Consider the following 72089-nt stretch of genomic DNA (forward strand, 5'->3'; position numbering starts at 1 on the left):
TTATTACTTGGACGACCCAATGCACTTGCTGGTTAGTTGTGCGAAGTTGTGATAAAGAGTTGAGACTGCAATTGAGCGTACCATGTTAATGGCGCCATTGATGATCACAATTTCATGCACCAGTCAGCATTTTCAACTTTTATGGGTAGAAATGATAGTTTACTCTAGAAAAAAAATTGGTTGGTTTATCACAAATAATTTAGCGACTAACATTTTTTTTTTTGCAAATCCGTCATTAATACTTCAACTGGATAAAAGTAAATCAGTGAAAAATTCTATTATCAAAGGTAAATTAAGTATATTTTTAAACACAATTACTCTCTTTCTTCGAAAGTATGCACCAATAATAAGTACACACATTTGGTCTTAATCAGGAAACCGTAGCATGAAGGTTATTGAAGGAGAAATTGCGTAGTATTTAAAAGGTGGAAAATTCAACTGACTAGTAAAAGGATTGAATATATACTCTTTAATTTGTAAGATTTTTCACATGGTTTGATATAATAATGTTTGATTAAATGATTGATTCGTTTCTTCCAAGTGCAAATACCATCTTCTAAATTAATGATAGAAGCTCACAAATGATCAGGTAAAAGTATATAAATTATTAAAATAGTATTTAAAAAGCTTATATTACTGATAAAAATTATTTTAAAATTAAAGATACTAATAATAAATAACGTTTGAAAGATTTTAAAATATAACAAAAAAATTAGATATTAAATATATATTTTAAAAAAAACTTTAAATATTATATTTTGATGTAATTTTTTGTAAATATTATTAAAAAATAAATTTTTTTATTTTAATAAATTTATGTCAAGTAGTTTTGTTTTTAAATTCTTTTTATTATGAATAATTATATTTTTAAATATTTTTACAAAAACTTAAGTTGATAAGAACGAGTACTTAAATGATTATATCTCTAAGACTCTAATAACATCAATATAATAAATTAACAAAATTAAAAGAGAAAAAAATGGAGAAGAATGTAGAAAGGAATCCGTTTATATTGTTCTATATTTTATTGATGCCCGTCAAACAACTAAGTCAATGGAATTGTTTTTAGATCGCCGGTTGCAGTAAGTAAAATATAATCAATAATGACACACTTACTTTATAATAAGCATAAATTAAATTTAAAATATTGTGAATGCCCTATGCACTATTCATTTTTTGATAATTTATTTGAATAGGTCTTATATATTGTATTTCTTTACACTCAATTGTAACTACTAAGTAAGAATCAATTAGTGATAATTCTTAAGGAGTTTAAATAATAAGGTTTGATCGTGTCCTTTTTTTGAATGGGTGAATATCACATGGCTTATAAATTAAATAAAAAGATGAAATGATATAGAATGGAAATAAGGATAAGAGAATATATAATTCTATATTGATGTTTTTTTTTTGTATACAATATATATGGTGAAACTTATTTACTTTATAGGCAAAAAATAAATATAAATGCTACGACAAAATTTATCTAATTAATATCAATCAAAATTTATATAATGGAGACATAAAAAATAATAAAATTGGGTGAATATGAGATCCAAAATAATAATCGTATAAAAATCTCTTTGAGTTTGTATGAAATTTTTTGCATAGAATTTTTTTTGAATCAATAATGATCAAATTTTAGATTTTAGATCATAGAAACTCTCATACTATATCATGGAATTATTTTTAGTTGAGAGGAGAAGGCAAATAATAATAATAATAATAATAATAATAATAATAATAATAATAATAATAATAATAATAATAATAATAATAATAGTGTAATACTTTTTAGTACAATAATAGTAGCTTAGTAGACTCACACTAAGATTTAGATATAATTATTTGTTTAGAGAAAATAATACAGAATACATTATATATGGTATTAAACCGGAAACAAAAAGATAATAATAGATCAATTCTATATTTCTAAGAGATATCTTTTGAGTAAAATGAGATGAACCATAGCTAAAAATAAAAAATATTTAAACAAAATAAAATCAATCTAACAATACCAGTCTAAATCCATTCAAATCAATACATCCATATATACACACTAGAATACATTAATAATACCAACCTATACACATGCATGCATTTAATTAGAGACACAACAATTGCTAGGAAACAGCATTAACATATATATTTCTTTAAACTTTATTAATTGATCACGAAACTAGGTTTGAAATAGTCATTTCTATATATCTTTTTACATAAACTAAGTTATTATTATAACACCTGAAAGAATTATAATAATGAAGACTCTTTCTTTCTATCAAAAACATATAAGTGAGCATGAAATGTAGCTGTCACACGCACTATTATTATTATTATTATTATTATTATTATTATTATTAGTTCAACATACAATATTATAATTAATTATGTGATATGCATTGAATAATTCAGAGTTTAATTGCCGTCTAATTATTAATTTTTCTTCAATAAATAATTTAATTGGCAGATTATATGTATCTGGTTAATTATTTATTCTTAGAAGAGAAATCCTTCTAATATGGAACATAGCTTCCAAAGGTAGGTGAGATTTTAACAGAAGAAAAATAAAGTGATGTCATTTTTGTGGAATCTCAATCAAAGTTTAGTTGACTGAAACAATTCACTAAAATAGTGGAAGAAAAATGCTTCTATTGTCTTGACTTTTCTTCTTTTTTTTTTTTAAAGCCAACAATTGAACATTTCACCATTCATCCATTTAATTATTATTTCATACCCACAACGAGATCCTGTTATTACTATATCTAATATTTTCGCTTAATGATGGTAGTTTTCCTTAATAAGTATATAATTAAATATAATTTTAATTTGTGGTTGTAGTATACAAGAGAGGTTTTGCATGCCTCCTTTCATGCTTGCTTGGTCAATTGTTTCAACATATAATATAGTAATAATATTTTTAAATAATATTTTTATTCCTAACCTAAAAGGTAAATATTATATTATTATATATATATGTCAATAGAATAAAATTTAGCATCTAAATTTACTACTATACCCTTCAAAAGTTTTAACTACCAGAAATATGTATCATAAACAAACGTGTTTATAATTATTTATGAAATGATGCTAAAAATTTCTAATGCTAAAAAAATATATTTTTTAATTTCCAATATTCTAATATAATATTTTAATTAATATAATAATTCTAGGAATATTATTCTTAGTAATATATTTTTTAATCTTGAATCCTAATATATATATAAGCTATAAGATAATTGAGAATAGCACTTTTTATTTAAATAAAATATTCATTATATACACATTTACATCAGGATACATAAAATTTATCAGTTTGTGCATTTTTCGATTCATTAAAATCGAAAATACTGTTACATGTTCGGATATGTAGCCTACAAAAATTATTATAAGAAATGCGTTTAATATCGTCGGATTTTGTGTCGGACGATATTAATAAATTTAGCGGTGAATTTTTTGACGCTTATGAGTGAAAATTAATAATTAATAATACTCTTTTGTTTTGTCGTTCTCTCCTTCAATACTTTCTCTCTAATCCTCTCATCTTGCCTCTCTATTATCTCCGACAACCCTCTCCGACAACACTATCTTACTATTTTACTGTCGTTGTTGCTGCTACTTCTGTTTTTCTTCTTCTCGACACCGGCGTAAGGTTAGAAGCTCCTGCTATTCTTACTTGTTATTAGTTATTATAAATTAAGGTTTGTGTTGATTATTCCTTCGAGTTGCTTAATGAAATTTCTATTATATTTTTTTATTATTGTTAATTTGTTCTTATTTTTTTACTTAGAAATTATTTTTGGTGCTTTAATTTTCTTTTTAAGTTGCTTGCTATTTCAATTAGATGATAATTTAGAATTAATTAGAGAAATCATAAAAATTGGTTTGACGATGAAAAAATTAAAATAAATTATATGATTTAGGGTTTATTTGTTTTACAAATTTAGAATGCTTTGAAAGTTTAACAAATATATGCATTTCAGTTGCTTAGTAGCAATGCTTAAAGTCTCTTAGTGGGTGTATTAGGATTTAAATCCTTGTATGTTGCCTTAATAATGATTGAAAAAATTAAAACAGAACAGAATTTAAAGTTGCACAACTTTCTCATATGATGTTATATGATGAGTCTAAAACTTGTTTTAAATTCATCCGTTTAGCAATCCACTGTCTCGGCGACGCCACTTCCATTGACGGATGCTGAGGTGTCGAAATCCTCTCATGGAAGCCAGCCAGTTGATGCCCTCCACCACCTTCTATCGTACAGTTGACAATTTGGTCTGATGGCGGAATAACGTAAGTACTATTTTAAGTCTTTTATATGCTGAAAGTGTTTGATAACTCGCGATTAGTGATTCTTGATTATTGATTCTAATTTTAGTGAATTTAGGATTGTATGTTCGAACTGCTGAAGTGTTTGATATACAACGATTAGTGATTCTTGATAGGAGATTATAGTTTTAGTGGAATTAGGGTTGTAAGTTTAAATTGTTGAAAGTGTTTGATATATCCTGTTTATTGATTATTGATTATAGTTTAGTGGATTATTGAATTTTGCTTCGTGATTATTGACTACCGTTCATTGATTGTTGATAATTGGTGCTGTTTAAGTTAATTGTTGATGGATAGAGTTTGTCGCGCATTCCAGTTATAGATGAAACTCTGCCAAAATTTCTAAAATTTTTTTTATATATTATAGTTATTTGCTTCTAAAATTTTAATTTATATTACCATATTGGTTTATTGTGAATTGTTGATAGGTTTGCGCCAAACAATAACGTATGTACTCAGGAGATGACCAACGTCATCAAGATGATGTATGACTATCCATGGCCAAGCTACAAGAAGATCCTCTTTGAGACCAGAGAGCGATGGTTTCAGAAGTGGGTAGTAAGAACTTAATCTAGTCAAACCTTCTTAGCTAGTTTATATCTTCTATTTTGTTTAATACAATATATTTTGATTAACAAATTTTAAAGTTTCTTTGTGCAGCTGAATTTTATATAGGACAAGGAGTACAATCTTATCATCAGGAAGATATACGACCATCGTATGGGTTGGCGATTGCAACAGATGCTGGAGGAGGTATATGAGAGGCGTGACCACCTCACTTCCTAGCTCCGCCTAAAAATCAAGAAGGCTTTGTACATTCATTGGGAGATCGATGAGAAATTCAGGCATCAGCGTCTCACAAACAGAGCTAACAGGGCATCGGCCAGGTCGTCCAAGTATACCTAGGGATGGCAACAGGTCTCCATGGGGGTAGGGACATTCCCCCCACCCCCGCCCCCCCCCCCGCCTCATCCCCGTTACGGGTAATAGGGACTCCGTATCCATCGGATACCGGGGTCTCCGCAGATTTTCGTAAAAAAAATAAAAATCGAGAAAAAAATAAAAAATAGAAAAAAGATTAAAAAATTAAGATAATCCTCAATTATCATTACAAACATAATTTTCATAGTCTTCAATGACTTAAATAGGAATAACCAATAAATATTTAATACCAAATTACATTAAAAAACAACCAAACATAATAGCATAACCATAAACAACCAAACATATCCATAATCCATAAACAATAAAATATAATTCATCACATTGTAAATACATAATTCTCAAGCCTTCTTTCATTCTGTAATGATAATGATGTTAGATTCCGATTTACTTGAATCTTACATACATAAATTACAAAAATCACAAACATATATTATGCAAATCATAATCAGTATAAAAAATATAAATCATAATTAACCTAACTCAAAAAATTATAACACAAACACATAAATTATTTAAATCAGAATCAAAATCAGAAATCGTAACATAAACACATAAAATTACATAAATCACAGAATTCACAAAGCATCACATAAATCATAAAAATCAGAATTAGAATAAAAAACATAAATTATAGTAAACCTAACTCAAATCAAAGTAAAAAAAAAAAGAGTAAAATTTATGATGCTTTAAACCATAAACTAAAAATCAAAATCAGAATTACAAACTAAAAATTCCTAATGCTTCAAATCAAAATCAGAATCACAAATGCTTCAAATCAAAGTAAAAAAAAAAATTAGAATTCACAGAAGCTACTTACCGGAAGGAAGAATAGAGGCTTAGAGATCGGACGCTTCAATGGCAAAGACAACGAAGACTGAGAAGCGCGCAGAGGCTCGAATGCTTCGACCGCAAAGATGGCGATAACTCACTGTTGTTATGACGTTGAGACTGAGAGAAGAGGATCTTAGCGTTGTCGGTGAGGGACTTAGGGAGTAGCAGGTGGCGGTCGGCGGTCGGCAGTGATGAATTTGTGAGAGGAGACGGTTTGAAAGTGATAGAGTCGAAGAGAGGAGAGGACATAAGAGAGGAGTGTGACAAAGTGTGAGTGACGGCTAGCTAGGGTTTGTTCTCAACTCTTATATCTTATATATATATATATATATATATATATATATATATATATATATCTAATAGGAGCATTTTATTATTTTCACATAAACGGGAATTAAACGGATCCCCACGGGGGTGGGTACCACTATCCCTGCCCCGCCCCATATAATAAATGAGTCCCTGTCCTCGCAGGTACAGAAAGCCCTCTATATCTGCACCTCGGTGAGTAAATTCTCACGGATACCCACCACGCTGGGGATTTTTGCCATCCCTAAGTATAATGGCGGCTCAGCGACCTTCATAAAGACTAAGGCCAGGCTAGTATATAGCTTCTCTAATTTTGTTATTAACTTAGTTATATTCTTTGACATATCATTGGTAGGCATCCTAACATATTATTTCAATGCAACATGTGTAGTTGAAATCGTTGGATCACGATGCGATATTGGTAGAGACCTTCAAGTACACCACACTTTGAAAGAGAACAAAGAAAGATTTGCTGATCGTTGGTCTGCAGATCATTATGTGATTAAACATCTGATCTCGTGATATAAAATTATCAATTAATTGTACAGTTGTTGTCCTAATCATAATGACATGTGTTACACAAGAGTCCTACACGTAGAGACTGAAGACTGCAACTCAGCAATCTCAGCAAAGTGGGGAGGATGCCAGTGTCTCTGCTGCTTCAGTCGTCGATCCTGATGCAGTTTGGCATGAGAACACCTCAGCGCCATACAAGAACCATGTATATGGGTTGGGGTCGTTCTTTGCCAGCAACTTCTGCACCTCTACATCTGCCTCTGCCACCAGTCGAGTCATTGATCCTGAGAAAGGCATTGATTTGAGGCTGCATGAGCAGGAGCTTACTCGGAGCCTTCACGAATAGGCTTTGGAGCCGAATGACACTCGGGAGAGGTATCAGGAGATTCTCACATGCATGATGGACATAGATGCTCAGGTTGGAGTGGAGGGAGCAGCTAGAGCAGGTTCAACGGATGGAGCAGCAGATGACGGTGTACCAAGGTTAGATGCGCTGGTAGTGGCGCTGCTGGTGACAACGGCACTATTGGTGACAGTAGTGCTGTTGGTCGGATACAGACATCACCGCCTTCTTCGCCACCTTAATAGAATCACGAGAATGACGACGACGATTACTACGTCGATCTTTAGGGTTTAATGCTTTATTTTACTGTTTCATTGTATTTGATTTATTTGACTTTTAATTTATTTAAATATTTGATATTTAATAATATTTTATAATTAGTTTATATTATTTATAATTTGACCACTAATTATGTGAAAAATAAATTTAAATAAAAATTAAAATAAAAAAGTTTTTATTTTTAAATTGCGTCACAATATTTTTTTTAAAAAAATCGACATTACTGTTGGATTTACTGAGGGCATAGTCCAACAGTAATAGTGCGAAAAATAGTATATTATGGCACCAACGTTACCGTCGAAAAAATCTGTCGATAACTAAAAATTTTTTCGAACAGGTAATTTGCCGCAGAATCTTACGGTAATTACTATCGGACGAAAAAATCCAACGATAACTAGTTACCGACAAAATTTATACCGTTGGATTACTTTCTACAGTAAATTCGCCGGTAATTAATTTATTGTTGAATTTTATTCATTTTCCTAACAATCATTTCGACGGTATTTATCGTTTTTTTTTTCTTGTGCAATTAAAATGAATAAAAATAAGACTAAAATAAGACTAAATACATAAAAAATTACAATTTTTTTTAGTTACTAACTGTAAAAATAAGACTAAATACATAAATTAATAAATTTTTATATTTAATTTAAATGTGTAAATAATGATTTTTTATTTAAATAAAAAAAAATCTTGAGAATAGTCTATATATTTTTACAACAATAAAATTAGGTAATAAATGAAACTAAACTCTTTTTCAATCAATAATCATTAAAACCCATTTAGATGAATGGAAAAAAAAAAAGAACACATCATCGTAATTTTTTCTCCAATTTAAAGTCTTTCCAACGTAAGTTCTAAGTATTCTCTATTACCATGATTAATTTTTAATAGAAAAAGTTCGTTTTCCAACAAATTAAAATAAAGTGATGTCTTCCACGGAAGTGATTTTGCATAGATTAAAAATGCCACATCATATCGTCATTAGTATGACTTCAAGCTTCCAAATAGAAACAGATTTGATGCAATGCAATGACACATTCTGTTCTTTGAAAATCAAAATAGGTGGCTCTATTTTGTACATTAAATAAATTATTATTATATGGTTACATGTTTGACTTAATAGTACCATCAATGCTTCATCAAATCAAAATGCATATTTTCTTCTCACTATGCTATGACCAAGACTACAGTTAGTCATCAAAAATATATATTTGCTTTTTTTTTTCTTTCCTCCTAAGGATCTTACGTATTTATTAACTTCCGGGGTCAAAATTAAGTATCTTTTTTTTTTTCTTTTCATCTTAATTTTATACATGGACCAATAAAATAATTTAGATATATTATATAAAATTAGATGAATATTTACATACAGTTATTTTAATATAAAATTAATAGTAAAAATTATATATTAGATAATTTAATAGATTTAATTAAATTATAATTTAATAATTTTTAGTTATTAACTTTAGATGAATTAAAAATAACTACACATAAATTTTTATCATAAAATTAACAATTTTTTTTTCTAAAAAAAAAATTAATAACGATCGTCATTCTGTAGTCTAACACTTATCTCGTTGGGTATATATTATATAAATTTATAAATAAATAATTATTTATGAAATACCACAATTTTCAACTAAGATCATTGCTATTTCAGACAGAGATACCAGGTATATATAATATCTTTAGTAAGATTTTTTTTTCCGTTATATTTATATTTTTATCGGTACTAACAGCTAATTAATAAGGAAAAAGAAAAAAAAAATTAAAAGGGTGCTAATTGAATCTGGTACTTGTGTTTGCATAAATTATTATAATAGACTTTGCAAGTCAAGATATTGAATAGAAGTAATCAATATAAATAAAATATCGTGGCACACACAAATACACAATGGCTTTAATACCACTCTAATCACACATTACTTAAGTGCTTTGTGATTATAATATTGAAAAGCACGTATCATGGTTTGCAATATTTCACATGAGATTAGGGATTGAATTTAGAAAAAAAGAAAAAACTGAATAATTTTTTTTTTTAAAATAGAGAAAAATATCAAATTCATTGATACAAACGGACAATTTGACAAAAAATTCTACATTCGACCCAAATTATTGGAGAGCATTCGATTTCATCACGGTGAAAAATGAATTTGTGGCAAACCTTTAAGCAATTTGACTATAAAGATGCAAGTCATTGCAATTTATTCACTACAAGGGACATGCCAAATAGCGTCAGTTTTTTTGGAGAATTGTAGCGATTTTGTGAAGTAAATGTTAAGAGTGGGGCATCATGAATATGGAGGAATCTTATTTATGGCAGAAATTTCTTGAGAAGAAATAAGAGATTGAGTATTGAAAAGGGTTAAAAAATAAAGGTATGGAAGAATAATTAGGTTATGAGTATGGATAAAATTCTTATGAACAGAAATCTCTCAGTGGACAGAGTTAAGGAGCTGATCATCGAAGGAGAAAGGTGGAAACAAAAAAAAAAATAAGAGCCTTATTTCCAAGGAACATAAGTGACAAAATTTTACAAACGTCCATCATCAATTTACTGAGGAGTGAAGATAGATTAATATGGCCATTTAGATAGGATGGGGGGCTACACTGCTAAGACGGGATATCATGTGGCAAAGAAGAAAAAATAGGGCAGAGAAAAAGCAGGACCTTCAACAAGCACAGATATAGCTTATCTTTGAAAGGAGATCTGGGGAATACACGTTCCATCGAAGATAAGCATGTTTTTGTGGAAAGCCGCACAAAATATAATACCAATCTATAATAACTTATTGAAAAAGAAAATAACTAATAGTCCTATCTGTCGAATTTGCAGGGAAGAGATAGAGACTACAAAACATGCTATTCTTTTATACCCGTTGACCAGAGTAACATGGTTTGGTGCACAGTCAGTGCTTACCAATACTATCGATAGTCAAGTCATTTGCAAAATAGTTGCTTGAAGTGTATAGAAAAATCAAAAGAGAAGGGAGGGAAGAGGCAGATGATCTAATTGAAAGAATTAGAGTGCTAAGTTGGGAGATTTGAAAAATAAGAAAAACTATATTATATTTTAAAACACCAAACTCAATCCTAATGCTACCATCATCAGAGCTAAAATTCTAGAACCAGAAATCAAGGAAGCAATGCAAAAAAGGAACAATTCAAACAAAACTAGAATAGGAGTATAAGCAGGAGGAGTATTACCTAGAGACCTCCATCGAAGAACTGGTTGAAGGCCAACGTAAATATTGCATACAGAAGATCTACGGTAGAGGGAGCAACTACAGTAGTAATTCAGGATAACTCAGGTCGAATACTAACAAGAGAATCAATGAGAATCAGAGCTTATTCCAACCTAGCTGCAGAAGCAAAAGCAATGAGAAGAGCACTAATTTTAGCTAAAATCTTAATTTGGAGCAAATCCTAATAGAGTCGGATAATTTATCTCTCGTACAAGCAGTGAAATCAAAGATTTATATAGTAGAGATGGAACCAATTCTTTGAGATATCCTTGTTCTGGTAGAGGGTCTTCCTAGTTGTGGCTTCACATGGGTTCTTAGAGAGGAAACTAAGCTTGCAGATAGAGTGGTGAAGTTTTTTCTGATAGGCCAATTGGAAGAAAACTGGAGATGGAAGCCCCCACGAGAGATAGCAGAACAACTGTAGAGGGAGGCTACAAATCAGTACAGATGCTCTAGTTGAAGCTATTTAGTGGGCGAGACTCACAACATAGTGCATTCCAGAAATCAGAGGCAAAGGAATCTGAACTTCGCAGAATCACTGTAGGAGGAACCTGATGCGAATTTCGGGACTTGACCATCCTCTTTCAGTCATCAACAGTGCTGATATGACATAACTGAAGAGGAGAAGCGCCACCGAGAATAACATTAACACGCCCAGACACGGTAGCCAAGCAGAGAAGGAGAGATTGGACGCAGTCAGAGATCCAACGGGAGCTTTGTTGGCGATGCAGAAGGGCGGCGGAGATGCATTCGATGGCGGCTTCACCAGCGGACATTGGAAGCAGACATCGGCAGCAGATGTGAGTTATAATAGCAACGGATATTAGGATATAGAAGCAACAGATACTTTGAGACAGAGGGGCAGGGTGAAGCAGCGTCAATACAATCTCCGGCGTCGATGACGGACTGACGGTGGCAACTGTTACAAGCTAACGGAAATTATGAGAGAGTTGCAGAGAGGATTTTGAATCTTCCTGGGCATGATTGTGGATCTGGTTTGTCGACCCAAATTTGCTGGGTTATTTGGCCTTGGACCAAGACACCCAAAAAGAAAAAACAATGTAACTATTTTTTTTTAAATTATTTGTCTCAAATGTATAATTTAACTAAAAAATACATAAATAATTATATTTTTAATATACTTTGCATCAAAATTTTGTTTTAGACTTTAAAAATGACTATAAAGTAATTATGCCTATTTTCTTTCAGGTTGCTTTAAGTTGAGTTTTTCTTTTCTATTTTAAAAATAACAATAATCGAATTCTAATATTTTAATTTTTTATCATAAAAGCTTTGGTACTATAACATAAAATTACTCATCCTAAAATTTTAAATACCCTCATGACATAGTATCAACGAGATTACAATTAAAAATTTAGTAGAATTTAATTTTTTTTTTCTAAAATTAGAAGTGATACTCAAATCCGAGATCTTTAAATAAAAATAAAAAAACTATATACCATTTAAATTATAATTCGTTGGCTTAACAAAATTCAATCCTTATTATTATCTTAGTAGGATTTAATCTTTATTATTATTTTAAAAAATATATATATAAGTCAAAAACTAAAAAAAACTTAATATATATACAAAATCATCCTTCAAATTTAGAAAAAACTTTTGTATAAAAATATATATATATTAAAAATATAATTATTGATATATCTCTTTTCTATCGATTTAATATTTTGGATAAGAAGTTTTATCAAAATATATAGTGTAACTTCGACACACAATATTTTACTATATCTTGAGTAATTTAATTAGTATTATTTAAACTTCTTATTCATACTGACTAAGCAAGGCAGTCATAGTACTCTCTATTTTAATATTTTTTCTTCCGACTAGTATTACGTACGCAATATTAATTTCGATCACTTTCACACTTATCCAGTAATCAAGATTGATTGGCTTCATAATTTTCAAGTGTATGTTATATATGAAAATGAAGGTACATAATATTTCCTTAGTGTTTCTTACAAGTATAAACTAGTACTACTTTACATTTATTTGATAAATAATTAAAAATTCTATATATATATAAATATTGTCCTTTTGGCTTTTAAAAATTAAAAGTATTTATATATAATTTTTAACAGTTTTTTTCATTTTTCAAATTAAAAAATATAATTATATATATTAAGATAAATATTCAAATTTAAAAAATATTTGAAAAACCAAGAGAATAACTATTTTTAAAAATCTAATAAAAACCTATTTAATTTTATGCATGTGCATGTTTTTGTCAAACCAACGTATTTATGATAACATTAATATTATGCACATGTTGATATCACGTGCTACTATTATATTATTCACCGCTAATCAAACTCGTGACTTTTGAATATGTTATGTGCTCACATAGTTGACAAAAAATATATATATTTTTTCTTTATGTATGATGAAAATTTTCGTGACAAAAATGCAATACATTTCACCTGTCATATTGTGCTATTAATTATGGAATCATTATTTCATATAAAAGATAAGAGAACAATCAAATCAATCAAATCTAAAAATAATCATTCATGTTATCTAGTCTTTAATTTTAATTAATTTGTCCGACACATGGAATTTCTAAATTCTAACTTATTTTAGCAAATTCCAAAAGTTAAGGCAATTACCAATTAACCTTACACATGGCTTTGTTTGGACAAATATATATCTCATAAAACTTCTAAATTCAAACTTAGATTCCACATAAGGCATTAAGCAATTAATTTTCCAAATGGCTTCATTTGGAAAATACATATACACACACTTCACTCCACAAAACTAATATAATTAAGGATAAAGATAACTTACACTAACTAGTTAATAATAATTACAGAAACCATGTTTTTATTTGACTAGTAAATGTTATGAAATTTTATTTTATTTTATTTTCTTCCTTTTGTCTAAATACATATGTTTAAATAAATATAATTATATATTTTGTATTTAATTTTATGTATAATGATCTCATTATTAGTTTATATAATAAAAAATCAAGATTATTTATTAGTTTGAATCTTAATAAAAATAAAACTAAATATACTATTTTATTTTACCTAGATTCTTAAGGTTTAATAAGAATCCATAACCAAGCATAAACAAAATGTCAAGATTTTGGTCCCAATAATATATATTAAAGTTACTTAATTAAATTTATCTATTAGAAAATTGTTATTAATTTATTATTAGAGTTGCTATAATTATTTATTTTGTTTTTTTCTATTAACTTAAATTTTTGGAATAAGTAATATCATAATATAGTATGAGAGTTTTATATGTATGAAAGATTTAAAATTTGATTTTTGGTAAATTCTAAAAATTAAAAAAAATAACATAAAGTAAATAAAAGTAAAAAAAAAAACTTATTCAAAAAATAAAACAAATTTAAAGAAATTCTTACTTGATAGAATATTAGAAAAATATAATAATTTATGTTATTTTTTCTACCAGTTTAAATTTTTATAATAAGTGTTATTATACAATCTAATAAAAATATATTTAATGAATTTTGATTGAGAAATATCAAAAAATTATCCATTAACATCATGAATAACAAATTAAGATAATGATGAAGAACTATATCAAGATCAAGAATTAAAGTTTTTCAAATATGCTTATGGATTCAAATATTCTTCCGTTCTTAGATATTTTTTTTTAATAATGTAAAATGTATGGTACTAGAGTTGATGAATCTAAGAATTTTCATAGTATATAGTCATCTTTTTTTATTGGATCATTGAATTGAAATGACGTTAAAAATACATTGTAATAAAAGGTCATTTTTAATTTTGCAATTTCTCGAAGACGTGTACAGATAGAAGAATAATCACAGTTTTTTTTTATAATATAAAGGGTATTTTATTCATTTCGATTGAATACAGCAAACAACAATAAAAAGTATATTAATACACACATGACCAACGCATATATTAGTTTATATTAATACAATAATTTAAGTATATTGTTTAAAAATACAGTTGGAAAAATAATACAGAGATGTTTGTAGTTTTTAACCAAATTCTTAAGTTCTTCTTCTTTTTCGGATGCAGCCGAGCACTTCTTCTTTCTCTTCCTCCTTTTTTATTATTGTCGTTGTCGTCATCTTCTTCTTTTTTTATGCACTTCTTTTTTTTAACATCGTTGTTGTCGTTACTGTCGTCACTATTGTCGTCTTGTTTAATTTCATCTTTTCTTTTTTTCCTTCGCATTTTTTTTTATTATCATCGCGTCATTGTCGTCCTCATCTCATCTTCATCTTCTCATTTTTCTACAAATATTCAAAAAATTAGAGTAGTACATAAAATTTTGATACACAATACATAAATTTTAGTGCATAACACAAATTTTAATATACAACTATATGTTTAAAATATTGACTCACCCAATTAATAAAATATATGACAGCAAAATTTGTGTTTTATATATAAAAATTTGTATATTATATCGACAAATTTGTGTTACGTGTAAAATTTTTTGTGTTATATTTCAAAAATTTATGTGTTATATCAACAAATTTCTGTATTTTTTAATAAAAATTTATATACTCTAAAAAGCAAAAAAAAAAGAAAAAGAAAAATGGTGATGTATATGCGTTTTTTTTTGGGTTAAATTTAACATCAATTTAATTAGATTTGGATAAAAAAATGTTTGTACATGCAACATCATTCGTTAATTAATAGTTGGAATTGAACTGAACTTTCTTGTAAGCTTCAAAATTATTGTTTTGGGTTAATTATGCATGTAAACCGCCAAAGTAGGTTTCTTATATATTTTCATTTGGTCCAAATAATATTAGACCTATCTTTGTTTTGAGGTACGTATGAATTTGAAAACTTTAATTTTGAATAAAAAACTATCAACATTATGTTGTGGCAGTCATTAATGTTTGCTTTTGATAATTTACATTGACCGGCAACATACTAGTCACTAACATTGTTTAGGATATTATTGAATGTCTTTAGTATTTCTCCAATTGACTTGATAGGTACTTCATGACACTAAAAATAATAAGAGATTTAAATATTAAAAGATATTATGTGGAGTATTTTTGTATATTTTTATTTTTAGTATTAAAATTTAAAAGTTATCTTTATATCATAAAAAGAAAATATAAAAAACACAAAAAAACCAATACAAATAAAATAACATTTCTTATATAAAATACACATTGGAGAATTATGTCATATAGCTACAAATTTGAAAAGAGAGCCACTCAAATAAAGACATTTAAAACGTCTTTTTTTAAAAATATTTTTTAATAATTAAAATTTAATACATATAATCGATTAGATGGTGCTATTTTTGTTATAATTAAGCCAGACAAATTAATTTGACCAAAAAAATAATGAATCAAATCTTAAACTGGTCTAAATTAATATTATTTTTCATAAAAAATGACTACAATATCCTTATTATAGAAAATGACTAAAATACTCCTATTATATATATATATATATATATATATATATATATATATATATATATATATATATATATATATATATTAATTTTAATAATCCTAAATTCTAGCCCTTTACTTCTCTATCATCGTAAGGTTAGGATTTAGAGTTTTTGATATATATATATATATATATATATATATATATATATATATATATATATATATATATATATATATATAATATGAATATATTAGTCATTTTTTATAATAAGAGTATTGTAGTCATCTTTTATAAAAAATAATATTAATTTAGACCGTTCAAAATTTGATTCACTAGTTTTTCGGTCAAATTAATTTATCTGGACTAATTTTAACAAAAATAACACACGGTTTAATCGATTATATGTGTTAAATTTTAATTACTAAAAAATATCTTTAAAAAAAACGTTTGAGACGTGTTTATTTGAGTGGTACCTATTTAAAAAATGAGAGTCATTCCTACTTTGAATTTCCATAGAAGGATATAGGTAAAAAGTTTTTCTTAAATAAATTAAAAATATCAGTATTTCTCAAAACAAATAAAATATCACTAAATAATTAATACCAAAATCAACTTTTTAGTAAATAAGAACCTGTTTTAGATTTCAAACGTGGGCAAAGAAATCCTAGATTCTTTGCTTATAGAAATTTGATAATATTAGGAAGATAATTATCTAAAAATTTAATTTAATATTTATAATTTCTGTAATAAAATCGCTTATCTTAGAAAATTAAGAGGATAGATAATATGCTCCTTTACAAAATAATCTTTTTTATAATTTTTTTTATTTATCTTATACTTTTTTTTATTAAGATTCATCAAGAATTTAATTATAGATTTTTTTGTTATAAAAATTTTAATATTATACTATGAAATAATCACTTTTCTTAATAAAAACTTAAACAAATAAAAAAAAAACACATAAATAATTATATCTCTCTAAAATTTTATATATGTAATATCTAGCTATAATAACATACTCATATATCTAATATTATTATGTACCCAATTATTTCAGCAATAATTCAGAAATACAAAATAAAATTATTTTATACTGTGTTGTTAGACTGACGCTCTAATGTCCCTCAAACACTATTAACAAAAACTACTCTTATACGTATTATGTCATAAATCATATTTAATAAATAAACAATAATTTGATAAGAACACAAATAATCTTAATATCTATCAATTTTTATATATTGGTCACCGTTTTAATTGATTATATATTTTGTTTAGTCCATCTGCCTTTTGTTCCAAGGTTCCTATATAGCAATATTCAATATATATAAATGTATAGACATAGTAAGTATAGCAGCCCATGATTATTAAGAATATATATAAATGCATGGCTGCTACGATCCTAATATTAAGATTCTTGTTTTGTTTTGGGGAGGGGGATGTTCTTAAAATTATTATTTTAAGAGATCAAGTCATCAAGTACAGTTTTAGTTAATTAGGTTGATAAAGATACATTAATTAGGCTGCTTCAACACAAATATTGATTAATTAGGATTATTTAGGATTCAACAGCAGCCCAAAATGTAATATATATTTTTTCGGTAATACCAAAATGTAATGGTTTAATAAAGACCGTAGATACACAATAAAAAAGCATGTGGTAATAAAAAATTATAAGATATTTATTAGTAGAGGACACGAAAAATTATATTTCTAACCTATTTTTCTACGTAAGAATTTCTTTTGAATTGAAACATGAATTTTGCATAAATTATTCTCGCTCTCTTTTTTTTTTTAATAATGCTCAATTTTTTTCTTTTGGAAGTAACGAAAATCAAATTATAATTTTTTTATTATAATAAAAATTTTGATAATATATCATAAAATTATTTATCTCAAAAATTTAATATGTTAAGTAAGAATATATAAAGAGTTATATATTTAATACTTTTCACGTGCTTATTATATATTGACGAATAATTTTGTTTAATATTCTAAAAAAGTAAGAGATCAATTTCTTAAATTTTTATGTTTGTTAAGAATCAATTCGAGACATTACTCTAAAATAATATGCAACTATATGTATGTATATAGCATATTATATTACCAATATAATAAGAACCTTTTTATATTTATTGATGATGACTTTTGAATGCGTAACATATAAATACATGCTAGATTATACATTTATACTACTAGCGTTTATTATAGTTCACGGATTTAAATTTCTCTATTCGCTAAAAAAAATACCTCTTCTAATAAATTACACTATAAAAATAAGGCTCATCCTTAAACGCTCCTTGCTAAGTATGGAGTGCTGCACACCTTGTGAATTTGTTAAATCTAAACTCTTCATTTATTATATTTTATTTGAATGGCCTGGATTTAAAAAGGTAACCTGTTAATCAGGTTAATTATTTTTTTTACAAATTTTAAATTTTTTTGGCAAGTCTCAGATATTGGGATGAAGTTCAAAATAAAAAATTAGTATATAAATATTAAAAACAATATGTCTGTACAAAAAAAAAGTTATTGGACTTTAGAATTAAAATAAATAATACATAAAAAATAAGTTAAAAATTCATATACTAAATCCAAAAAAAAGATATATTAGAATCTTAAAAAAAATATTAAATATATATTATGTATATAATATTAAAATTTAAATAAATTTTGTTTTGTGAGAAATAAAATATAATATTAAATATAAACACAATGATAAAAAAATTGTGTTATATATATATATATATATATATATATATATATATATATATATATATAAAATATTAAAATTTAAATAAATTTTGTTTTATGTGAAATAAAATTATAATATTAAATATAAATACAATGATAAAAAATTTTGTATTATATATATATATATATATATATAATTTTATTTTGTGTGAAACAAAATTAAAACATTAAACATGAACAGAATGATAAAAGATTTAGTACTATATAAATTTAATTAAAAAAATATTTATACAACATAAAAAGCAAATAAACATATAATAATTTTATTTTGTGCGAAACAAAAATTCATGTAAAAAAAATATTTATATAATTTTTTATTAACAATTTTTTATTGAAATATGTTATTTTATTATATTTATAATATATTATTGGGATAATTATATTATTTTAGTTAATATATATTATTTAGAAAAATATTTAAAATTTATTATTTTGTATTAAGAATATTATTAAAAATATATTATTATTTTTTCTTAAAATAACATTTTCTTTTCTTTCGTTCAAATACTGTGACAACAAAATTTTTTGTGTAATTGCTTCTACTCAATAAATATTATATTCATTTATTTTTATATTGTATGTAAAATAAATAATTAATGTTTAAAAAAGTTAATAAAGGAAAGAAGTATTTTTTTTTTACCAATTCTTAGGTGAATATAAAGAGATTATGTCATTTGAACTATAATTCATTGGTAAAGAAAGAAATACTCTTAATTATATATTAAATAGAATAATTATTTATTAGGCTCATTTTTATACAAATAAAAATTTTTCTTAGTTTTATATTTGTAATATTTTATACCAATTAGCTTCAGAATTTAATTATTTTTTGAATAAATTAATAAAAAAATAATACAAATAATTGTTTAACTATAATTGTATTTTAATTTTTTATTCTATTACGTACACGTTGAGGTTAATTTGAAATAAAAGATAATGGATTTGTTGTAACTGCCATGCATATTGTGTTTTGACTGCGTCGTCATCTGAGAATCATGCGCCTTCATGGAAACCGGGCTTCTTCTACAGAATCCGTTTTGCGTTTGGAGTTAGCTAGCAGTGGCGACAGACATGCGTCTTCCTTTTCTATGGCAGCAATTTTTCGGACTTTGATGGTCATTTATGGTAGAAGTGGGATAGGGTGGGTTCAATAACGTCAAAATCTATAGCTAGCTAAAATGATAGTGGAAGCACCTGCCATCAAACAAAACAGTGAAAATATTTGAAGACATCACATCGACAATAACAGAATAACAGAGGAATTAGTCTTTTTGTTAGTGCTGGTTTGTTTGTTCAGCCCATGACAAAAAAATAATAACAATAATAAATAAATTAAATTTACCTGATAACTTTTGATAGTAGGTTAACTTTTAAGGAGTGCTGCACTCCCTATTTTATCTGGAGTGCACTAGCTTTCGCCTAAAAATAATGACAATGTCATTATTTGAATTCTTCTTTCTATTTGTACTAGACTACCCGAAAATAAACAAATATTATTCCATGTATAAGTTGGAACGAATATGTATACGCTTATACCTATATCAATTTTGTTTGATAACTAGTATGAATAAATTAAAGTCCGTAGTCTCTCATTCACAATTGACTGCGTAATAATAATAATAATAATAATAATAATAATAATAATAATAATAATAATAATAATAATAATAATAATAATAATAATAATAATAATAATAATAATAATTGATCCGTTATCCTAAAATCAGCTTATATCAACAACTTTGAAATTAAAATCGGCAGGACATGATAACTTTTTTACAATTTTTTTCACACTCAACCCATTAAATTCTCAAATATCAAACTACCAACAAAGAATCCATCAAAATCAGTAACAAGTGATTGATATATACAAGTGATTTATATAATAATAATAATAATAATAATAATAATAATAATAATAATAATAATAATTCTTAATCGACTAAGTTTAAACAATTATAATTAATATTAATTGATTTTTATTTTAAAAAAATAAAAATTTAATAATTATTAATTAATGACAATTTAAAAATCAGAATTACTAATTAATGACAAATTGAGTGGTAATTAATTGATTGGGTGTTAATTATCTACCAAAATTTTTATGCTAATTATGCATGTGTAACATCCTTTTCGGCTGATTACATATTGAAAATGTGTTTCTCATTAGGTGGTTATCAAGTGGATTAGAGAATCAATCTTCAATGTAATCATGTTCATATTTATTTCAATCTTTTTAGGGTTTAGCATCGATATTCAAATTTTATTACAAAGAAATCAATTAATTCAATCCGATTAAGTATCCCATTATATGTATAAATGACTCGGTGAATAGATAGAATGACTTGATCATTAGATAGAATAAAATTATTTGCCTTTTGGTTATAAATAACCTTTTTGGATGAATATGAGTAAAGGTTTGAAAATCGAATCCATCATCAAGTTAGTAGTGTTAAAAATTCAAAAAATAAATAAAAATATAATCAGGATTAAATTGGATATAGTGAAATGATATATTTATGTATAAAATTATATTTCTTTAAAATTTTGTGTAATTTATTATTTTAATCATATTAACGTACCGATTCAATCGATTAATTGTTTTTTTGGTTTTTGATAGATTTATTGCTAAAAGATTTATACCTTGAAATAAACTAATTTGTTTATTGTGTCAAACTAGCTAATTTAGTATGATTTTTAGAATTATATTAATAATAAAATGTTCTCATTTTTTTATTTTTCTTTTATTTAGGATTTAAGATTTAGGGTTTAGGATTTAGGATTAAAATTTTTTTAAGACTTAATTACTTAAAAAATTCTGAAAATAAAGAGAAAAGTAAAATAAATTATGGCTGTCATGTGAACATTTGTGGTCTGAACTGAAACTCTGAACTAAGGAGAACTCAAGAGCGATACCCTTTTTTTTGGTCAACTTCAAAGCTTCATTTTTGGTCTTGGTCAACGTCAAAGTAATAAACTCAGATACAAACAAGTGTTCTTTTTGGGCCTGATATGATCCATGTAAAAAACTATTAATAAAAGGTCCACCTAAACATTATTGGAGCATGCTATTCTTTTAAAAATTTAGACCAAAGCTATTACCAAAAAAAATTAGGACCAAAGCTGAAAAAAAAAATATGAAAATAATCTAAAAGAATGATTATCCAATCAACGGTGCGTCTTTAGGCCCGTATTATTAAACAGACAGAAATAAGTTGTTCTTGGACAACTTAGAAAGACGAAAAAGGGTATTTTATTGGTCTATTGCTCTGAATATTGATGACTTATAAAGGGTATTTTAGACGTTTCGCCTGTCCCACGTGCAATTCAAAGCAATCCAGTTCAGTTACAATTGGAGTCGTCTTTCTCGCGCAGTTGCCACTTGCCTGATTCCCCTCAAGTCTGCAGATTGCAGAATTTACAAATCCAATTCCCATTTTCATCCGTTTTCTGATTCCTAATGAGCAACAATGATCAGAGGTTGTTGAACCCGAACCCGAACTCGAATCCGGAAAGGGTGCTGGCAATCCCAGTGAAGAAGACTGATCCGGTGGAGCTGTACCGACCGTTACGCGAGTTGGTAGCGAGAAAATACTCAGAGAGCGATGCACAGAAAGTTGAAAGCGTTCTCGAAACCCTAAACATGGTGGAGCGGGGGGACCTCTCCCTTCCCATGCAACGTGACTGCCTCATCCACTACTTCAAATGCCTCTGCATGGTTGAGCCACTCTTCACCGCTATCTCCTCCGACGCCGATTCCGAACTTATCAACTTTGTCTGGTACGACGCCTTCTACTCTGAGCATAATAATGGAGTCAGCTCGCAGCCCAACAGCATCCAATTGGAGATGGCTGCTGTTGTCTTCAACCTTGGCGCCGTATGCAGCCAGATTGGGGCCTCTTCCGACCGCACCACCGCCCTTGGCCGTCATCTTGCAATGGACGCCTTCAATGCTGCCGCCATATTCTTCTTGAAACTCTGGAAGGATCTCGTCAAGGACGTCTCCGCCACCCTCGACTTGACTCTCCTCTTCGTCGAGAGTCTTCACTGCCTCTTCTCCGCTCAGGCTTTGGAGCTCAAATCACAGCAACAACTCAAAGACAACAGCAGTTCGGCTTTCGAAAAATATAGATGTGCTGTTTCGTTTCAATCGGTCAGTTTTGCCCCTAGACTGATTTTACATTTTATTTTTTTTATTTTAGATTTTCAATATGATGATGATGATGATGATGATGATGATGATGATGTAGGCTTCTGAGCATTATCAGAGAGCGTATGATCTGATAGTAGGTGATTCGGTTGCAACCGAGCATGTCCACAAATTTGACCAAACCTGGATAACTCATCTTCATCAGAAGAAGGAATTCTTTCAAGTGGAGGCACGTCAGAGGCTATCATCCGTCCAACCCATATCCCAGCCACTTAGATCATTCTCATCTATCTGTGCTCTTGATCATGATGCAGAATCTGTCAATGAAAAATTAGTTAGAGCGATTTGCTGGCGTGTGGAACGGTGGATGCCCAAGCTAGAAGGAGTATACCTTGACCTCGTCCTTTCCGAGGACAGCCCTTTCAAGATTATGGATGGTGGAAAGCTGGTGGCTAACCCATGGGACATGTTGCAATCCCCTCATCTTCGTCTTCGTCTTCGTCACATATTCTGGCATTGCCTTTGAAGAAGAGTGAGCCGTTGGACCTCTACGAGTCCTTGCGCAATTACTTTGTCCTCAAATACTCTGAGAGTGTGGCAAAGAGTGTAGAAGGCCTTCTCGAATTGCTAAACAAATTGCGTAGTGAAATGCTGCGTGATGACCTCTCTCTACCCTTGCGCCGTGACTGCCTCATCCTCTATTACAAATGCCTTTGCATGATTGAGCCTTTGTTCCCCATGACTTCCTCATCCAACCCACCTATCTTTGTTTGGTACAATGCCTTCAACCCACAACAGAACCCTTCTCAGCACAACATCCATTTGGAGAAGGCCTCTGTTCTCTTCAACCTGGGAGCCCTCGGCTCCCACATTGCTCTCTCCTGCGATCTCACCACCATCCAAGGCCAGCGCATTGCCATAGACGCCTTGCATGATGCTTCATATTGGTTCTTATTAGTAACGCATGAGGCTGAGAAGGCATCTGCCACCATTGACTTGTCAATAAGCTGCACCCAGATGCTGCACGAGATAATAAGCGCGCAGGTTGCTGACTTGGAATGCAATTTTCCTCATCCCCGTTATGTATCAGTTTCTGCTGGATGTCCTGTATGAATCGTCACCTACCTTTTCGGTTGATCTTTTCTTAGCGCATTTTATTTTTGTCAATCTTGATTTCTTGAATTGTTTGATTGGGATAATGTAGGTTTTTGTGCTTTATCGGAAAGCTTTTGACATGTCGACATTGGGGCCTTTAGCTGAGACTCGTGTTCAATCCTTGACAGCTCAACATCTTCTGTTGATTATGAGAACCTGCCTTATTGAATTTGCTCCTAGTGATGTCACTGAACAATTTCTTGTAGGGTATTGTAAGGCTGCACAATTTCTTACAGGGTATCGTATTCCAGTGGGATGTCAACCACCATGCTTGGACCTTCTCTCCAAGACTGGCCCTGTCATGATTAAGGATGGAAATCTTGTGGCCAACCTTAGTGGCAGTGACATTCGCATTGGAGGAGATGAGCTCCCAGGAGACCACAGTAACATGGCCATAGACCAAAACTGAACAAGCTTTAGGAATTACCTGTTTATTTTCATTTTTAAATTGGATATTGGAATTTTGTTTGTTGATGCTAGAAGCCTAGAACAAAATTTGTGAATATATTATCCTCATAATTTTGTTTGTTAATGTGTGAATATTTGTTTGTTGACGTGTGAATACTGAATATATTCCTTCTTATTTCTCACTAATTAGTAGTGATTTGTATGCCTCTGATCTTGTAGTTGTAGCCTTTATTAGTTATTGTTGCATATTGGCAGATAGAAGGTATCAAATTTTGTGACATGTGGTAGTAAAGAGAGTGATTTATTGTTTTCTTTTATTTTAGAGATATAACAGAGAGAACAATATATATTTTGCTTGGTTCTCCACAAATTTTGAATCAAATATTTTTGTCTTAATAAATTTTTATTATTTCAAAATTTTTTACATTGATCTTCCCATTACTTTTAATAAAGTTTCTGAAGACTAAAGTGTTTCCTTTGAACCAAAATTTGGTTGATTACTCTTTCCTAAATATGCAAGCAATTCCATCTGGTTGGCCATGAAAGCTTTCATTTTCTTTCTAGTATCATTGTGAATGATCTTGTTTTGGAAATAAAACAGTTGTGAAATTACTGAGAACAGTGACAAGGAATAGTCTCTCACTCTTTCTCTAATTTATTTTCTATTTTTCCCTTTGGAAAATAATAGATTAGGCATTTCCTTCTTGGAATGTGGAAGAGAATACATCTTTGTGTTGTTTTATTCTTTATTATAACAAATTTCCTCGTGTTCTTTTCTTGTTTGAGAATTGAGATTAATTAATCACTCTTGTTCAAAACTATTGCTTCTATTGTTATTCAAATCCTTCAAAATTTATTGTTTGTATCTACACAATTTTCCTGATGTGCTGCTACTAGATCCATTGATGAGTTCTGCATTGTTCATTGCGGTTTTCTTACCTAACAAGGTTGAAGGGTCACTGCTCATTTTGTATTGTTGGTAAACTAGTCATGATTAAATTTGTTTGTTGTCATCTGGTAGAGTAATTTCTTTTCTGATGAGATCTGTTTATAGGAGAACTTGGGTAGTCCCAAATTCAAAGTAAAAAAACAAAAAAGAAAGGAATTTCTTCTCTGATATTAAATAATTTTCTTGTCAGTTCTTTTTATATGTATAAAATCCAATCTTATTGTGTGTGGATGCACATAATTTCTTCTATTTTTTGGGATTCCCCACTTAGTCTTTCCCCTTGTATTTTGTAAAGCAAAACTCTGCCGGTATCAACAATTGTATTAACCTTATTGATTTATTGCTTCCGTTGTCTCTCATTCAAGAGTGAAAGAAATATATATTTTCTTTAGTTCTTGATCTGATTGTAGAATATGTTGCAATGATTACTTATTTTAACAATTTATATGTATATATGGCCATTTGTAACTATTTAGTAGGGCCATGCTGGGGTACCTATAGCATTTGGATATCTTTGTAAATGCTAGCTTGCCTACTTGTGTTATCTTCTTTTTTTTTTTTTTTGGGAACATCATAACATCAAGAGTATCTTTTGATTTGCACTTCCCATCATTTGGATATGACCTGCCTTTGGGCTATGTCTTGGTCACCATAATCTTCTGATGATTAAAGCTGAATGCTTTCCTAATAGGCTTCTGTATGATCTATGAAAGCATTGAAGATAGTCTATAAACAAAATAAAGTATATGCTAATGCCTTTCATGGTACTCAAGAATGAATTTTGCTCTCTGCCCTTTTTGCTCTTTGGGGTGGTTGAATTGTTAGAATTGATCAAACAAACAAACATTCAGTTACTAAGCTCTGTAAAGAAAAAAATATCTTCTCAAAGGTGATCATCTATTGTAGCTGGGATTCAAACATGAGGACAAGATTATTTTTACTTTGTTGATGCATGTCTTGCAGCAGTAGCACAATCTTTTTATTATTATTATTTTATTTGTAGAATAATCAATTTTGTGATAGAAACTATAAAATTTACATTTGAATTTGAATTTGAATTTTTGTGAGATGATGATGAAGATGAGAAAACACAGAGGACTGGGGTGAAAGAAATGCTGAAGGGGAGGGCTACAACAAGGAGAAAATCCATATAGAAGATGATTTTACTGATCCAGCCTGATTATGAGGAAAGCAAAGCAGAAACGGACTCAACAATTGGGTATGTTAAGGTAAAGCCATTTTCCAAATGGACCACGAATAAATTTTCTTCAGTGCCATTTTCTTTTCAATGGGTAGAGCCACAAGGTGGTTGAAGAAATTTTAGATATGTGATGAAGTGAGTTATCTCTGTGTGCTTTGTCTTCCTTAGAACCTACTACCAACATTTGTAACATTTTTTGTGTTCCCTGTGTTTCTTGAATTTATTGCTTGGTGAGTCTATGGTATGCTCCTATGTGTCCTTGAGTTCTTCGTTGCTTCTTCTATGCTTCTTTCTAGCATTTATTACTTCAATTGCTTGCATACTTGCTTCTTTGTCTTCCTATGTAACTATTAATCATGTGACAGGAAGCAATGCTATTTAGATTTTTTTTCTTTCTCCTTTTTAATCTCGGCCATGCATGTTATTGTCAAGCTTAGAAATCAAGTTTCCCAGTAAGCAATTCTTAGATTTTGGATTGATGTCTTAACTCTTGCCCTTTTTTTCCCTATTTTTTGTTCGATAACATTGAGTTGATTGTGACATCTACAAATTTTAATTTCTTTCCTCTTCTCATTCTTAGATTTAAGGGTAAATGACAAATAAACTTACTATTTTCGAGAGAACACTTAATTTTTTAACCAAAATTAGTTATGCATAATTTTCTGACAATTGAAGCTATGAGATACATAATTCTCTCAGTTCAAGTAAGTAACTCTTTAAATATTTTTCTATTTGTATAAGACTGAGATGATTGTGATTTCTACAAATTTTAATTTCTTCTGTCTTCTCATTCTTAAATTTAAGAATATAGAACAAATAGGCTAACTATTTTCTTTGTAGCATATAGGTTTTTAATTAAATTAATTATGCACAAGTTTGTTACTATTAAAAATATGAGACGCATAATTCTCTTGGCTCATGTGAACATTTATGGTCTGAAACTCTGAACTCAGTAGAACTCAAGAGTGATACCCGATTACCTGTTCTTTTTGTTTTTGGTCAACTTCAAAGCTTCATTTTTGGTCTTTTTTTTTGGGAAAACACCTTTGTTTTTGAACCACTTCAAAATATCATTTTTTTCTTTCAATGCTAATTTTGTCAAAAATAGAATCTTTGAGGATCAAAATAATAATTTACTTATAAAAATTGGATTAACCAAAATTTTGAAGATACGGTTTAATTGAATAGTGTGATCAGTAGTCTGAATTTGCATGAGCGTTTTGGTATATGGTGAATTGGTGATAGCCTTGAAGATTTTGTGGTTAATTACTGAAAAAATAGTTGTAATCAACGCATTGGTCTGTTGATCTGAATTGGCAAGTTTATAGATACACCTCAGCTCCTATAAAACTAAGGGTGATTATAAAGGGTATTTTAGACGTTTCGCCTGTCCCACGTGCAATTCAAAGCAGGGATGTTACAATTCGAGCAGTGTTTCTCGCGCAGTTGCTCTGGGAATGTGAAAGAGGGTGCGGAATTTACAAATCAAATTCCGATTTTCATCGATTTTCTGATTCCTGATACTACCCTATCCTGATTCGCCGGCGCCATGAGCAACAAGAAGTTGAACCCGAATCCGGAAGAGATGCTGGCAGTCCCAGTGAAGCAGAGTGATCCGGTGGAGCTGTACCGGCCGTTACGCAAGTTGGTAACGAGAATATACTCAGAAAGCAATGCAGAGAAAGTTGAAACCGTTCTGGAAACCCTAAACAAATGCCGCAGCGACATGGTGGAGCGAGGGGACCTCTCCCTTCCCATGCAGCTTGACTGCCTCATCCACTACTTCAAATGCCTCTGCATGGTTGAGCCACTCTGAGCATGAGGATGGGGTCTCCTCTCAGTGCAACAGCATCCAATTGGAGATGGCTGCTGTTCTCTTGCGACCGCACCACCGCCCTTGGCCGTCACCTTGCAATGGACGCCTTCATTGCCGCCGCCAGATTCTTCTTGAAACTTTGGACGGTTCTCGCCGAGGAGGTCTCCGCCACCCTCGACTTGACTCCCCTCTTCGCCGAGAGTCTTCACTGCCTCTTCTACGCTCAGGCTTTGGAGCTCAAATTACAGCAACAACAAAACAACAACAGCAGTTCGGCTCTTGAAAAACATCGATGTGCCGTTTTGTTTGAATCGGTCAGTCTTGCCTCAAGATTGATTTTACGTTTTTATTTTTTCATTTTAGATTTTTAATACGATGATGTAGGTTTCTGAGCATTATAAGAGAGCGTATAATCTGATACTAGGTGATCCGGCTGCAATCGAACATGTCCTCTCATTTGAGGTAACCTGGATAACTCATCTTCACAAGAAGGACAAATTCTTTCGGGATCATCCATCCTACCCAAATCCCTGGCACATGATTTACATGAACCACCATTCTCGTCTAGGTTATCGTGTGCTCTTCTTGATCAGGATGCAGAATCTGTCCCTGAAAAATTAGTTAGAGGGATTTGCAGGCGATTGGACCTGTGGATACCCAAGCTAGAAGGAGTGTACCTTGACGTCGTCCTTTCCGAGGACACCCCTTTCAAGATTATCGATGGTAGAAAGCTGGTGGCTAACCCATGGGACATGCCTCCTCGTTATCCAACAAATTTCGCAATCCCCTCGTCTTCCTCTTCAACTTCGTCACATATTCTGGCATTGCCTTTGAAGAAGAGTGAGCCCTTGGACCTCTACAAGTCCTTGCGCAATTACTTTGTCCTCAAATACTCCGAGAGTGTGGCAAAGAGAGTAGAAGGCCTTCTCGAATTGCTAAACAAATTGCGTAGTGAAATGCTGCGTGATGACCTCTCTCTACCCTTGCGCCGTGACTGCCTCATCCGCTATTACAAATGCCTTTGCATGATTGAGCCTTTGTTCCCCATGACTAACTCACCCAACCCACCTATCTTTGTTTGGTACAATGCCTTCAACCCACATCAGAACTCTTCTCAGCACAACATCCATTTGGAGAAGGCCTCTGTTCTCTTCAACCTGGGAGCCCTCGGCTCCCACATTGCTCTCTCCTGCGATCTCACCACCCTCCAAGGCCAGCGGATTGCCATAAACGCCTTACAAGATGCTGCATATTGGTTCTTAATACTAACGCATGAGGCTGAGAAGGCATCTGCCACCATTGACTTGTCAATAAGCTGCACCCAGATGCTGCGCGAGATAATAACCGCTCAGATTGCTGACTTGGAATGCAGGTTTCCTCAACCTCGTTTTGTATCAGATTCTGTTGGATGTCCTGTATGAATCGTCATCTACCTTTTCAGTTGATCTTTTCTTAGCACATTTGATTTTTGTCAATCTTGATTTGTTAAATTGTTTGATTGGGATGATGTAGGTTTCTCTGCTTTATCGGAAAGCTTTTGAACTGTCGGCATTGGGGCCTTTAGCTGAGACTCGTCCTGTTAAATCCTTGATACCTAATTATCTTGGGTCTAATTTGAGAACCTGCCATAATGAATTTGCACCTATTGATGTCACTGAAGAATTTATTACAGGATATTGTAAGGCTGTACGATTTCTTTCAGGGCATTGTGGGGCTCAACACGAGTTTCCAGCGGGATGTCAACCACCATGCTTGGACCTTCTCTTCGAGGCTGGCCCTGTCATGATTAAGGATGAAAATCTTGTGGCCAACCTTAGAGGCAGTAACATTCGCATTGGAGGAGATGAGCTCCCAGGAGACCACAGTAACATCACCACAGACATGAACTAAACAAGCTTTAGGAATGAACTTTTCGTTTTCTTTTTTAAATCGGGTATTGGAATTTTGTTTGTTGATGACTTGATGCTATAGAAGCCCAAAACTATTTTTGTGAATATATTATCTTTGTAATTTTGTTTGTTGATGTGTGAATACTGAATATATTCTTTCTTATTCCTCACTAATTTGCAGTGATTTGTATGTCTCGGATATCGTAGCCTTTATTAGTAATTGTTGCATATTGGTAGATAGAAGGTATCATTTTATTAGATTTTATTATTGTTATGGCATTGCTCTCTCCAATTTGTATTTTTTTAGACCAGCATACTCAATTTTTCTTGCTTTCGAAAAAGTAATATTAACTAGTGCACAATTAATTTAGTAAATTATTGTAGTTTTTCGTAAAAGGTTTATTATTAGACTGTTAAATATTTTATTTTATTAAGTACTCAACAAATATATTAAAAACTTAAATTCTGTGTATTTTTTTTCGCATTCTATATAATGTTTGGGTATTAAGACATTCGTTTTACCAATAAAGCAAACTATCATCCTCTATGTTATGATCCAGCTTTTTTTTTTCTACTAAACAATTATTTTGTACTAAAATATTCGTATTTAATATAACTAAAAGAGTAATGCTACGTTAACCAAAAAAAAAAAAAAATAATACTACACATCTAAATTTTTTATAAACTATATTCAATCAAATTAAATAATAAAATTTAAAATAATGCTAGTCATAAGTCATAACTAATTTTTGTTATATATCAATTTAATTGGACTTTGTTAATAAAAAAAATTGAATGTGTAGTATTATTCTAATTAAAAATAGAAGAAATTAAGTAATCAAAATGAAAGTTTGGGTCCACTCTTTTGAGTAAATCCTAACGATGATAGTTAATCCTTTGGCTACAACGAATACATTCCCCCTTGTCATGAAAAATTCTATATAAATAATTAAATATCACGTTTCAAGCATCCTAACAGAACATAATAAAGCATATCTTTGTGACAAAATTGGATCGGAGAAAAGAAGTTCAAAAAATATCATGTACACCAGACCTGATCATCAGAAGGGCAATAACGCCCATTTGTGAACTCAACCTGCTAGAAAGATCACAAAAATTGGAGAACCAGATCAAGTCCCCACTTCATGTTCCTGTACTTCATGGCACAACAATGGCCTTGCTTTACAATTTTGATAAGATGTGATTTATGACAGAGTGGAATCTTAGATTCTAATTGAACTCCAAAGAAAGAATCAAAGTAGTAATTTAAGTCTAAAATAAAACAACACAACTATTACCAATACAAATATACAAGGAAAGCAAGTAATTTAAGTCATTGTTCTCATTTTCTTCATCTGCAATAAAATATCCATAACCTTCATTAGCTTCTCCACCACAGCCTTCATTAGCTACTCCTCATATTCAGCAGAGATGCAAATATCCATAACGCAAAAATGACTGAGCTTTACATGTGTGTATAGGGTACAAATAAAGAAATGCCATGTCAATTTTTTATAAGTGCAACACAGCATGCTACAGACAAACATTCTAAGAATAGAAGGAATAAAATAAAAAATATACAAAGGAAATGTCTTCTTTCATGAGTCAACTTATCCATTCGAGATCCACAAAATTCAAGAAGAAATAAAAGTCTGAAAGGGAACAAATGAAATGATACAAACATGCAAGTATATAGTTTTAATTCAGCAGAATAAGTAAACATATAAACTTTGAATAAAAGAAAACAGTAAAGCTAATTTTAGAAAAAACAAAAGATGCTATACTTTACAAAGAGCTCTGTATTCCTTCTCAAGGCACTTGATGCATGACTTCAAGTAGTATAAATAGCAAGCCCTTATGCAGTTCTTTGTCTCTTTATTATAGTGTCCTCTGACAAGTTCATCTCCTTCAATGCCGACGTTACTACCTCTAAAATTGGAAACAATATTCCATCCATAATCTTGTAAGGGCCAACCTCGTAGAGAAAGTTCAAGCATGGTGTTTGACATCCATCTCCAAGCAGGGATTGAGCCTCACAATACCCTGAAAGAAATAGTTCAGTGACATCAAAAGGACCAGTTTGAACATGGCAGGTTTTCATCTTCGACTCAATAAATTGAGGTATCGAGGATTGAACAAGCTTCTCAGCTAAAGGTCCAAATGTCATCAGATCATGAATTTTCCGATAAAGCAGAGAGACCTACATCATCCCAATCACACAATTTAACAAATCAATATTGACATTATCAAGAAAAAATCAACTGAAAAGTTAGATGATGATACATACAGGATAACTAGGTAATGATGATCCACCACTATGGGAATGGGAATGAGGAAACTCGCATTCCAAGTAAGCAATCTGAGCGGTTATTAACTGGCGCAGCATCTGGGCGCAGCTTATTGACAAGTCAGTGGCAGATGCCTTCTCAGCCTCATGCGTTAGTACTAAGAACCAATATGAAGCATCATGTAAGGCGTCTATGGCAATGCGCCGGCCTTGGATGGTGGTGACATCGCAGGAGTGAGCAATTTGGGAGCCAAGGGCTCCCAGGTTGAAGAGAACAGAGGCCTTCTCCAAATGGATGTTGTGTTGAGAAGATTTCATTTTTGGGAAGAAGGCATTGTACCAAACAAAGATAGGTGGGTTGAGTGAGGTTGTCATAGGGAACAAAGGCTCAATCATGCAAAGCCATTTCAAATAGCGGATGAGGAAGTCACGCCGCATGGGTAGAGAGAGGTCATCACGCAGCATTTCACTACGCAATTTGTTTAGCATTTCCAGAAAGCGTTCTGATCTGTTTGCCACGCTCTCAGAGTATTTGAGGACAAAGTAATTGCGCAGGGACTCGTACAGGTCCAAGGGCTTACTCTTCTTCAAAGGAAATGCCAGAATATGTGTGGAAGACGAAGATGACGGGATTGAAAAATTTGTTGGATAAGGAGGAGGCATGTCCCATGGGTTAGCCACCAGCTTTCCACCTTCCATAATCTTGAAAGGGCTGTACTCGGAAAGGATGAGGTCAAGGTATATTCCTTCTCGCTTGGGTATCCACTGGTACATGCGCGCGCAAATCCCTTTTACTAATTTTCCAGTGACAGATTCTGCATCATGATCAAATGAGAATGTTTTAGGTAGCTGAGATTTCGGTAGGATGGATGATGCCCTCTGAAGAGCCTCCTCCTCAAAGAATTTCACCTTCTGGTAAAGATGATCTATCCAGGTTCGGTCAAATGAGGAGACCGAATCACGTTGTATCAGATCATACGCTCTCCGATAATGCTCAGAAACCTAATTCATCATCATCGTCATCAATTCATCATCTTCTCATCCTATTGAAAATCTAAAATGTAAAATCAATCAAGAGTCAAGAGGCAAGACTGACCGATTTAAACGAAACGGCACATTGATGTTTCTGGAGAGCCGAACTGTTGTTGTTGTTGTGGAGGTGTTGCTGTAAATTGAGCTCCAAAGCCTGAGCGGAGAAGATGCAGTGAAGACTCTCGGCGAAGAGGTTGGCGGAGACGTCCTTGGCAAAAACCTTCCAGAGTTTCAAGAAGAAATTGGCGGCGGCATTGAAGGCTTCGATTGCAAGGTGACGGCCAAGGGCGGTGGTGCGGTCGCAAGAGGCTCCAATCTGGCTGCATACGGCGCCAAGGTTGAAGAGAACAGCAGCCTTCTCCAATTGGATACTGTTGCGCTGGGAGGAGACTCCATCCACACGTATATAGTCAGGTTCGAAGGCGTCGTACCAGAAAAACATGATGGCGTCGGAGTCGGCGTCGGCGTCGGAGGAGATAGCGGTGAAGAGTGGCTCCACCATGCAAAGACATTTGAAGTAGTGAATGAGGCAGTCACGTTGCATGGGAAGGGAGAGGTCCCCTCGCTCCACCATGTCACTGCGGCATTTATTTAGGGTTTCGAGAACGCTTTCAACTTTCTCTGCATCGCTCTCTGAGTATTTTCTCGCTACCAACTCGCGTAACGGTCGGTAGAGATCCACCGGATCAGTCTTCTTCACCGGGATTGTCAGCATCCTTTCGGGATTCGGATTATCGTTGCTCATGGCGACGGCGAAGCAGGATAAGATTAGGGAGAGAATTGCGGTGGAGAAGGTGTAGCAAGCCACTCCACAAGCTCAACTAATGGAGATCAGTTACTCTTTCATGCTTATATTTTCATGTTGGAGATGTGCAGTTGTGCACCCAGTTTTTTTTATTTATTTATTTAATTTAATTTCTTTTTTATTTTTATCATAGGATAGACATTTATTTAAAAGACTGATATAGGTAAATTATAATACATATAATTGAAGGGTTTTTTTCTAAAATAAAGTAAAAAAATAATTATTTTTTTAAATTCATCATTCCAACTTTAATTTTTTAAATACGTATTTTGTTGGGATTTAGCCATTTAGGACAAGTTCGTCGCACTCCGGCGAACTCTATATTTATATTTTAGAACTTCAAGGTATAGTGTGTGTTTGGATTTTAGTCTGTAAATGAGAATTTGTATAAAATTAATTTTGTAAACTTAATTGTGATGAAAAGTAAGTTTGTGTTAGAGTGGTTTATGTTTGGTAATTTTTATATTAAAATGGATTATTGTAAAGTAAATATTGTTTGTATTACACTACTCAAAATTATTTTTAGATAAAAAATTACTAAAATAGACATCAAGTTAAATAAATTTTTTTATATTATTCTATCATTTTAATTTAGATATTTAAATAAATATTAGTAATTAATTTTATAATAAAATTAATATTTACTTACTAAAATAAAAATAATATATAAAAATTGACAAAATATATTTTTATATCAAAAGCAAAAATAATATATGAAAAATATATCAAAATATACTTTATTAAATTATATTACTTATAATTTTTTTAATACTCTCAGTACTCTTTTATTTAATACTATTTTAAACTATAAATTTTAATTATTCATGACTTTATTCTTAGTTATAATTAGTTTTTTTTATTTATTTTATTCTTTTTAATGGATCAATAATTTATATTATAACAAAATTATAATAATAAATTAATATACAAGAATTACACTTACAAATTTCAACAAAGCCAAACAAAAATATTTTTTCTATAAAAAATCAAAAGTAAAAATTTAATAAAAAATATAATTATATATTTAAAATATTTGAATATTAAAAGGACTACAAGCAAGGAAGTAACGGGTAGAATTGATAAAACAAAATAAATTCAATCTTAACGTTGATGTTTAAAGAAATAAAAGCATCCAAACAAAAAGAGGAAGCGTTCAATGCACTCAAATGTGCTTCTTTTCCTTCTAACGCAAAACCAAACACAAACATAAACGTGGAGCCATTTCACTTTGTCGTTTTCTTTCAAAATCTCTCTTCCAAATTCACTTTGTTCCTCCTTTGCTTGTGAAATTCAGACTCTTGTGTACGAGATTTTTTGTCTTTCAACGTTGTGAAGTTCATTATTCACTATATCCTCAGTTTCAGGTCAGTATATAATATGTTAATTAGAGTTACTGTTTTCATGTTAGTTAGAGTTACTGTTTACTGTTTACATATTAGTTAGAATGATAGAGTTATTGTTTATATGTTAGTTAGAGTTATTGTTTACTGTTACATGTTAGTTAGGATTACTGTTTAGTGTTTACATGTTATTTAGAGTTACTGTTTACTGTTTATATGTTAGTTAGATTTTTTTATATTATTGTTTCTAAGTACAATTGATGTTTGATGTTTATAACATGTTAATTAGTATAAGTTATTAGTTAATTGTTAATTAGTTTAGTCGGAATAGTTAGTTTAAATTATGAGTTAAATGGTAATTAGTGGAATAATTAGTTAGATTAGATTAAAAAGAAACATGATTAGTAAAATTTAGTTTTCAGTTATTATTCATTAGTATGTTTATAGAGTTAGTTGATGGCCTCATGTAGTTGGTTTACATTTTAATTAGTAAGTTTATAAACTGATTAAGATGTAAGGTAGACAATTAGTTGTCAATGAGTTATAACTCAAATGGCATAGTCTCTCCATACTCATCTAAGAGGTTGCGGGTTCGAGTCTCCCTATCTTTGGTAAAAAAAAAAAGGTAGACAATTAGTTGGTTTAAATATGTCTTTTAAAAATTTAGTTAACGTGAAAGGAACTGAGTTTATTAGGCTACGAGCATACGCTTTACAGATTGATCAAGTGGTACACTTTTATCACTCTTGTTTATTATATTGTAACAAACATTGAATTTGTAATTTTATGTGTTGACCCTCTTTTATTAATTTTTTTTCCGTTCGGTAGGCGCCTCAGATCTTGCGCATCAGACAGAATTCGATGAGATGCCCGCTTGAGCAGATTAGGCCATATCTTAGGCGAGCTGGGTTTGAGCATGAGGCGTATATGGTGGAGTTCGAGCATTATTGGCCATTGTTGTCGGCGTTGATAGAGAGGTGGAGACCTGAGTCCCACACGTTTCATCTACCATGCAGAGAGATGACTATCACCCTGCAGGATGTGACTTACTAGCTGGGACTCAGGATCGATGGTGATTAAAGAGCATGGTCAGCGCAATTTGGGTGGTTGCGTCAGTTTGCTGCTCTCCTGGGATTAAGGATTACTTTTGTTATAAATGTGTAATGTACAATCAGTTAGTTATTAGAAAATATTACTTTTGTTATAATTCACAACAAAGTTCAAACAGGTTACATGGTACAAGTTATCCACCCTAAAACGACACTTAACACTAATGTCAACTAGATGATGGCCCTCCACCATCAAGAGCGGTACAAGTCCTACGCGTGTGACCAACTTGATGACCCAAACCGCACCTCTTCTCCCTGCTATACTCAACCTCATCCATGTTGTATGAAATCTGGAGCTGACGGGGCGACCTCTCTTCACTCTCATCATCCTAGGATTGAGACAAATACAAGCCCTTTCATAGGATGGTCAATCATCCTCGTGACCTATGGATCGAAACTCTGATTTGTAAACATTGAAGACCGACTCCATGCGATACACAGGATGTACATACCACTTCTAATCATGTCGTGCATCAGAGCAAGCTACAAGAACGTGATGGTAAGGAACATGAAGTGCCTGAAAATACCCACAATCACACTTACCCTCATCAAGTAGCACTTGGTAATTTTGTTGCCTGGACCCAGGCACTGCCGTTAAGTCTTCTACCGTGAACGTAGTCCTTGACAGATCAAACTGGTAAACATTTATAATGTTCACGTGCTTCGAGTTGAATGCACTCCAAGATGTTTGTTGTCATGTAACCAAACCAACGACCTTCATCCGCATATTGTGCCTAATGTGCCTGAGGCATTTCTTTAAGCCAGTTTGTGATTGCTATATTTTTGCCCCTCAGACGGCCAAAATAATGAGCAAACTTCTGATGCGACTTCGAATACGCTCCGTTAACCAGAACCTTTTTCAAGTCCTTATTTTTGAAGTGAGTCATGAAGTTGGCAACAATGTGTCTTATACAAAATGCCTGGAAGGCATGAGGTGGTTTCCATAAATTTTCCTCGATGTTCAGCACAACATTAATTGATTTGTGTCTGTCTGAAATTACTAAGATGTTGGATTGTGGTGTCACATGTTGCTGCAAATACAAAAGAAAGAACGACCAAGCCTCCTTCATCTCACCCTCAACAACGGCAAATTCAATAGGCAAAATGTTTGCGTTGCCATCTTGAGCAATGACCATCAGTAATGTGTCTCTGTATTTACCATATAAGCGGATGTCATCAATGAAAATAAGTGGCTTGCAATACTTGAAAGTCTCAACGCACGGTGGAAACGTCCAAAAAATTCGATGAAACATGATAGTGTCGACTGAACTAGGCCAAGGCTGTGTCACAAGTTGCAACCAAGTACCTAAAACCCATCAACAGTTAGCACATATAGATGATGATTTTATACATAACTAAGGACAATGAAATGATAATTACCAGGCAAGTACATCTACATAGCGAATAACCAACAAGGAAGTTCGTTGTATGACTCCTCCCAATCGCCATATATTCTAGCAATGACTCTCTGCTTTGCAAGTCAAATCTTTCTGTAGGACATCTTGTAACCGAAGTGATTTTCCACACCTCCTTGCTGAATCCTGATGTTGATTGTTGAATCTGCTCTGACCATTGTGAATGTTAAAAGAATAATTAGAATCAAATTAGATCAATTAGTATCATTCGTATTTATATAGCGTATTTGTATATTAATTGTAGGATTCTATGCTTTTATCACTTTGATTCTTCTAGCAGCTATATATACCCCTTGTACATTGTACTTTTTCTCAGACTAAATAATACACAAAATACTTTCTTTAGATTGGTCTCTTATTTCTAACATGGTATCAAGAGCTTAGGGTTTTTTTTCCATGAAAATTTGTTCATAGTCCCCTTATTTTTCTCTTATGACAGTGCTTCTTTGGTCTCGTTTTTCGATCTTCTGGACACTTTGGTTCGACACCGCTGCCACCATCGTGTTCGTCTTTTCGTCCAGATTCCAACGCCGCCAGAATCGCTGCCTGAAGCCGCCGGACGAGCCCTCACGCGCCGCCGCAACCTCGCTGCCCGCCTCCATTGTTTCTTCTTCAGACGCTTCAGGAACCGTTGGATCTTTGTGCCAATTGAACCGTCCAGCAGCCTCCACATGTCGCAACGCCAGGCATCCCAAGAACCAGTGCACGACCCAACCCGATCCGCTTGCTGACCCGCGCTCTAGCTGACGTGGCTGGCATGGCTTCTTGCTCCACTCAGACGATGCCAAGTGTCCTTCCTCTGCTGACGTGGTTGTTGACGTGGTGCTGATGTGGCAGACAAGTGGGACCCTCTCTAAGATTTTTGGGTAAACTCTTTCCGATTCTGCACTTCGATTTCTCATTTTCTGCTCCAAAATTGCCGTTTTATCTCCTCTCTTTCATCTCTGTGACTACTATCATGGAAAAGCCAGATGTTTTTGCTGCCACAGATAGAAAGGGTAAATTCTGTCGAAAATGTAACCGTTCTAGGCACCTCTTCTCCGACTGTCCTTCTGTTGAATGTCACACATGCCACCAAAAAGGTTATATTAGCTACTATTGTTCACAGCTGTTCTGCCATTATTGCAAGCTCTCGATACATTTCATTACTGTCTGTCCTACTCGCCCACCACGTTCTGATCCAGTCAAGTGTCATCCTTGTCCCAACTTTTCCAAGATTGTGTCTGCTTCTGTTGTTGCTGCTACTACTGAATCTACCACCTCTGCACCTTTCAACCCGTCTCCTATCTCTCTATCTGATATTGCGTCTCTTCTTCAGTATCTTCTCTCTCTTTCTGGTAATACCCCTGCTGCTTTTTTGACCCCTATAGGTAATTCTAAATGGTATTTTGACTCAAGTTACTTTAATCACATGTCTTCGTTGCATAATATTTTCTCGTCTCTATCTACCATTACAAATGGACCTTCTGTCAATACTGCAAATGGTTCCCTCTATCATGCAACACACAAGAGTTCTATCTCCCAATCGACTGTTAATCTTCCTGATACTTATTATATTTCCAAAATAAAATTTAATCTTATTTCTGTTGGTCAACTTGTTGATCTGGGTTTTGATGTCACTTTTTCCGTTTCTGGTTGTTCTGTATAGGGGTGGCAAACGGGCCTAAATCCGCCGGGCCGGCCCGCGTAACCCGCCAAAAAAGGTGGGCTGGGCTGAAAAATCGGGACCGCCAAATAGCAAAAACCCGCCTAACCCGCACCGCTTAAACCGCGGGTTTTGGCGGGCTTTGGCGGGGCAGGGCGGGCTTCCCCGCCGAGCTAAGATTTTTTTTAGTGAGGGGGTATTTTTGCAATTTTTTTCCTAAAACCTAACTTTTTCCAACCTAACTTACAAGAGTATGAAGATAAAAATTGAGTGTTTTGAATTATGTTTATGTTATTTTGGAGACAATATTTATAATTATGTTTTGGATTATGTTTATTTTGCTTTGGAGAGAATATTTATACTTATATTTTGAATGAAAATTTGGTTTATAATTATATTTATTAGATATTTATAATTACAAAGACTTTAATGTTTGTAAATATAAAAAATATAATTTTTTATGCCATTAGAAATTATAAATTTATTAATATAGTTGTGAAATTATATATATTACTTAGTAGTTAATAGTAAAAAAAAAAAAAAGGAGCTTTGGCGGGCTTAGCCCGCCAGCCCGCAGTTAAGCGGGGCGGGCTAGGATTCTAGGACCGCCTAATTAGGCGGGGCGGGACGGGCCAGCCCGCCAAAGGGCGGGCTTCTGGCGGGGCGGGGCGGGCTTCCCCGCTTGCCACCCCTAGTTGTGTACAAGATCTTCGGACGGGACAAATCATTGGGACTGAATGTAAGGTCGGAAGGTTGTTTGAACTCGAGAATCTTTATATTCCTCCTGTACCAAATCTCTGTGCTGCTTCTTCTCCCTCTACCCTTCACTTATGGCATCAACGTCTTGCCCATACCTCCTTAGAAAAATTGGGTCCTCTTGTGTCTCATGGTGTTTTGGGTCAGGTTCCAAATGAATCTTTTGATTGCATTTCTTGTCAAACTGCCAAACAACCTACTTTATCTTTTCACAATAATTCCTCTCATGGTTGTTCTCCTTTTGATCTCATTCACTCTGATGTTTGGGGTCCGGCTCCCACTGCTTCTATGGGTGGAGCTCGATACTTTGTCGTTTTCATTGATGATTATTCATGTTTTACGTGAGTTTATTTGATGACTAATCGCCATGAGTTACCTCACATCTATATTAAATTTGCTATTATGATTAAAACTCAGTTTTCTAAGGTCATTAAGGTTTTTTGACGTGATAATGCTATGGAATACCGTGATTCCAAACTCTTAACCTTTCTTGCAAAACGGGGTACTTTGTCTGAGTTTTCTTGTCTTGGTACGTCTCAACAAAATGGCCGAGCTGAACGCAAATACCGTCACATTCTTGACTCTGTCCGTGCAATGCTTCTTTCTTATTCGTGTCCTGAGTGTACTTGGTGTGAAGCTATTATTACTACTGTTCATATTATCAATAGACTCCCTTCTTCTGTTCTTGGTAACGTTACTCCCTTTGAGCTCTTTATCATACCTCCCCAGATTATAGTTCTCTTCAAGTTTTTGGTTGTGTCTGTTTTGTTCTTCTTCAGCCTCATAAACATAGTAAACTTGAACATCGGGCTCGTATATGTTATTTTTTTTGTTATGACACTGAATATAAGGGTTATCGTTGTTGGGATCCTCTCTCTAAACGTATTCGTATATCTCGTCATGTTGTCTTCTGGGAGCATCACATGTTTTCTCTGTTCTCCTTCATCCTTTGAGTCTATTCCTCCTACTCGGTCATCATTTTTCACTAACCCCAATGTTGTTCTTTTCCTAGTCATGATTCTACAGGTTCTATCTCGAGTCACCCTCCACAGCCTCCTGTTCTTCCGCCTTCTCCATCTCCCGATGATTCCATATCGAACGACGATCTTGCTCCTACTGTCATGCCTCCTCCTCCCACTTGTTATTCTAGAGTAAGAAATACACTTCCTTATCTTCTTGATTATCATTATTTTTCTACTATTCTTCATCAACATGAACCTGAGTCATTCTGAGAAGCCTCCACAAATCCACATTGACAACAAGCAATGTAGGAAGAAATAGAGACACTTGAAAAAGCACACACTTGGGATTTGGTTGATTCTCCTTCCAATCAAAAAATTGTGGGAAGCAGATGGGTATACAAGATCAAGACCCATTCTGATGGTTCTATTTACCATTATAAGGCACGGTTGGTTGCTCAGGGTTGTACGCAAGAGTATGGTATTGACTATGAAGAGACATTTGCTCCTGTTACATGTCTTGTAAGACCCATAATTTTCGGAAAAATATAAAATATTATTATGAGTTAATTTTAATTTATTTATTCATTAAAGACTTTATTTTTAGAAATTATTTTATTAAAAGTAATTAAATCAAGTTTTGACAATTAAATTAGAAATTTTACTTAATTTTATAATTATCAAATAATTTTCTATATTTAAATTATGCAGCTAAACAGTTGTAAAGGAATAATAATTTTATACAATTTAGTTAAATAATTGAGATTCTAAAATTTAATACTTTAATTTTATAAATAAAAAAAATTAATTATATTATCTTTAATTTTAAATTAAAGTATTTGATTAAAAGTCAATTAATAAATTAATAATCAAATAACATTTTAAAAATAATTTTAATAGATTAAATTCAGTTTTTAATTAATACTCTATATTCTAATTTGATTAAAATTAAAATAAAACCCTAATTTTTCTACCTTTCCTAAGACTACCCACCACCATTAACCCTCCTTCCCCAAAATCCAATACTCAGCAGCCTCAAACCAAAGAAAGAAAGAAAAAGAAAGAAAGAAAGAAAGAAAGAATGAAAGGGATGAGAGGAGAGGGGAGTCGCGGAAAGGGAGAAGGGGGAAAAGAGGGAGATAGCACCGGTGGGCATCACTGCCACCGTCGCCGTCGCTGTGCCGTTAGGAGGGAGATCCGAGGGAGAGAGAGAGCGTGGAGTTGAGGGAGCAGAGAAGCGCGCCGCCACCTCCAGACGTCGTTACCGCCGCCGTTCGCGAAGAGGGATGAGAGAGGGAGCGTCGCGCCAGCCACTGACCTCGCGTTCGTCGTCATCTTTGCGAGACTCATGCCGTCACCGTCATCTCGCCGTGAAGTCCGTCGCCGCCAGGAATCCGAATGTGAGGAATTAGCGATCGTTGTGTTTGCCTCACTGATCTGCGATTTGTAATTAGCAAGGAAAGCATTAGTTGCTAGGTGGTAGCTAATCCGTCACAAATTATATTTTGCGTCAGATTAGCGATGATTTTATGACTCTTTTGTGGTAGCTAATCAGTCATATTCTTGTAGTGTCCTCAGTCATCCCCAACTGGTGTTTTTTGTGACAACCGCAGTGCTATTCAGATTGCCTATAATGATGTGTTTCATGAATGCACCAAAAATATTAAGAATGATTGTCACTTTGATCGGCAACGTATCCTTATTAATGCTGTTAGTCTCGTCGCTGTTGGCACACTGGACCAGACTGTTGATATCTTCACGAAGGCTCATCATCTGATTCATTTTCGGACTCTGTTATTCAAACTCAAGATGGTATCCTTAGCTCCCACTTGAGTTTGAGGGGGGATGCTAAGAGAATAATTAGAATTAAATTAGATCAATTAGTATCATTCGTATTTATATAGCGTATCTGTATATTAATTGGAAGATTCTATGCTTTTTTTACTTTGATTCTTCTAGCAGCTATATATACCCCTTGTACATTGTACTTTTCCTCAGACTGAATAATACACAAAACACTTTCTTTAGATTGGTTTCTTATTTCTAACAGTGAAAATGTGTTTAGCAATCACCTTTGAATTCAACCTACGATGGTCTTAGTCCATGGATGTTTGCATGCAAGTATGAGGACCATTGTATCTCCTAACCTTCCATTTTTCTTACTTTCTGTGATATGATATGCTGTGCTCCAAGAACAATCTGGCTTGAACTAGATACACAGTACATTATACCTCAACTGGTCACTCTACTATTTTATACTCTACAACCCTTATGACGTTGTACCTCTTAATTGCCAACATGACTTCTTCCTTGTTCTGAAATTGTTGTCCAACCTCGAACTCATTGCTTGGATCCTCTTCGGGACTTCCGTGGGTAAACGACCAATCTGAAGTCATTGCATCAAGATTTAACCCGGAGAAATGATTCGGCCGGTCATATGGTCGAGAAATGGCAGGCTGTGTCAGAGCGATTTGTGTGTCACCGTAATAGTTCATCTTTTCTTCCTCATCACCATCATCAGGAATTTCTGTTGGTTCATTATCAGCACCATCTCCATCATTGGGATTAATTTCATACTGATCCATCATCGGATCCCTGATAGCAGAACTCTCATGACTTTCAACATTATCTTCCATCATGTCAGTATTACCAACTTCAACGTTAGAGCCCTCTTGACTACCTTCAGGTGGCATATTTAGATCGACCATCGTTCTTCTAATATTTCGTCTAACAGCTCCACTTAACGGACTATCGTCGACAGTATCCACAGATGATCCTCGTCCACCCAACTCAACGAGGAACATGAATAATTCCAACAGATGAACATTTGTCCATCGATTGTGCCAGGACCTTATGAGACGTACGTCCTCGTCGTCACGTAACCGATACTTAATTCAAAACAAAAAAAAAACATTTCTCAAAACTGTGGTCTAATAAACACAATAACAACAGAACCAAGACAACTATGACATACCTTTTATAAACATAATACCTTTTATTAACTTAATTAATTAAATTAGCATAAAATAAGAAAGAGATGATCAATCGGATTAAATAAATTAAAAAATATTGCTGAACAAAATAAATGTCACAATAATTATATAACTAATTTGAAAAAAATCAATTCAATCCATTCAAATTTTTATTTAAAATAGAAAATTAAAGATTACCAATAAATAAAAATGAATGGAATATAATAAAGAATAATTTTGGTAGTATAAATAATTAAATTAAATTATTATATACAACTTTTACTTTTACCTTATTATAATTTAAGTTAACATTAATGGTAAAAAACTAATTTTAAATAGCCCTAATTTGTATTTTACAACATAATTAAAGCACAATTCATATTTTTTTATTTTGTGCTTAATCAATATTTTTTAAATTTTTTAGTTAAGTCTTTTGTATTTTATGATTGATAAATTTTTTCTACAAAACACAAATTTGTCATGAATTATTAAAATCATAATTAATTAAGAAAATCAAGAAAAAATTATAAAAAATCAAATAAAAGATAAAAAAAATAGAGTAAAAATTTATTTTGAAACTAAAAATTTATCAATTGTACTAGAAATTCTAAAAATTTATATCTTATTATATAATCAATTTTGTTATCCATTTCAACTTTATTATCTCTTTGTATCCAAAAATATATATAATGTCACACTTATTTTAGAAAAGATGAAACTCTTTAAATACATGGTATAATGTATAATTTAAGAACAATAAGATAAAAAATATCTAAAATTTTATAATAGTATTTGAAATTTCAATGATGATAATACAAAGAGTTTAAATCTACCAAATAAATTCAATAGTTAGCCTTTGTAAGACCCATAATTTTTTAAAATTTTTATTGAGTCAATTTTAATTTAAATTTATTTATTCATTAAAAACTTTAATTTCAGAAAATATTTTATTAAAGCTAATTAAATCAAGTTTTGATAATTAAACTAAAATTTTTATCTAATTTTATCATTAGTGGATAATCTTTTATATTTAAATTATAAAATTAGTAATTTAATAATTTAATTTTTATAAATAAAAAAATTAATTATATTATCTTTAATTCTTATATTAGAGTATTTATTCAAAAATAATTTATAATTGATGAACAAATAATATTTTTATATATAATTTTGTTGAATTAAAATCGGTTTTCAATTATTCTATTATCCCCATTTTTCTTAAATTACTAAACTACCCTAACCCTGGCCTGACCCTAATTTCAAAATACACCCACAAAATTCTAGGCTAAAAAATTTATATATGATTAATTTTAATGTGAAATACAAAAGTTTTTTATTATTTTAGTGTTTTACATAATTGTGATAATAGCACAAAACGTCATTGGGGTTTTATAATAAAAAAAATTTTAATTATAAAAGAATAAAATATCACTGACGTTTTGTAATAAAAAATATTATTTTTATTATTAAAAGACAAAACGTCATTGACATTTTGATAAACAAATATTATTTTAGTTATAAAAATACAATGACGTTTTGTAAATAAGCATAGCAATGTTTAACACATAATTTAGTCCATCATGGAGGATTTCACACTTAGTAATACAATATAAAAGATAAAAAGTTCCAAAACTCTAACCTAACCTCCTTTCCTTTTCTTCCCTAAACACACACACAACCCCAACACACGCACACAGTAAGAAAGAAAGAAACAAAGGGAGAGAGAGAGCGAATAGGAGAAAAGGGAAATAGAGAGAGGAATCCGAGAGAGAACAGAGGAGGTGGAAGGGCTGCTGCCTCGCCGCGCCGTGTCGCGTTGCCGTCCAGCCGCGTCGAAGAAGGAGAGGCATCGCCGTCACCGTCGAATGGGCCAATTGAGGGAGAGTGAGAGATGAACGGGAGAGCTCGCGATGGAGAGAGGGAAGATGCCGCCACTGTACGAGTCGCCGTCGAGCTCGCCGAGCAGAAGCTTGTCGCCGCCATTCACGCATCTATCGCCGTCCGAGGAGCTTCCATGGCCGCTGCCGTCGAGCTCACAAGTGAGAGAAAGAGAGTTCGCATGTGAGAGAGGACGGTGTTGCGTCGCCGTTCGTTGTTGCGCAGCCACCGCCACGCCTTGTCGTCGTCGCCAAAGCCGCCATCGTCGCCACGTCTCACCGCCGAAGGGGAGCCTTGCCAACGCCATTGCCGAAACCAGGCCAGATTCACCGGTAACTGCTTCTTCCTTTCTTGAATTTGTTCCATTTTTATTTTGTTCCGCTATTCTGATTTTGTTGGTGTCTTTGCTGCCACTACTATTGTTGGAGGCTGTCGCGGCGTCGTTAAGGTGCTTCGAAGGGGGAGACACGTGACAAGGAGTTGGAATTACTGCTGTCACACTGCTGCTGAGGGCCAGCCACCGCGCCGAGCTTCTGCCACCGTCAGGTCTACCGTCTGGTCACCATGTATTGCGCAGGTGTAGCCGGAATCACTGCCGGAGCTGCTGCCGCTTCGTTCATCCTTTCTTTTTGCGGTGAGTTGTTTTACTCCAAAAGCTCTTTATTGCTATTTCCATATATGTCGCTGAGGTTTTGTGGCGTTAGTTGCTATAAGATTGAGTTTCGATTATTATATGTTGCGATTAGAGTTGCTGTGATTGCTGCGAAAATGGGTTAGAACTGAGGATGCGGCTGCCGCCGTTGCGGGCCAAGAGAAATCAGAGTTTTGTCACGTAATTGAGTCGCGAACGAGGTATGGGTGCTTTTCTTAAACTCATTTTATTTCAAAAATTATTATAAATCGATATTAATGCAATATATATTTTTGTGATTTCGTAAGTCTTATGGATTGATTTGAGTTGCTTTGGACCATTGTAATTGTTTGTTGTTGAATTATTGATTATTTGAGAAGATTGAATACTTTAGGTTATTGAATGATTTTTGTTAAATTGGTGGTTGCCGAATTGATTTTTTGAGATTTGAAAATAGTTTGATATTGAAAATGAGTCTGAGTTGTTAAAAAGGGTTTGAGACATTGGATTTGGATTGTTGATTTATCGGAAATGATTTCTGAGAATTGAAATTGATTTGAGATATTGGAATTGGTGTGATTTAGAAATGATTTAAAGGAGTTTGAGGAATATTTGGATGGGATTCGAAAAGAGTGGCAAAGTCCAAGTTTTAGGGGAGGTACTACCAAAATTTCTATAAAATTTGGGACTTGTTTGAAATTTTGTTCAGAAAATTATGAATTTAAGAATTATATTATTTTACTTGAATTATTTTAAGAAAATGATAAAGTACTAAATTGGTCCCCTATATTTGTGCATAATCCTGTTTTGGTCTTTAAAGTTTAAAGTGTGTTATTTGAATCTAAAAAAGTTTCATTTAGCTTTAATGTAGTCTCACCCTGATGTTAAAGTTAAAAAATTAATGGAATGTCCTACATGACAGCAGTACAAGAACAAAGTCGATAATCTGGAGATCAAGTACAAGTTCCAAAGTCACAAAATCAACCGTGGATGCATCAATATATGTATTTATCATTCTCCTTAGTTCTATAGAAAATATTTCATTTAAATTGTAAGAAAAATAATAAATAAATGTATTGATGCATCCACGAATGATTTTGTACCTTTGGAGCTTGTACTTGTTCGTTAGATTATCGACCTTGTTCTTGTACTGCTGTCATGTAGGACATTCCGTTAATTATTTAATTTTGACCTCACGGTGGGACTACATTGAAACTAAATAAAACTTTTTTGGATTCAAATAGGACATTTAAACGTTAAAGACTAAAATAGGATTACGCCTAAACATTAAGGACTGATTTAGTACTTTACTCTTAAGAAAATAATGAATTATGTTTTGAATAGAATTCTTGGGAAGAGAATTATGATTGAGATTTGATAATAATGATGATTGAATTTGAAAAGGATGATGAGGATTTATTTTAAAGTATGATTTGTGAATGAATGTATGTTTGTGATACTTGGACAGTAGCAAGTATTGTGGTTTGTCCTGCTTATTCTGGGTCAATGTTTGAGATACTTGGGCAGTAGCAAGGATTGTAGCTTGTCCCGTTTGTTCCAAGTTGAGCTTATAAACACCTACCTAAGTAGTAGCAACAGTAGTGATTATTCCACTTGTTTATGATTGAACGGGTAGTAGCAAGAGGGATTGTGGCTCAGCCCTGCTTGCTTCGCGAAGGGTGTTTTTGTCCAATGTTAGCTACCAGGATATGTCGGAGTTGGCTATATAACCGACAGATGATATCGTCAGCCATAGGACAAACATGTATCATATGCATTTGTATGCTTTGGTTGAGTTTGATTTTTTTTTGCCTAATTGTTAAACTGTTATTAACTGCTATCTGAGCTATATGCTGTAACTGCTATCTATACCTGTGTTTTTTATCTGTTTTGTCTGTGTTCGTTCTGATGTGATACTTTTGAGATTATTGGTGATGAGATGATGATTGTGTTGATTGAGTATGAAATGGGCTGAAGACTGTGATTGGTTTCTGATTGAGTTGTTAGTAAAGTATGAAAAATCAAGCTGGTTCAGCATAGACTTAATAAACCTATACTTGGAATAGGTTGGTCATTCATACAGTCAAGGAAACTGATTGTGATTTTTCTTACAAGAAAAGAAGAGTTTTGGATTTCTGAAAAATTAAATATTGTTTCTTTGAAAAGGTTTTGGATGATTAACAATTGGTTTTAAAAAGATTCATAAGACGAGCGATAATCAGTGCAATCGAAAAATAGTTTTTTTTTTTAAAATATCATCTTATAACAATTCTTAAATCCTCTACTGAGAATCCTTTCGAGGACGATGTTCTCACTCCCCTACAGAAATTCTTTTTTAGTGATAGGTTCAGAAAGCTTTAGTGCGAAGCCACGACCAACTACAGAGCTTTAATGTATATATGTGTTTTCATTTTTTGTATTTAGTTTAGTCCTAGAATTTAATTTCCCCTCGACATTTATTGTTTGGTTATTAGAGGGGTAGGATTTGTGATTGATGAATTGTAAATAAGTCTGTGTATTTATTTTTTTGTGAATATGATATATGACTATGTGATTTTAAAATATAGACTTTTCGCGTTATTAATTAAAGACTTGGTTCATATTTATGAAGGCTCGATATTAAATAAATATAGTAACAAATTAAAGGATTAGAGGTAAGTAACACCTAAACTTTTAATACGATTATGAGGTGTTAAACTAAGGGTATTACACCCTTTGCACGTCTTATTTAAATTTAAAATTTAAAATTTAATTTGTATCTTGGTTTTATAAGGAGATTTATAATTAGAGAAGAAAACAATAAAATCATTAATAATAATAATAATAAAAAAAAAGAAATGAACCTCGTATTAAAGAATGTTAGAAAAGAAATAATGAAGTTCGTAATAATAATAATCATGCTGAGGAATGATGTTGCTACTTTAGGCTTCTAACCTCTGCCTTTGGCCATCGTTTTTTTCTTTTTCTTGCTTTTTTACTTAAATGATCAAGTCATAAAAAAAATAAAAATTCAAGAAAACGAAAACAGCAAGTTCAATAGTAACTATACAAATCAAAATACAAAAGAGAAAACAAACTATTATATGATAGAATTAACATGAGTATATTTCATCATTAAATAAACAAAGTTAACGCAAAACAAAAATACATGTAAAGAGAAAAAAAAGAGTTAAAATATCCAAAGTGATAAAAAGATTATAAAACAATGAATTTTTAATTAAATTAAATTGTATTTATTATTATTAGAAAGGGTAAGAGAGAGCATTAGAAAAGGTTTGTGTATATTCAAGTTGTGTAGAATGATACAATATAAAAGGGGATTTATAGGTGGTAAGAGAATCGAAATAATAAAGACATAATATCCTATAATAATTATTCAGATATGTTAAATAATGTTAATTGATCTAATTGATCCTAATTATGTCTAACATCCCTCCTAAAACTCAAGTGATAACTTGAGTTTGAAACTTATTTGAAACAACTAAATAAAAAATACTTAAATTGATAGAACGAATGCAGATGGAACTGCTTGAAGAAAGCGCAGACAGAACTGTCGGAAGGAAGCGCAGACGAAACTGTCGGAAGGAAGCGTATACAGAACTGCCACAAGGAAGCGCAGACGGAACTGCCGGAAGGAAACGCAGACGGAACTATTGGAAGAGAACGCAGACGGAACTACCGCAAAAGTGGCCAACTTCAAAAAAATTGCTGAAAAGATGGCAAACTGTTGAAAAAACTGTTGAAAAGTGACAAAGTGCGAAGAGATGACAAACTATCGGAAGGTGACGAAAAACATATGGTTTCTCCATGAGAATAAGTAGTGGATGAGCTAATCGGTGAGATTAGAAAAATATCAAAGCATTGACAAAAGAGAAGGAAAAAATGGCACGGAAGAAAAGTATGAAAAGTATGGTGATTTCGCCAAAAGAAAATCAACTTATCCTCCTCAAGGAGGATATAATGACTCTGATACCATGTTAGAAAGGAGAGAGGGAGCAATAAGAAAAATGTTTATGAGTATTCAAGTTGTGTAAAATGATACAATATGGAAGGGTATTTATAAGTGATAAGAGAATTAAAATAATAAAGACGTAATATCCTATAATAAATATTCAGATATGTTGAATAATGCTAATTGATCTAATTGATTCTAATTATACTCTAATAATTATATTCAATTCATTGATATACATAATATTGAATTGTGTGATACTTAAATATCTAATCAAATCACTTAGTTGATATAATTAAGTCAACGTAATGAATTGTATTTAATGAGTTAAAAGAAATAAATTAGAAAATACCCTTAAAAGCATGCGACGTCAACTTTATCATTAATTGCAAAAATCCGATTTTTATATAATAGAATAGATAGATAGATAGAATAGATAGAATAGATTTTTCCTTAATCTATACCTAGTTAAATTACATTTTATCTTTATTAATTGGTTATTCATAGTAGTTGGTATATATATATATATATATATATATATATATATATATATATATATATATATATATATATATATATATTAGTTTACAATTCACACCCACATACAGGGAGTGACAAACGGGTCTAAACATACCGGCTCGCCTCGTGTAACCCGTAAAAAAAGACAGATCGGATTGAAAAATTGAGACGATTACGTAACAAAAGTCTGCGTAACCTATACCGCTTAAACTACAGGTTTTAGCAGGACCGGACAAATTTTCCGATGAACAGGATGTATTTTTGGTAAGGGAGTATTTTTATAATTTTTTTTTTTTTGCCAAAATCCAACTTTTTCTCAACCCGACCCAACCCAAATAACCTATGAAACCCTACCCGCCATAAATCCCTGATTGACAGCCTCCTTACCACTCGACTACTGAGTTACTCCCTGGATCTCACTCCATCCCACTCACAAGTCACAACACAAAGCTTCTCCACCCATAGTCACTCACTCCTCACACTCACAAGTCACAATAGCTGCCGCTGACCTCTCCCAACCGTGCTGCGTCCGGCGCCGTCGCAGTCTCGCACATCCTCACGCTCGCACCTCGCAGTCTCGCACAGACGGCAAAGTCGCACCCAGCAGTCACGGCGCTCCTCGTCACCGTCGCTCCTCGGTCCTCCTGGGTCTTAGTCACCGCCGCTGCTCCGTCTAGCCGTCGTCGCCGCTGATCGTCGGTCCTGGCCATCGGCGATGCTTGTCTGTCCTCTCGCTCTCTGGGTCTGCTCGTCTGTCCTCATCGCTGCTGCTCCTCGCTTCCTCTGTCCTGTTCGTCGGCTCGTCGCTGCTGTTATTCTGAATTTCTGGTATGTTAGTTTTCTGGCTTCGGTTTTAGGTCAGAGATTTAGGTTTGTTTGCTGTGTTTTGTTTTATTTGATAATGGTTGAGTTTTGATTAAATCAGAATTGTTGATACTTGTTAAATCAAAATTGTTGATACTTGTTTTAAAATGGTTATGAGTTTTGATTAAATCTGATGCAGATTCATATGTTGTTTGCTGTTTTTTGTTTTGTTTGATAATGGTTGAGTTTTGATTAAATCAGAATTGTTGATACTTGGTATAAAATATTTTACACAGTTGCTCCATTATATCTGCTCATTGTCACACACTCAACTCTCTCCGACTCTCGTCTTCAGGACCAAAAGCACGTTGCCCTCCCACAACGGCCAACACATCAAGATCGGCCATAAAGGACTTTCAGCGGCAGGGGCCAGGGCGGTGTAGTCAACGGCGGCGCAGGGCTGGTTTGTCGTCAACCACGTGGCGGGTGGTAGGGTCCGGCGGTGGCGTAGCCAACGGTGGTGTGGGGACTGGGTTGATATCAACGGCGGTGGCGTAGCCAACGGTGGTGCGGGGACTGGGTTGATATCAACGGCGGTGCAGGTGGCAGAGGCGGAGGTGGAGGACGGGTGTCTTATATCGGCTGCTGTTTGGTTCGATTTTTTCAAAAAAAATTATACAAACCAATTATTTGTAAAATTTTCGATTTGGTTTGGTTTTTTGGGCTTTACGTAATTTAAACACCGACAACTCTAGCGCCATCGCCTCCCCATAAGACACCTGACTCTACCTTCACCTCTGCCCTGCACCGCCATTGATGCCAACCCAGCCCCTGTGCCGTTGACTACGCCGGCCCCCGGACCCTGCCACCCGTGACGCTGTTGACGCCGCCCCGGCTCCTGCCACCCGCGACGCGCTGACTACGCTGGCCCCGGCCCCTGCCATTGACTTTATTGTTGCTTAGGAGAGCCTTGCAAGTTTGTTTGAAGGTACACTTAACATTCCGAAAATCGCACAATGGTATGTCTTATGTTGGACCTGTTACTACTAATGGATTGTTATCTTATATCAGCCCAATAAAAGTAAATATACATAGCTGTTAGCCATATTTTTCAGCTTAGGGACCATTATAAGAGTGCTAAACTTGCTTCCAAACTCAATTCCTCATGGAATTAACAAAAGTGGTCTTTGGGTATTATTGTTATTTATTATAATATGAATTATTAATCACATTAGAAAGACCAAATTAAATAAAAAAACTAACTATACAAGTCATATTAGAGTCATAAGTAGTGGAAAATTGTAGTCAAAGAATACTAAAAATATCTACTAGAAAAGGGTATTTTCCTCTCTAATTTGTTTTCTATTTTTCCTCTTTCAAAATAGTAGATTAGGTATTTTCTTTGACTGGAATGTGGAAGAAAGTACTCTTTCATTCTAACAAATGCCCTCGTTTTCTTTCCTTGTTTGAGATCAATTAATTGTTCTTGTTTAAAACTATTGCTTCTGTTGTTACTCAAATCTTTCTAAATTCGTTGTTTGTATTTGCACAATTTTCCTGATGTGTTGCTGCATCCATTGATGAGTTCTGTATTCTTAATTGCAGTTTTGCAAGGTAGACCCTTGTTAGAGGTTATGTTTTCTCCTCTTTTGCCTAGTTAGTTTTGCTCAAATATTTTGGCAAATATTAATGGGATCCATGTAATCACATAAATTCTCAACATGGTTGTTCCTGGAATCAAAGGACTCATATATAGTTCTTTAAAATTGGGTAATTTAATATCATTCTTAATTGAGTTTGCCTCTTTATTAATTCTTTTTCTTCCAATTTTCCATTTCTGGTTTTGTTGACTAAATTTTACATATCATCTGATCATGTGGTTTTCTTACCAAACCTGGTTGGAGGTTTACTTCTCGTTTTGTATTGTTGATTTATGACTATTCATGATTAAATGAGTTTGATGCGATCTAGTAGAGTAATTTTTCTTCTGATGTCACTTTACTTGTTAGTTATTCAAATTTAATCAAAGCAATTTGTTTGAATGCATTTTTTTGTTCTTCAAATTGCTTACCTCTCATTCTTCCATCAATTGATTATTACTTCACATGTTTATATCATATATATGTATCATTTGCATTTTTTTTCTTGGGTATCAGATTTAGGTATTATCGATATAGGTGAGTCATGTGATCATTGACATACTTATAAGATATGAGTGCATTTGTTTCACTCTTTCTTTTATATTATAACCCATTATTTGCAGGCCTATGATAAACAGATTCAGAGATCAATTAGCTGTGGGAGAAGTTTATAAGATGATTTTTTTTCTTTTTTTTTTTTTCGTCATGAATCATGGCTCTTATAGGGTAACTAGCATGATTTCATGTTGATTTTCCAGTTTAAGACCACTGGTAACCCCTGCAACTTCTGATTTTGTACCTAAACTTGGATTGAAAATTACTCCATTTGTTGAGTTTTAACAAATTACTCAGGATTCTGATTAATTAGTGGGTATGCTTTATCCTTTTTCCCCCTAATGTTTTCTTTATTTGTTTCTCTCGGATTTCTGTTAATATTTCTTATACTTTTGTTTCTTGAATATCATTTTTTAATAGCTGTTATGGGTTTCCTTATATCAGATGTTATGAGTTTTGAGGTTTAAAATTTATATTTTCTTTCCTTATCTAAATGTCTAAATTATTTGCTGTTTTGGGTTGAGGATTCAGTGTGCTGAGTATGTGGATCAACTTAATGTATTTGATATCATTTAAGGAGACATTTGAGAGAGCACTTACTTTCCTGTTCATCTCTGTGGTCCTATGCAATGCTTGCACGGCAAATTTCGTTAGCTTTTTGGTTTATTTTTTGTCTAAGGTCAGAGTTTCAGGATTCAACATTTTGATGTGCTGGTGAAATACTGGTCCCATTTTATTTTGTTGCCTTTTATATTCAATGAGAATCTCCCTATTGCCTCTACAGAAGGGATCTTTAAACTTAAAAAGTCTATTTTTTGTACGGTTTAGTTTAAAGTGTATTTGTGCTAATTTGTCAATTTTTTTACCCCAAAGCTACCCTAAATTCAGCAAGAAGCCTCCTCTGCTTCTCCGACTGTGTGTTGCCACTTGCCACAAGATCAGTTCACGACTCTCTTTCAAGGTGAATCTCACTGAATGGCTTTATGCTATAATTACATAAAATTTTCATTGAGCAATGTTATATGAGCAACAAAATTTATCACTTTTGACCAACATTTTGCCAATTCTAGACACTATAGACTAATTCTAAACCTTGAACACTAAACTCTAAATTCTAATAGTTAAAAATAAGGTGTTGGCCCAAAGTGTTGGTTAATATTGATAAAAAGTGTTGGGTCTCTAACATTTCTCATCCATTTTTCTTTTCTAATTTCTTATGGTTTTGTGCTATATCTTTTTTCACTATATTATTGTTACTTGGTTGTGATTAATGTTCTATGGTTTTGGTTGAATGAGAACTACCAACTTCACTAGTTTTAGTCTTTTAGATGGCTCTGGCTTTTTATCTTTAACTATTGTATTTTTTGCATTCTAATTTAGTTAAGTTAGTCATGCTCGATAGATTATTTTTAGTTCAATTCTTAGTTCTTTTGGTGTATTTAAATTCTAATCTCATGAATGAAATGGAATGGAATGTTGTAATTTTTTAAGATAGGTAATTCTTTAATTGTAGCTATGAAATAAAAAATGGCATTGAGTTATAAAATTGAGAAAAAGAAGCATTTCTGTTAAAATTTAATATATAATGGACAATTTTTGGTTGGTGCTACATAAGTAATCTAAACACACACTTTCAGTCTTGGTTGGATATGGAATTCTATGATTGTTAGAACTTAGAAGCAAATTTGGTGTAGCCTATGTTGATATTTCTTTTAAGTTTTATCTTTATAGCATGCAAGAAATGAAAAGGGTATTTCATCATCTAGCTTTTCAGTTGATATTTTTTCTTAGCACAATTGATTGATGTCAATCTTGATTTGTGAAATTCTTTGATTAGGATGATGTAGGTTACTCTAATCTTGTTCAATCCTCTATGTCTCAATTTCTTCAGTTGAAGATGTAAGCCTGCCATGTTCAAACTGGTCGTAGTGATGTCACTGAACAATTTCTTTCAGGGTATTGTGAGGCTCAATCCTTGCTTCAAGATTACGGATGGAAATAGTGGCCAACTTTAGAGGCAGTAACGTTTGCATCGGAAGAGACAAGCTCACCGGAAACCACCATAGAGAAAAACTAAACAAGTTTAGGAATGTTGGAATTTTGTTCATTGTAAATTCGTTGATGCTAGAACTCTGTGTGAATATAGTATCCTCTTAATTTTGTTTGTTGATGTGTGAATATATTCGTTCTTATTCCTCACCAATTTGTATGCCCCTGATCTCTTAGCCGCTGTTGGTTTTTGTTGCATATTGGTAGATAGGCCCTAGTTATGTTTTCTCCTCCATGATATCTCATAAATTATCAACGTGATTGCTCCTGGCATGGAAGGATTTGTATATAGTTCTTTAAAATTGGATAATTTAATATCATTCTTAACCAGGTTTGCCTCTTTGTTAATTCTTTTTCTTCCAATTTTTCATTTCTTACCTAACCAAGTTGAAGGTTTACATCTCATTTTGTATTGTTGATTGATGACTATTCATGATTAAATGAGTTTAATTCATCTGGTAGAGGAATTTCTTTTCTGATGTCTCTTGTTATTCAAATTTAAACAAAGCAATTTGGTTGAATGCATTTTTTTTTTCATGAAATGGCCGACGTCATTCCATCATTTGCATTGTTTTGTTTTCTTGGGTATCAAAGTTAGGCATTCTTTATGCAAGTCATGTGATCGTTGACATACTTATAAGCTATGGGTGTGTTTGTTCCACTCTTATATTTAGATAGTGTCCTTTATGGATGTCTACTCAAGACACACTAGCATATACTTGTTAACAAATAAATCTCAAGTATTTTCAGTTTTTAAACAATTTAAAACAACTATGGAAAATCAACTGAACTGTAAAATAAAAACACTACAAAAAGATAATTGAGGTGAGTATTTGTCTACTGCATTCAAAGTTAAGGTGTATATTGTTGAATCAGGACTAGCAATATTCGCCACTGCATCATTACCTTTGAGATTTTGGGATGAAGCTTTTTGTACTGCAGTATAATGCTGCTCCTGATTACAATTCTATGAGGATTTTTGGTTGTCTATGTTATCCACATACATGACCTTTTAATCAACATAAGCTTGAGTTTAGATCAAATCTTTGTATTTTTATTGTCTATGCAATGAATCAGAAGGGATATAAATGTTTGACTAAAAATGGGCAGATCATTATCTCAAGAGATGTCATATTTGAAGAACATGTATTCCCTGCACAAACCTTTTTTAATATTGAACATCTTAAGCAGCACATAAGTCATGCCATACCTCCCTCGGAGAGGCCCCCTATTATTTCTGCTTTACCACCTTCTTCTCTAAATCCCCCTAATTTTCTCTCTCCTCCAAATGTCCCTAGTTCTACTTTTAATTCTAATTTAAGCATTTCAAATGAAGATCCAGATGCATCTACTATTACAACTACTTCAGCTCAGACTACCAATGCAGCACCTATTCCACTCTGATATTCAGATTGAATTAAAGGGAGATCAAAAGAGTTAATCTAGTCATCATACTCAAGGTAACGCTCACAAGATGATGACAAGATCAAAAACAGGTAAAAATATACCAAAGGCACTACAAGTGCATCACTTACCTGGTAAGCAATCTGACACTGATCTATTGCCTAAATCTGTCAAATCTCCATTACAATCTCCATTATGGAAAGGAGCTATGATTATGATTACTGAGTATAAAGCATTATTGCATCATAATACATGGTCTTTAGTTGAAAAACCATGTAATGAAAAGATTGTGACATGTCAATGGGTTTTTGCAGTGAAAAAAAACTCTAAAGGAGAAATAATTAGATACAAAGCTAGATTAGTAGCTAGAGGATTCAGCCAAACAGCAGGGGTAGACTTTGACCAAGTCTTCTCCCCTATTGTTAAACCTGTTACAATTCGAATTATGATTAGCATTGCATTATCAAAAGGCTGGAGAATAAAGCAATATGATTTTCAAAATACTTTTTTCAATGGCCAACTTCATGAAACTTTGGAGTTGATGTGTTCTATCCTACTTTTGAGAAAACTGGTAGTGGATTTGTAGTTTTGCTGTGATTCTGTTGGTATTCCATTGATGACTTTTGTTATTTTCTGTATGCGATGCATTTATTGATCTCTGAGCTGTCTTGACATTTCTTTTTCTGATGTTGGTTTTTAGATTTTCGGACTCTTTTTTAACCAATCGGGTGTATAGTATGTAAGGTTGCGTTTGTGTACAGAGGAGACATAAACAGAGACAATGTGTTCGGGGACACTAAATTAGTGTATTTTGTGTCCATCCTGACAGGAATGACACGGAGACACTAACAAGTTATTTTTCATTTTTTCTTTCATTATTCTTGTTAATTTTTTATAATTATATTTTTTATTATTATATTTTTCGTCTCAAATTTTTTGAATGAAAAAAATGAGAATGGATTAGATTTTCATAATTTGTTCTAGTTTATCACCAAATAGAATACAAGAATACAAAATTTTAGTGTCTTGTCTTGTCTTGTCCTGTTCTCAGAAACAAACGCAGCCTAAAGTCCTTGACTGGACTGAACTTCTTCGTCTTCATTTGTTGGTTCTACATTTATTACTTTTAGAAAATTATGGATTTCTTTTTCTGAAGTGGCCACTGCAAGAGCAACCATCATCTGTTTTTTATAGGCTAAGAAATGAGTTTCTTTTTCGTATGATATTTTTTCAAACCTTGAACTGTGGCTCGGGGGATTTTGCTCTTTTTTTAGATATAGTCATCCAATTATTAATGGCCCTTTTACTGATTAGGTTAAGCTCGAATTTATTCCACAATTTTACTTTTGTATTTAATGAATTAAATATTGTACGCTTGGAGTGTCTTCATATCCTGCAGAGTCATATTTCCAGGTCATTATCCAGCATATTTTCATAGTGGGAATGAAGAAAATCAGCTTATATTCATCTAAAACTGAGGTTTTACTTTTGAAATATTCATAAGCCATGCTATCCTCTTTCAGAAAAATAGTTTCTATTAGTCCGAACTCTTGGAATCACACCTGAAACCACTTGGGAAACTGGAGAGAAATTCCCATATGAAACCATATGAACCAGGAGTGTGGATTCAGAGAAAAATACAGAGTGTTCCACCATGCATCTATGTAATCATAATAGGAGTAATATTGAGGTTCGAATTTTCTAGTAAAACTTTTAATGTGAAAGGAAGGTCTTTTTCATTCTCATAGGGTTATTACTTGAATGATCTTAATTTTGGAGTATATTATGTCTTGTAGTTGGGTCTTTATTGTGAGTTAATTCAATGGATCATGTGTCAACTAGAATAATTTCATAAAAGGTTCGGATTTTTTGAATACTCACTAGAGGGTAATAAAAAGTATTTGAAAAAATTGTTTTGTAAAGGGTTCTTCTATCCGTCTTGAACCACTCTTTCTCTAAGGCCATTATTTTTATAGGTACAGACTTTTCATGGTAAGGATGCTTTTCAAATAATGGTTTAGTTTTGAATAGATAAGATGATTGTAATAATGTATATCTGTTAACCGTAGAAATTTTATATAAACTCTTAGTTGATGTAGATGATTTTTTGCTCTTAACAACCTGTTACATTGTCAAAGGTTTAATTGTTAATTATTTATCTTGTATTGATATTGCTGTTGGACCTAGTGGTTGACCATAATCTTCACTACTTACTTGTTTCTTATTCATTTTTATCTCAAAAAAATTCTTTTGTTAGAAAATCAAGCAATGCATTTGATTCATCTTTAATATGTTCAATAGTAAAATCAAAGTATGATAATATAGCTTGCCATTTAGTAAATATTTATTTAGAAACTAATTTTTTGACATTATTTTTTAATACACTAGGCACAACTTTACAATTAGTCCTGATTAAAAAGGCCTTATTGAACAGGTCTTCTTAAAAACGTGAAACACATAAGACAATGGTTAATATTTTGTTTATTAGTTAATTATTTATTAATTTTTAGAGTTTTACAAATCTTATAGTTTATAGTCATTCTATCAGTTTCTTCTTTGACAATTAATTTAGTTATTTTTTCATAGTACTTGGTATGTATTAACTCTTTCTGTATACAGTTTACATCTGCTTCTAGTCTACCATAATTATAAACTCAAATTTCTCTTTTCCGATCATTATTACTATAGGAGTATACCATTTCTGATTAATTAGTAATGTTATTTCATTAATGTAATTTTGTAGGGTTATGACTTCTTTTTCTTCTCCCTTTATTAATTTTAATTGTTCCTTTTCCTTTTGTAACTTCATTATATTTTCTCCTTCTAACTTCAGTATTCTATAGTCAAGAGAGATATCATGTTATTTTAATTCAGAAATTTTGAATTTCAACATTTTTATTTCTTCTTGTAAATGCTTTAAAGAAGTCTCTTTCTTTGAGTTCTAAATCTGTTATATATCTCTTTAATTTTTACTGGCCTTATTTCTTTTTTGAAGTTTTTCTTCTTTTCTAATCAGATCATTTAATTGAAATATGAACTCATCTTTTAAGGAAAAATCTTTTAATTTATCTATTATAGATACTAAAGTGTTTGTTTGTTCTCTGGTTAATGTATTGATTGACTTTTCTAGAGTTCTCGTAATTATATTTAAGGATTTTATACAACTATTACAATTACATATTCTTGGTCCCAAACACGAGTCTTCTTCTAATTTAGAAAAATCCGAAAAAGATGGTATATCTAACTGTTGTATAAAATTACCTGAATCATCAAAAGAATATTCTTTTTTCTATTTTGATTTGTAATTCACTATCAATTAGTATAGTAGCTAAAGCTTTCCTTACTTCTTCATTACTAATTTTGTTTATTTTTTCTTATGTTTTGCTGTTGTTAGCGTAATGACCTAATTTTTTATATTTCCAACAAACTATGTATTTCTTGTCACTTTTTTTTTACTATTCTATTTTTGTTTTTTCTATAATTTTTCTTTGGCTTATTTCCTGTTGTATAAGGTTCTTTAAATTAATACCTATACTTGTTCCTATAATTCTTTATATTTCTTTTCTTAATATTCTATTTTGGTTGGTAGGTGCCTTTTCAGTTGTAATGTCATACTGTTGACAAAATTTTTTTAATTTTTGCTTACTACCCATATTTTCTTTTCTTATTTTTTCTTGTAATCTGGTGTCAGTACATATTTCTACTCCAATTTGTACTACTATATTATGTATTTGGCCAAAAGTTAGACCTTCATACGGTATTTTTTGAGTATCAAATAGAGATTGTAGTTTTTATAAAAAAATTTCTAAAAAAATTTGGGTAAGGCTGCTATAAATCTTTCTTTCCAAAAAAGGGCTGCTATATCATCTCTCATCATAACTTTAGAGATAAAAACATCTTTATACGACTTGTAGTCAGACATGGTGAGACATTGTAAGTTCATTAGTTGGGTTCATATTTTGTCTTTAAAAATATTTGAGTCTCCTAAAATATTTTTTATGATTGTAAAGATTAAGGTTGATGTGGCGTCTTATGTTTGGTCGTTTGGTTTTACACTACTTATAATTAAATCTTTTTTCGATAAGGTTAAAAAGTTATCCCATCATCCTTTTAATTATCCCTTGAACTCTTGGGTGATCATGACTACTGCTACTCTATCACTAGCTCATTTTGCTTTATAAGCAGTTGCTGTCATAGTCATACTACACATTAGATCTAGAATAGCTCATTCACTTAACTCATCTAGATTTCATTCTACTAAATCAGATCCAATAAAACTATTTTGTACTAACTGTGTTCTTTCTTCAAGGCTTATGTCAGTTGGGGTTGGTCTTGGATAATAATTTCTTAGTTTCAGATAATATTAATTCTTATGTGTTATCTTGTTAATTTCTATTGTATTAATAATTGTTTTTTCTTTAGTTATAGACTTAAGTTTTTCCTTTAACTTATCAATGTCAGTTTCTACGTTTGTTCTTAGTTTAATTACATCAAGACTTTGAAATTTATATATAGATTTTTTTTATGGGTTTAATTTGTTCATATTTATATTCAATTCTTTTTAATTGATTTTTCATAATATCTAAGACCGTATTAGTATAGTTAAACTATTGATGTACCTTTTTAATTTTAATGTCTCTTTTGTCTATACTTTTTTCTATTCTACTGTCTTTATATGGAGTGACTTCTAGTTCTAATTGTGTGCTACTTGTAGTTTTATAATTTCTTTCGATAGATATTGAGATTTTATCATTTGTCCTGTGCTAGTTTTTTAAATAGTAGTTATTTTACTTAAAGAACAAAATTCTTTTTTAAATTCTTGAAAGTAATTTTTGAACCAGTTAAAGGAGTATAAATTGATTTTATTTTTTATTAAGTAATCATAAAATTCTTTTCTTATTTCTATGATTTCTTTTTCAGAATATCTAGTAAAATACCATTTTCTTAGTCCCATATTATATTAAGCATTAAAATCTTTACTAACGCAAGTATTTAGTTATAAGAAAATTCCTTAGTTTGAGTTATGTAATTTGTTCCATTTGGATTCTAAACTTTATATTTTCGTGAGATATAACGGTAGAAATAGAGTTTTGTTTTAAACTCTATCCTCTATCATTAGGATCAATTGCCTAGTAGACGTCTCATTTTTCTTTTCTTCTTTTGGCAATATATTTAAATGGTAGCCTCATGAGAAGACACCAGAACCAAACTTTTATTTAACTCTCATACCAACTATTGTTATGACAGAAAATGATAAAATCACTATAAACTATAAGAGTACTATTTAAATATATTTTTTGGTCTAATTTCTTTTAGTTTACTAATAGTTCAATAAATTTATCATTAGTTTTTGTTCAATAATTTTTGGATAAAATTATTAACAAAATATAAATTCAAATAGAATGGATTAGTTTGTTATATAATAGGTGGTTACTTCATCTATATCTATCATAAAAGGATATAGTAAAAGAGTGAAGAAATTTTTTAATATAACTTGTTAGGATATTTTTTTTGCCAAAAAAATTAGTAGTTGAAAAACATACTCTTTTTTTATAAATTTTTGCTTTAGAATTTTTGAAACACTTTACCACACAAAATTTTACGTCTAGGACGTAAATCAAATGTGGTGAAACACTACAACCTCTAAAAAAATACATATATATATATATATATATATATATATATATATATATATATATATATATATATAACAAGAGTAATATAGCTAGTAGCCTTAAAAGAAAAAGTTAAGCAAGAGCGAAACAGAAAATCACATCACTCACGATCGGATACGCATAAAATGGATAGACGAAAACGGAAGGAAGGATAAACAAGATAGAAAATAAAGCTAAAAAACATAAATATACAAATCAGAATTCGAAAAGTACAGATATCAAGCTCCAAACTCGACCTGCGAAGTTAAGGCCAGCCAGAGTATACATATATAGTACAACCCAAAGGTATCTTAAAGCATAAAACAAAACACCTGTTTCCCCTCAATCAACTTCTAAGAAGGACAAAATATAAAATACACAGACGGAGAATATATCTACATATAACATATATACATAGCTTATATACAAAATATAACACCCCCAAAACTAAATATTTGCTTGCACGGAGATTCTCCAAATGCTCAACGAGGTTCTACTTGACCTGCATTTGAAAAAAATATGTATAGAATGAGAATCGGGGGTTCTCAGTATGTTAACGGTGCCCACATAGATAATAGATAAGATTTTGGAAAAGCCAGAGGCATTCCTAGAACTCCAACATTCAGATTCAAACTTAAAACTTATTCTAAACTAGTAATATCGGCAATCTATCTAAGAAAATTCTAATTCTAATCTAACTCTGCACCTTCTATCTCACCGAATCTCTTATTCACCGGTGGAAATACGCTCAGCGTCACCTCCGCCAGCACGAGGGATCTCTCAGTTGCAGACACATACAAGACACTCAAGAAAAACACATATAGAATGTAATTACAGCAAGTAAGACAAATAGCAGATAAACATGGCTAATTAATTAGGCAAACCAAAATAAACATACTCAAACAAGTCATACAAATGCACATGATGCATGTCTGTCCTATAGCCGATGATATCATCTGTCAGTTATCCATCCAAGCTCGACATGTCTGGTAGAAAACCTTGGATAGTCCCAGCGGTGCGAAGCTCAAAGCATATGCACATATAAATAATCAATTATCCATCGCGTGGCTTGGTCAAAGAAATCTCAGATTTCAACTTGAAACTATTGGAGGCCAGTCACTGCGTTTGCCTAAGGAGACTAATTAAGATCAATCATAAATACCAATCTGAAGCAAGTGAGGTGACTACTGCATCTACCCAGAAAACTCAACATCACCTCAACCTGGAGCAAGTGGGGGTGTACCACACCCTTGCATTAACCAAGGAACTCAAAACCATCTCAACCTGGAGCAAGTGGGGCAAACCACACTCTTGCATATACCTAGAGAGCATCAACTAACCAACTTGGAGCAAGTGGGGCGAACCACAATTCTTGTGTCTACCCAAGAGGTACGTTCTCATATATCTAGGAGGAATAAAGAATGGGATCTTAACCTCCAACCATCTCGTTGGAGGCGATTTTATAATACTAGGGAGAACAAGGAAGGGGATCCTCACCTTCTACCATCTCATTAGGGTCGCACTTTCGAGAAAGAGTGCTCGAGATAAAACAGTCATATTCATAATCAAATTACGCCTAGTATTACATTTATAATTAACACATAGTTCTTCAATCTTATCTCTACTAATACTTCGATATCTTCTCTCTAATTAACTTATAACACTTCACGAAATTACTCTAATTAACCTATCCACAGTATTCTGTAACCTTAAGTTTCTGGCTCTAAATACAAAACAGAAATCATCTCTTTTATTTTATCAGTATACTCTCGTTCACTCCAAAAGGCTAAACACTAGCTAAAAAATCTTAAACGGTAATCACAGAAATTTAAAAAATTAGAAGAATAATTTAAAACTTAAAAAATTATGTGTACGTATGTCCACTCTCGTATATGCATAAGTGTTAAAATGTCAAAATCGCATATGCGAGCACCATCCGTATCACGAGCTCATAAAACAGAAAGAAGTACCCGCATACGCAAGCCCTCAGTCGCCTACGCATGAATGTTAAATCCAGTGTTATTCAATATTATTCACAAAACTATATATTAAATCTAGTCCTCATATGTTGTGGTTAATTTAAAAAAAAAATCTAATTTGAAAAGAAAAAAGAATAGTACACAAGGACGCATTATCAGGACCATTAGAAAAAACCGATAATTAAGAAAGATCCCTTGGCGACTTTCGATTGAAATTTATTTTTAGTATCTAGCTATAGAAAGATGAGGAACTTTTATGGTAGCTATATTATTAATCTGGCTTCTAAACATCATGAAGTTCATGCACAAAACAGCTTTCTAGATCAATCTTCTTTGGGTGGAAATAGATAATGATCTTTCTTTGGTTTTATTTTTTATTTTTTATTTTTTTCAGAATTTTATAAAAGAAATAGTAAAAAGAAGAAAAAATAGAATTTAATTATTTTCTTTTTTTATAATATAAAATATTAAAAATAAAAAGAAAGCTAAAACTATCGTAAATTTTTGTGATGGATTTTTAAAATACCTCCATTCAATTTTTATTTTTCCTTGTCTTTCTCTTTTCCAGACTTGATAAATTAAATTTTTTTAAGCAATAGTCAAATTCTTAAAAGAAAAAATTATAGTAAGCACCTTAAATATATCGAACTTCTTAAAGAAAAATATCAAATATGTTAATCCATCTTTCGCTCTAATACTAATGCCACTAATGAATTAACTAGAATTTTTTAGAATAAATAAAATAAATATGAAATAACATATTATAAAAAAATATCCTAACTAATGATTTCAATTTTTTTAAAAAAAATAAAAATATAAAATGTATTAAAAAATCTTAACTAACGATTTCGATTTTTTTTAAATAAAATAAAATTTTTTAACGATATTTTATCATGTCACAAATAGTTTAACTAATTCAAACCTATTAAAATAAAGTTATTAAATAAGATAGAACTAACTACCTCATAAATAATCCAAACAACAGTCATATTTTGTAAAATCATTATTATCTAACCTAAACTAACAAAATCAGTCTCATAACAATATATAACATAAATATCTAACCTAAATTACAATCACTATTATCTAACCTAAACTAATAAAAATAATTTAATAACAGTAATATTAAAATATTCAAGTACGTAATTCGATTATCAATGTGTGTAGTCACATTCAATTGGCATACGTCATTGTCAATGATCCGAAAGTTAAGGAGAAGAGCAAAGGAAATGAATTTTTTCTAAAGAGACAAGGAAGTTCAGAATTTGAAAAATAAAAGAAATGAACTCTTCTGTGGATGAGTCTATATATATGAACTCCAATTTTTAAATATTTTCTTTTCACTGTTAACGGAATACGTTTAAATTGTCAATGATATTATTATTCTTTACTTATTTTTTTTCAAAGATGAGATATATTTATTAGAAAATCATCTTATTTAAGAATAAGATAAATAACAAAGTGTAAAAAAAAAAAAAAAAACTCTAACGTGTGTCTACATCTATAATTTTTATATTTATTTTATTTATTTAAAAATTTTTCTTTTTATTATTAATTTACATAAATTTTTTAGATAAATTTTACTTATATGACGTGTTATCAGATTTTCTATAACTAAAAAATTTCATTAAAAAGTCCAAAAGGATTTTTCTAATACTTTATTAATTAAAGCCTTGCTTCTATCAAACTTTAAAAAGTCCAAAGAAATAACAAAGTATATCAACTTAATTAATTAAATATTAATTCTTTTTATTTTTGTACTTTTTTAATTTCATCCATGCTTGTTACTTTGGCCTACTTGGCCTCTCTTTATCGGCTATCTTCACTTTCACTATTTTACATGAAAAAATGTTTTCCATCATTTCGTGCATAGTAACTAATGTAATCTCCATATAATTAAAGAGATTAGGGAGAAAAACAAAATCATAACTCACAAAGCAATCTTGTAGCAGATTTTAGGATACAAAGTTATCACTAGTATTGACCAAAAAGACGAAAGAATAACCATCATCACTAGTGATCTTATTATTATTTTTTAACAAAAATAATTATATGGAAATGTAAAAATAGTCATATCATACAGCAATCATCATACATAAAAAATTAACTATTAATTTATTATATATATAAAATGAGTAATGCTACAATGAAAAGTCAAATTTTAGTAAAGAATGAAAATTGTTTTCTTAGAATAGAAAAATATTAGCAATAAAAATTTATCATGTGCAATGTATATATTCATTTTAAATTTAATAAAAATATTTACTTTTCATCCGATCCTATTTCATTAAAAAGATTTTTTAATAAAATATGTAAAATAATATATATATATATATAAAATAATTCTTTATCTTTCAAAATTTCAATTATGACAGCATGGTTGTGTGCTAATAATGATAGAGACTTTTTCCTTTTTATAAAAATAAAATGAAAAATATTATGTGGTCAAGAAAACCTTGTCAATTGGCTTAGTAGCAACTAGGTTTAAACTTATTATGACTTCAATTACTCCGATCCCTAAGTTAATAAGCAAGTTTAATTACTTGTTTAATTTAGCTCATACACTTTTAAGATCTATAATGTCAGTGATTGTAACTTACAGATATTATAGGTTAAGTTGACCCATTATTTACTTAGTTCCTAATTGTATTAATTGTATATTAATACAAGTAGTTTAACATATAAATCATGTTTAAATACACCCCAATAAAATATAATCTTGACGAATATGAATGACGATATTCATTTTTTTCATATTTTAAGTGTTATATTATATTATATTATATTATATTATATTATATATATTATCTAAAAATAATCAAGTTATTAATGACCGGACGAAACCAAGAAATAATTCCTCACGTGCGAAATTATAGAGGGTCCCCTTTAAGATCAAACAATTCCATCGAATTGAGTATGATTGTATATGTAATAGCATCTACTATACCAGAAATATCAATGAATTCGATTATTGAAATTGTTCAGATATTTTTAGCTTCTAGAATCTATTTCTTAGTTCAAGATCCGACCCCTCTTATCTTACTAACTGGAATCAAAGAATTAGTATATCTTTTTTCTTACAAGACAATAATCAAAATTTGATTGTCATAGTTTTCATTTTCGAACAAAACATCAATCCACATTTGATTTGTGTTTCAATTCCAATTTGAATTCACTTATAATATATATATATATATATATATATATATAAAAAGATGCAAAGAATAAAATATTTTTGGCATTCTAGAGTTGAGGAGCAGGATAATAATTTTGTTACATTTAAAAATTTGAATACTAGAATAATTATATTAAATCAGTTTTATATATTAAAAATAGGATAATTTACCTAATTAAATAAATCTCATGAAACATTTACTCATATACACAAAATATAAATTTGTTACGTGTATGTGCAATTTATATTATTAGGTAAAACGTGGGAGTCAACCACGGTTTCTACTCTCTACATAAACCGTGGCTGGCAGAGACAGATTACTCATAAAAGAGAATCATCATAAACCGTGATAAGCTACAACAGTTTATTGAGGGATGAAAATGTACATAAAACTTTGCTACCAGCAATGGTTTATGAAGGACTTAGAATGACCATGTTTAATTGAATCACTTTGGGTGTGTTTGGAAAACACGTTAGAAGAGAAGAAGCAAGTTTAGATTTCTTGAAAGTTTCAATCTTTGGTTTGGCAAATTTTTTTTCATAAACGTAGAAGTGATTTTACCTTCAAAGCCACGTTTACAAGAAGTAACAATTCTAAGCTTCTGCATTTCACCAACGGACTTTTAGCCATCAACATTTAATCTTTATTTATATTTTACTAACTTTATCCTTTATGCATGTTATTATTGTATTATTTATGAAATTCTTAGTATTTTTGTTTACATGAATTCTCTTTTTCTATTATTTATTATTTTTATTTTTTGTTAATTATTTGTTTGACATTATACATTTTTATAATGGTGATTTTTTTGTATTTTTTATTATCTTTTTATAATATAATTTATTGATCCTATTAGATAAAGTAAATTAAATAAAAAATTAATTGTAAATAATAATAAAAAATTATAACATACTAAAAAAGTACTAAGAGTACTAAAAATATACTATATAAAAAATATCATAAAATTTTTTTTGATTTATTTTGATCACTACCAAGGTAAATATTTAATTTTTTTATTATTCTTAGTACTATCTAAAATTTATATTTTGTTAGTTTTAATTAAAAATATATTTTATCAATTTTTATGTTATTTTTATTTTAGTATATAAATATTAATTTTATTATAAAATTAATTAATAAAATCTATTCAAATAGATGAATTACAATGATAAGATAATATACAAAAATTATTTAAGTTGATGTCTATTTTAGTAATTTTTTATTTAAAAGTGATTTTGAGTAATGTAATCTAAAAATTATGTATTTATACTACTAAAGATGTAAACCGTGGAAAGTAAGGGGGTTACCTTTGAATGTCTCCTCTTCATGAACCGTGGTAGGTAACCACCGATTATGCCTACTATTTTTCCTTCAAAATCCGTGAAATTCAACCACGGTTTAGGGCCAACTTTTTTCATGAATAATCCGTCCCTGTCAACTACGATTTATGTAGAAAGTAAAAACTGTGGTTGGCTCCCATAGTTTACCTAATAATATAAATTGTACATGCACGTAACAAGTTTGTATTTTGTGTATATAGATAAAGGTGTCATGGAATTTATTTAATTAGGTAAATTGTCCTTAAAAATACTAAGTGTTCGTATAAAAATCAGTGATGCTAAAATGAACGACGATACTCATAACACCAAAGATTTGTTAAAATATTTGATTTGATTTTGATTTGTTTAATATTTATTAATATTTTGGTATTTAAAATTTAAATCAAATCTATTCTAATATTTAAAGATTAAATTTGATTTAAATTGATTATCATATTTTTAAGTCTTTAATATTTAAGAGTATTACTACATTTTATATATACAAGTTTTTTTGGCATACAAGTTATACAAGTTAATCCTAATTAACCCAACAAAATCCACTTGCATAACACAACGTGAAATTACGTTTCTCGTTTTATTTCGTGTTCCTCTTCCTTCTTCTTCTCTTTATTTTTTGCATTTCTCCTTCTTTTTCTTCGCAAATTTTATCTCCATCGCTGTTTTTTTTATTATTGTTGTTGTTGGCTTGTTGCTGCATTTTTTTCTCCTCCTCTTTCTATTGATTTTGCAACATTATGTATTTTTGTCTTCTTTTTTTTTATTTTTTCTTCTCAAGAAGAATTATGAGAATATGAAATAAGAAGATGAAGAAGAAGAAGAAGCAAAAAATAAAAAGGAGGAAAAGAAAGAGTTTGAATTATGCAGAATTTATAAGCACACATATACACCGAAAATTATTAAATAATACATCTAAATATCTTCATATTACACCCAAATATCTTCGTATTACATTCAAATTTGCTGCAAACACAGAAAAATGTTCCCTTTAATGCTGCATTTTTTCTTCTTTTTTTTTCCTTATTTCTTTCTTTCTTTTAGTTGAATGAATTTAAGTTCATCATCTTCCAAATAAATTTGCAGCATTATGTGTTTTTTCATCTTCTTTGTTTGATTTTTTTATTTTTATTCTTGTTAAAAAAGTAAAACAAAAAGAAACTTGAGAAGGTAAAACAAAAAGGAAAAGGTGAATAAGAAAAAAAGAAGACGAAGATGATGATGATGATGATGAAAAAAAGAAGAAGAATCAGCGAAAGATGAGGAAGAGGAAGAGGAAGAGTTTTGAATTATGCAGAACTTATCAGCACACATACACCAAAAATTATTAAACAATACACGTGAATATCTTTGTGTTACACCCAAATATCTTTGTGTTATACCCAAATTTGCTGCAAATATAGAAAAATATTTTTTCTAAGCATTTTTTGCTTTTTCTTTTTTTCTTATTTCTTTCTTTTAGTTAAATGAATATAAGTTCATCCTCTTCCAAATAATTTTGTACCATTATGTGTTTCTTCTTCTTTGTTTGATTTTTTTGTTTTTATTCCTATTAAGAGAGTAAAATAAAAAGAAATTTGAGAAGATAAAATAAGAAAAAATTATTAATAAGAAAAAAAAGATGATGATGATGATGATGATGAAAAAGAAGAAGAAGTGGTAGAAGATGAGAAGGAGGGAGA

At 31.5% G+C, this 72089-nt stretch overlaps 3 protein-coding genes and 1 long non-coding RNA gene across 7 annotated transcripts; 3 read left to right on the forward strand and 1 right to left on the reverse strand.

The window, feature by feature from the left end:
- The first annotated feature begins 22263 nt into the window (after window positions 1–22263).
- LOC140172830 (vacuolar-sorting protein BRO1-like) lies at window positions 22264–24865 on the forward strand. The gene is made up of 3 exons (XM_025760203.2): window positions 22264–23097; window positions 23195–24201; window positions 24299–24865. The coding sequence occupies exons 2-3, from the start codon at window positions 23554–23556 to the stop codon at window positions 24656–24658; spliced, it is 1008 nt and encodes a 335-aa protein (XP_025615988.1). The 5' UTR covers window positions 22264–23097; window positions 23195–23553; the 3' UTR covers window positions 24659–24865.
- A 3375-nt stretch (window positions 24866–28240) lies between these two features.
- On the forward strand, window positions 28241–30702 carry LOC112708075 (vacuolar-sorting protein BRO1). Its single transcript, XM_029288675.2, has 3 exons — window positions 28241–28937; window positions 29048–30038; window positions 30136–30702. The coding sequence occupies exons 2-3, from the start codon at window positions 29376–29378 to the stop codon at window positions 30511–30513; spliced, it is 1041 nt and encodes a 346-aa protein (XP_029144508.1). The 5' UTR covers window positions 28241–28937; window positions 29048–29375; the 3' UTR covers window positions 30514–30702.
- A 1391-nt stretch (window positions 30703–32093) lies between these two features.
- On the reverse strand, window positions 32094–34674 carry LOC112708076 (uncharacterized). The gene is made up of 3 exons (XM_025760205.3): window positions 33896–34674; window positions 32800–33801; window positions 32094–32712 (listed from the first exon to the last, which is right to left on the reverse strand). The coding sequence occupies exons 1-3, from the start codon at window positions 34574–34576 to the stop codon at window positions 32368–32370; spliced, it is 2028 nt and encodes a 675-aa protein (XP_025615990.1). The 5' UTR covers window positions 34577–34674; the 3' UTR covers window positions 32094–32367.
- An 11799-nt stretch (window positions 34675–46473) lies between these two features.
- Window positions 46474–57208, forward strand: LOC112708078 (uncharacterized). Of its 4 annotated transcripts, none has more exons than XR_011864988.1 (6): window positions 46474–47042; window positions 47139–47344; window positions 47457–47562; window positions 52913–53604; window positions 54222–55772; window positions 56703–57208. It is a non-coding gene; the product is annotated as an uncharacterized lncRNA (long non-coding RNA). The 4 variants fall into 4 exon arrangements; XR_011864987.1 differs by having other exon boundaries at window positions 52972–53604; XR_011864989.1 differs by lacking the exons at window positions 46474–47042; window positions 47139–47344; window positions 47457–47562 and adding an exon at window positions 52186–52640.
- Window positions 57209–72089: the final 14881 nt, after the last annotated feature.

This window comes from Arachis hypogaea, chromosome 8 (genome assembly GCF_003086295.3).
Source record: "Arachis hypogaea cultivar Tifrunner chromosome 8, arahy.Tifrunner.gnm2.J5K5, whole genome shotgun sequence".
In the NCBI taxonomy this organism is placed as follows: domain Eukaryota; kingdom Viridiplantae; phylum Streptophyta; class Magnoliopsida; order Fabales; family Fabaceae; genus Arachis; species Arachis hypogaea.

Excerpts from the sequence above, each read along its gene's own strand:
- LOC140172830 (XM_025760203.2), top strand. The coding sequence starts at position 23,554 with ATGGGACATGTTGCAATCCCCTCATCTTCGTCTTCGTCTTCGTCACAT. Across the intron at positions 24,202-24,298 it reads CAGTTTCTGCTGGATGTCCT|GTTTTTGTGCTTTATCGGAA; the intron begins GTATGAATCGTC and ends GGGATAATGTAG.
- LOC112708075 (XM_029288675.2), top strand. The coding sequence starts at position 29,376 with ATGCCTCCTCGTTATCCAACAAATTTCGCAATCCCCTCGTCTTCCTCT. Across the intron at positions 30,039-30,135 it reads CAGATTCTGTTGGATGTCCT|GTTTCTCTGCTTTATCGGAA; the intron begins GTATGAATCGTC and ends GGGATGATGTAG.
- LOC112708076 (XM_025760205.3), bottom strand. The coding sequence starts at position 34,576 with ATGAGCAACGATAATCCGAATCCCGAAAGGATGCTGACAATCCCGGTG. Across the intron at positions 33,802-33,895 it reads GTGCCGTTTCGTTTAAATCG|GTTTCTGAGCATTATCGGAG; the intron begins GTCAGTCTTGCC and ends ATGATGAATTAG. Across the intron at positions 32,713-32,799 it reads CATCATTACCTAGTTATCCT|GTCTCTCTGCTTTATCGGAA; the intron begins GTATGTATCATC and ends GGGATGATGTAG.